Below are 72,089 nucleotides of genomic sequence, written 5' to 3' on the forward strand. Positions count from 1 at the left end.
TTCCCTTTAATCAAAACTGCAGCTACCACGGCTACTGAAGGAAGTACCTCAGTGCCGGTACAGAGTTAGCTCTAAATTTATGCTCCCAGTGGAAAGAACCCAAAATTAATTTTCAGTGGACTGTTTTCAGAAGGGTTGTGGGAGGGCTCAGAAATGACTGTAAGGGTAATGAACATGCATCTATTAGGAGTGGTAGCTTGAACCTGTGGAACAAAAGGGGTGCCTTGGGGACATATGAATGTTCTCGTTAGGAGTATACATTTTAAGAGTACAAGTTCTGTTCTAACACGTTTTTGGGAAAAACACAAATCTTTGTCGTGCGTTTTTTTTTTTCTGTAACTATTTTACTTATGCCTGCCAAAATCTCAGCCAAAAATTTCTAATGTGCTAAATGAGCTAATCTCTGAGGTTTCTTCCACCTTTAAAATTCTACAACTCTGTGGCAACCATTACTGCAAATGTGCTCATGGTTATAGTTTGTCCCCTAAAATAAAAATGGAAAAAGCAGATGAAGATCCAGGTGCCACATGAAAAAGCAAAATGACTAACTGTATCAACGTGAGGTACATTGTGTCCTTGCTCAACTACAAGGCAAATTTTCTGGAGTAATTTGCTGTCTACTTATCTTTGTGTATAGAAATCCACGTACTCCGTGTGTAAAAAAACTAATTTCACACCAGGAAATTAAAAGCATATTAGTCAAGACAGCTATGAAGTATGATGACTAAAATTATTTCATTTTATTTTCTCAAGTATGTGTCAATAAATACTAAGTCTATTAATTGAAGATTTACAGAAAGTTATAGCTACTTTATATTAAGGAAGGTAAGATCGAAATAAGCCATAGCACCTTTTTTTAAATTAATGCACTTGAAAATTTGATGTGCCTAATGGGAGTGTTTTTAATGAATTATATATTTATATGTATGAAACTCAGGAACTAAAATCAAACATAAGAATTTTCAAATGATCTTTATACGTGTTACTAGTGTAATTCTTAGACTTTCTACTCAGTGAGAGAACAAATGAATTTAATAAAGAAGTAAGAAGTTAGATGTGCATTGCAAATATGACAAGATGTTCAAATACTTAAAATATAGATATAATTGTTTTCACGTTTGTTTTTTCATGTTTGTTTTTGATTATAAAAAGAAATATAGAAGCAAAATGTTGACAGTAGCTCTATACACCTAAGTGAAATAGCCTTAACACAAATGAAATGGTGTTTTGGCTATACACATATCTTATGTATGTGGCTCGGTTTATGAAGTCGGTTGATGCTAAATCTTACTTTTCCCCATTGAGTCAAATTTATCTTTCCCAAGTAACCACCCATTTTAGTCATTTAAACATTATTTAGAGGGCTGAATATACAAATGTAATCAACCTCTAGAGGAAAACTGCTATCGGGGTGATGAGAAGCTGTAAGCAGAGACTGTATAGAGATTGCCTGAACTCTAAGTGTTGAAAAAGCAGAGGACCTTTAAAAAAGGTGATTGCAAGCTGAGGATCATGTATTAGAAGTGAATTTACTCAACCGACTTTAGTTCAAGGACCTGTAAATCTCACTGTTTAAAATTTTATTCTTGTTCAGAAACACAAAGATTATCAATATAAGTACTTTTGCAGTGGGAAATGGAAGCTCATGGACAGAAGAACAGTGAGTTATCAAAGAATGTGTCTTCTCACTCAAATTGGCAGGACAAGAAGCCCGTGGACTAATACCTGGGGCTGCATGTCCAGTAGGAAACCCACAGTAATGGAGTAGCATAGGTGAGCATCCTCTGCCTTTCCTATAAGTATCTGTATCCTCACCTTACATACTGGATTTTCTGTACCACTGCCCAAATAAACAGCACTGGTCGCAGTGTGGGAGAGGGGTGGGGTGTGGGGTACTTCACATCACTGCAAATACCACCTACAATGCTGCTTCCTCACTTTCCACCAATTAGATCCAAACTTGTTCAGAATCATTTTCCCTGCACAATGATACTGGTTACAGGAATATTTATGTCAGGATAAAATTTTTAATCTTCTCTTTAAGTAAATTGTTTGGCCAATCTGAGAAGAAATGAGATTCCTGGTCTGCTGAAAACAAAGAAATGAGAGCAGAGGGGGAGGAAATTCTAAATGTCCATACTGGATACACAGTTCCAAAATAGAAAAGGAAAATATAAATATTTCTGGCGAGCAAATGCTCCACATAAAATGTCAATGCCTTCATACCAACATCTGGTTTAAGTTCAACTGCTTGCCTTATCCCGCGCCCTCTAACAAAAAAACAAATCCTGCTAGTCCAAATGTTCTGACAACTTAACCAGGACATACTGCAAGGACATACATTCTGGAGAGGGAGTTTCTGGATTTGAAGAATTCTAAAACCAAGAAAAGCCTCACTGACTACGTAAGTTAACCATCTCAATTATTCTTTTATATGTAAATAGAAACACTTGAGTATCATTAATTGCACAAAAAGAAAACGTCAGAATGAACAACAGGCTAATTTATCTATAGACAACAAGTAATAATAGGCAAAAAGAATTTTTGGAGGGAAATGGAAACTCTTCATTATTATTCAGGCATCGTTGATATAAAATTGACTTCATTAAAATATATACTGCCCATTATTGCGATGGAGTCACTAAGGAAATTTGAAATCTTGATGATTATTTTTAGAGAAAAATTCTTATATACTAAATTATATACAGCCCAAAACAATAACAATTATCATTATTTGTTTTATTTGCAAGCTCTTCCCCTTTTAAGAGCTTTATCTGATAATGAGAAATCCATCAAATTAGAAAATATACTTTATATCAGGAAAGTGGAAGGCATGTTTTATAGTAGCTTTAATTAAGATTTTTTGTATTTGCAAATATTGGACTCCTGAATAAAATATGTCAAATGCTGTGAGCATCAAACTTAAACTTATTTCACATAAACTATACTTACAAAAATACATAATTTTCCAGCTTTTACTGGCCCAGCACATTTAGCTTTCAAAAGCAAAAAAGCTGGAAATAATTCAGAAAGAAGTGAAAAATTAGCAAATATTATTGTTCTCTTGGATGAATGTGTTTTATCAAACATATATAATGTCAAATTTCATTTGAAAAATGACTACTGATGCAAGTTTTTGAAGATATGTAATATTAATTTCTTAGAACAAGTCAGTTTTAAGTAACATTAAATGTACGTATGTTATGAGTTGAATTGTGTCTCCCAAAACTCTTATGTGAAGTTCCTAAGCCCCAGAATTTCAGAAGTGACCTTATTTGGGAATAGGTTCTTTGCAGATATAATTAGTTAAGATGAAGTCATTATGGTGGGCTGTAAGCCAATGTGATTGGTGTCCTTACACAAAGGGGAAATTTGGAGGCAGACGTGCATAGAGGAATGATGATGTGAAAAGACAGGGAGAAGATGGCTGTCTACAAGCCAAGGAGAGAGGGTCGGAACAGATCTTTCCATTAAAACTCAGAAGAAACCAGTCCTGCAAATAGCTTAATTTCAAACTTGTAGCTCCCAGAATTGTGAGACAATAAATTTCTGTTATTTAACCTACTCAATGATAACACCAGCAAACTAATAATATGTGTGTAATAAATTATAAAGCATAAAATAGATTGCAAGATACATCATATTATAAATTATGACAAAATATGCCTATATTATTTTTATAATAATTTTAATGCTATTTGAAGCTTTCATGTTGCCTCCTCAAATAAATACTTCAAAAAAATGACCAAATTCATCAAAAACATAATGATGAAATAACCCATTTTATTATCTTCTTGATTTTTCTGATTTATTTATATATAACTTTTTACAATGGCTAGGACCTACAGTAGAATTTTGAGTAGAAGTTGTAAAAGAGGAAATTTTCTTATTTCTTATTTGTAAAGAATAAGAAATTTTCTTATTCTTATTTGTAAATAATTCAGATTTGGGGCAGCAATTATGATATTGGCAGAGTGGTTGGTACATATTAGTCTTATATATTAATTTTATATATGCATATATATATAAAATGTTGTATTTTTATTAATCTATGAAGATTGAATTTTAAAAGTATACCTTACAGTTTAAGAATCTATCAGGTGACAGTACTGTATACTATTAAATTTTATCTCCGTAGAGTAGTAGAAATACAATCTTAAATCACATTCAGATAGGAACAGAAAAACAAAACTCAACAAAAAATAACTACCATGAACAATATCTATTTTCACTTTTAAAGTACAAAGACATCCATATTTTTATTGCCTCAACGGTAATGGTCAACTGTTGTCAATAGCAATAAAACTAGATTTTGTTTTAATAATCTGCAATATGATAAATATCAACTACTTTTGTTTTTACCGTGTTTCTAAGGATATGCTAGACACATTTTAACCAAATAAGTGGAATGTCCTTGATTAAATAAATAATTTTACAGATTTCTTCCCCTGTTCTGGGATTGATATTTTCCTAACATATTTTTCTGTCTCCGTTTTATTTTTTTAATTTTATAGAATTGTGTAAGTGGAACAGGATGAGCAAAACATGATCTGTGTATCTCCAAATCTTTATTATTTTCTTACATGACTTATTCACAGATTATTCCAACTATGGCTATAATTATTACTGAATGCATCTCACATTAAATTTTACGAAATTGTTTAAATTAAGCTTATATAAAAGTCCTGTCTATCTATTTGTCTGCATATGTACATATCCACCTACTTATTATCTATGGTTAGATTATAAAATGAAGAGGAGAAAAATTAATGTGAATATAGAAAATACAGTAACTTCTTTGCAAAGATTAATCACCCTAGCTTAGGTTAACTTTTTAAAAGCGTGTGTGTGTGTGAGTGTGTGTGTCTCTGTGTTTGTGCATGCTTGTGATTTTTTCTTGGTCGTTTGGCATAACCTATGTTTGTTAGGAAAACCTGATGGCATCAATTAATTTAAAATTATTACCAGCTCCCTGAATTTGTATGCCCTCATATAGGTTTATTAGAAAATGAAACTATACACCTTCAATTTTCATGAAAGCAGGAGCTCAATGCAGTATCTCATATTTAAAACTATCTATTTACTAATCATGATCAATTCATATACACAGGTGTCATGGCAGCTTAGAAAACACATTTACCTGAGTGATCTTGGTTACTCAGGAAAAGTAAATAAAGCTATTTGCTTTAAAAAAATCTTCAAAAACACAGAGAATACACTTTAGTTTGAAATTATGTTATAGTTGAAAATCTTAAAAGTGTATAGCTGTTCTGATAAATTCAAATTTATTACTTAAAATTCTGGAATACAAAAAATAAAATAAAAATTACATAAATGTAAAAAAACAAAGCAAACAAAGAATTCCTCAACATATATCCTGAAAGTATTTTGGAATCAAATAAACATGACTTTTACATGTCTCTAAATGTATAATTCTAAAAGATGATACTCACAGCATTTGTCTTACTTTTTTATAATGATCCTCATGGCTATTTTTTTTTAAGTTTCAGGGTACACGTGCAGGATGTGCAGATTTGTTACATAGATAAATGTGTGGCATGGTGGTTTGCTGCCCCTATCAATCCATCACCTAGGTACTAAGCCTAGCAAGCATTAGCTGTTTTTTTCTAGTGTTCTCCCTCCTCCCACACCATCCCCTAGTGCCTGTCGTTCTCCTCCCTGTGTCTATGTGTTCTCATTGTTCAGCTTCCACTTATAAGTAAGAGCTTGCAGTGTTTGGTTTTTTGTACCTGCATCAGTTTGCTGAAATTTTCGCATAGAGGGTTATATATTAGAGTAGTGGAATTAATGTAATGGAGAAAATCAATGATGCTGTATTATTGTGATAAGAATTGTATTTAAATAATGGAATGAAACTAGGAATTCAAGAGTGAGTGTTTTATGTCTAGCTTTCTGTTGGAAACCTCTTTGTGATTTGGTTTTGTATTCTTTAAATTTAGGTAATACTGTCATTTCTGTACCTTAAACTACTTCTGAGAATCAGCCAAATAATAAATGTGAGATCTTTTCAGCAGTTAATTTCTAGATGTGAGCTATTATGTAGTTTCTAGATATTTAGTAAGAGAATAGCAGCAACTTGTTTATCATTTTTTCAAAGTTGTACCAAGGAGAACAATTCCTATTATCATAAAGACAGTTTAATTCTAATTGTCAATAAACACAATAGCCATTATTTGTTATTTTATTGGCTGTCAGACAATTTGCTTTTACTTTGCAGCTATAATTTTATTTTTGTCACACTCATGTCAGCTGCTTAATATAAGTTTTTTACCATTTCAGTGATTTTACAAATCACAGAAAAATTAATATACTTTGTTCTAGTTCAAGTTTTTTAATTGTAGCAGCTGAAATTTGAACTCAACTTTCTTTTTTAAATTCAATACCCATTTTTCCATATGCTCATATGGTAGATTAAAGAATTCATTAAAGATAAATTGGCATATTAACTAGGATAGGTCAGATATAAATTTCTAGCATCTCTAGGAATTATAATATAATCAAAACATGGCAGCTGAAAAGACTAGACCATGTATGGAAAACAAAAATTTCACTCTAAAGTTAAATTGCATAAATGAAGAAGTGACATTAAAAATAAAATTATAAAATTAGACTATTGAATCACTGGTGTTAGGAAAGGAGTGTAATTTAATTCTTTTATTAGTATAATACAAATAAATTAGGAGCTAATATTGAAGTATATATACACATACATACATATTCTGACATGAGATGCCAATTTCTGAATTGAGAAGTGCTTTGATTCCCTCTTTTCTTCTCCCTCGTGTGTACATTTTTGAGCTATTGTATGGTTTGTATTACTCTAGAGGAAAAATTAGAGAAGCTCTGCATTATAGAAAGTTTTCTCAGTGTCTTTGATGATAGTTTTACCTAAAAAACAGTTCTCATCTTTCTTGCTCTTTGGGAAACATTTGCCACTATGAATCGTATTCCTCCTGAAAATATCTCCTTCCTTAGATTGCATTTCACTCTGTTATCTTTGTCCCCCTTCCTTGATGAATACTCTTTCTCCATCTGCTTCACTACCTTTCGTGTTCAGTCTCCTTTATGTAGAATGTTTTATTTTTGCTCTTTTCTCTTTCCTTGGAATTTTACTTAGGTATAAGTCCTCTTCTTTAAATTTGATATAAATGTTTGAAGTCTGTATCTCTAAAAGGAACTTTCGTATCTGAAGGTCTAAATATATGACAAGCATCTCCATGTGGGTGTTCTATTGATTATTCATGCCCATCAAGTTAACAAAAAAAAAAAAAAAAAACTCACACATTCAATATTTTCTAGTTTCTTGGTTCTCTTCCTGACATCTCCATTTCCCTCAGCTGTACCACTATTCTTTTAACCATACTTGCTCAAACTATGTGACTTTTATTTTTTTCTCTCCTCTCAATTTCTATGAAATGTTAATTATTTTAATTTGAATCCTTTTCACACTTACTACATCCGTGTTATCTCCTTTCTCTTTATCACTCTAGTACATAGGTGTGTTTCATTATTTATTGCCCGTGCCCCTATCTTATTATCTCCTGTAGGATCCAACAAATTGATATTTGCTATATTCTGCATGATCATTTTTACTCTTGAGTTCCTGTGGATCATATTAATGATCCTTAAAGTCCACCGAGTTAAAGAATACCTGAGTTAAAATTATTTGAGAATGTCTCAAGAGATCTTTTTTATGTTTTCCTGGATTTTTCACCCTCTATATGGACTTCTTATTTTTAATAGTTACCTCTCAGTTTCCCTTACAGACACCAAGGAATCTTCTTCAAACTGATGTCCCCAGTGCCTCTTGAAAGTATTCTGTATTTTATTTCTGAGTACTTCTTTCTCATGCATCTCACTCTGTTTGGAATCTCTATTCCTCTCATCAGGACTACCTGTCAAAACCCTGCTTACTCTTCAATAATTCCTGCTTCAGGTGCATTTCCTGGCTTCACTCTTTATTTCTATAAAAAAAGTATTTGTGTTTCCAACTTACTATGATTTATGTTTGAGATCATCTGGTTTTAGTGTTTTTGTACCATTATGGTGTTTCCATTTTCATTTTCTGTTAATTTATTTTGGTGTACTTATCTCTCCTACATAATGCAGTGTGTTAGAATTCAGGTGTTACATCTTGTTCATATGTGCACACTGATGATACATTATGTTGTTGTTTTATATGTTGTGTATAATAAAATAAATATTAAATTGAGTTGAAATACAACCCTCATGATTTCTAGCAGATTCATAGTAGGGATGCCTATTTCAAATAAACAGGCACTATGAAACTAGAATCTTGAATTAGCCTGACTCATGGAATGTAACGAAAAGGTGATTTATTTTTTGTCACTTTTTCTTTAAAGTGTATCCAGTGATAATGACCCTCCTTTGAATGAAAAGTCAGCATGCCCTGTGAATTTTCTCCTGACTCTTATTAAATGGATGATTCTATTGCCCCATTAAGTAATAACACGTTTAAATTCAGAACGTGAAAGTGTTCTAAAAATCATGTCAATCTTCATTTAGAGAAAAGACACCCTTTCTCTCTACCCCACATGCACTATAAGCCTTTGATAGAGAGGAATTTGCTTGGCTTTTGGTAACATTTTCCCTCATCACCCCCTCAGCCTATGAGTTGCTTTTTGGGTTCCTTAAAGTCTGGATCCCAATGTGGTTGCATATTTTCTGAGTTTGGGCTGGTGGAGAGTAGGAATTAAAGTGTTGCAGCAGCTCTCAGCAAATCCTCTCTTCCCAAATCCTCTCCAATATCTGTATTTTAAGGTTTTTTTTAAATATCCTCTTTGCAGGCTAACATTTTTTAAGTGTTAAATTGTGTTACTAAATATTTACTTTGCAGATATCCATATATCTCACAACTCACCTTTGTTTCATGGCATCACCTCATGCAATACTATAGAATAAACACCTGGTGCCTTAATGGAAGTCATACTGCCTATCTCACTCTGTAAGCCTCATGAGGATTCATTGTTCCTCCAAGTCAATCATGGTGCAGTCTGCATTACCATAACACCCAAAGCCTAAATGCCTATATGTACTATAATCCTAAAGTACATAACCATATACATGCATGTGTTTATACACACACATACACATGCACACACACATAGAATGAATGGAGAATCTGGTGATGGAAAATAATGTTATAAGCATTATATATTATATATTATATTTTATGGTAGGTATTTGCATATCGTGTGTGTGTGTGTGTATGCCTTTTTTAAAGTTACCAGACCCTCCATTACATCTGCTTTGATCAGTGCCATTGAAGAATGCACTGTAAGCAATGAAGTATAGTTCAAAGTTACTGTGTGATAAAGTATGTCTAGTGTCCACACCCAAATCTCATGTCAAATTGTAATCCCCAGGGTTGGAGGAGGGGCCTGGTGGCAGATGATTGGGTCATGGGAGCGGATTTCCCCCTCGCTGTTCTCATAATAGTGAGTGAGTTCTCATGAGATCTGGTTGTTTAAAAGTGTGAGGGACCTCTCCCCTCACTCTCTCTCTCTCCTGTTCCACCATGGTAGGATGTGCTTGCTTCCCCTTCGCCTTCTGACGTGGTAAAACATGATTGCTTCCCCTTTGCCTTCCCCCATGATTGTAAGTTTCCTGAGGCCTCCCAACCATGCCTCTTGCAAAGCCTGCAGAGCTGTAAGTCAATTAAACCTCTTTTCTTCATAAATTACCCTGTCTCAGGTAGTTCTTTATAGCAGTGTGAGAACGGACAAGTACACTATGATTGTTAGACTCTTCTCTACCCACTCATTATTTTCTCCCGCAGAGTTCAAACACAGTTTGGTGGCATTTTCCTTGACATTATTCAAGAACCTAAAATTATTTAGAGGAAGGGTAAATAATAGGACAGAACAGGCAGCTTGCCTTTGTATAATTTTATCATTCTGGTTTTCTACCCAGAAATTTTTCTTGGAGTTCAAATTTCAGTTAATTAAGAGTAAGCGTTATATTATTGCAATGTGAAGACCACTCACTATGGGGATTGTGGAGACCATTTTGTTTGAAAACGTTTTGTAATACATATATTGGGATAAATTTTAAGAGGCAATGTAGTGTACATATTAAAGAGCCTGTGGTTTGTAGCAAGAAAACTGGGGTTTAAAATTCATTTCTATAACTTATATTCTTTGTAGCTTGATCCTGACCAGGGTATTTACCATCTTTAAGATGCAGTATCCTGATTTTTAATAAAGGAATAATAATTTATTATCCATCTTGAAGGTTTATGTTAAAGATTGAATAAAATAATTTATGAAAAATGTTTAAAATTGTAATATTTTTGTTTTATTTATAATAATTTTGTATGCAGATAAAGCCTAAAAATAGCAAGTAATTTTATAATGAAAACAAAAATTTATGAGAACAAATATGCATCACATACCTTTTCTGTGAAAAATGATTTATGCATTTTCTTAAATCAATTATCTGAATTAGTTTTTTTGTTACAAATAAGAAAATCACAAACCAAAGAGGTTAGCCTGTCTGTAGTGAATTAGATAATAAGATGTGGATTAGAATTAAAAATTTATTTTTGAATAATGCATTATCATTGCATTATTCCTTATATGAACGTCAGTCTATCTGTTTTGACTCAAGATTAGCATTGCTGGAATTCATTCCAACATATTGAAATAATGCAAACTCTTTTTAACATAACGTTTTCTCAACTGTTTACACATGAATGTGTATTTGTGTGCATGCATGTGAAGAGGAGAGAGAGAGAGAAAGAGGGAGAACAAATCTAAATCAGAGCAGGTAGACCAGAGCTAATAGAAATCATGAAATGTATTGGGCACAGGTAGTGTCAGCAAACATGCTAATCATTTTATGCCTATTATCAAATTTAATATCGCCAACCTAGGTAAACAGTTGAATGGCACACAGAAGGACTAGAACATTCTTAGTGGGTGTAGAGATTGACAAAATAATATGAAAAATATTGTATAACAAGGTAGTATAATCTACATAGCATATTTTATGAGGTGAAAATTGCATCGTTAAAATCTGTTTAAAATGAATACTCTGGAAGTAATAATTCTATAAATAGTGGTAAGGCATACAGAGATGAAGGAAAATATTAAAAATATTATTATTTTAGTTTTTTGACATGTTACCTTTGAAGTGAAGACATGGTGAGCATATAACAAATATACAGATGATAGTGAAGTTGCAGAGTTGAGAGGCTGAACAACTGAAAATAGTACCTATATATTTATTTTGAAATATAATGGATGTCCAAGAATGAAATTTAAATACAACCTGTGATATAAAAATGGAACGATGCAAAGCCTACACTTTGAATTATTACTCATGATGTGAACCAATGAAATAGTCTGAACTTCCAGAAATATAATAACACTTTGTTCTACGGTATGGGGATCTCTTTACCGTTTCTATATATTATAAGATTTTCCAAAGTCTGTAAGTTATACTGGAACTTTTCCTGGAGAAATGAAAGGAATAGAGTCAGCATTTTTCTAAGGCTGCTGTATTAACCAGCTTTTGACTTATAACGCTGTGTAACAACGAACTCCTAAATCTCAGTGCCTTACTACAGACAACACTTACTTTTGCCTACAAGTCTGAGGGCTAGCTGTCACCACTCCACTCTAACCTGAAGGCTAAATTCAAGTGAGCTTCACATATTATTCATTCTTGGAACACAGTTAAGTAAGCAGTAGGTATAGAACATTATGCTTCTCTTGGGGAAGAGGAATGCAAAGTCATGAATTGAAGCACATTTAAAGCCACTGCTTAGAGGTAGGGTGATCACATATAACCATTTTTATTAGCCAAAGCAGGTCACCTGATGAAACCCAACATCAGTGCAACCTATAGGAGTGGAGGTGGACAGAGGGAATATTTGCTGAACAATAATGCCATCGACCACAGCCAGATAGAACTGAAGAATTGCCTTGAAAGAAAAGGCAGCTGCAATGTATTGGATATTCAGCTAATATTTCCCAAATTAGCTAAAGACAGGTAAAAGTAGTTTTACTGCCAGTTTTATGCATAAGATTATGTCTATTCTTCCTCTTGTTCATGTGGTTTTATTATCTTATTATTTTTAAACACTGTAATTTCAATTACAGACTTATTGTCGTTCATCACTTCCATTTTTGTTATAGTTATTATTTTTCTAAAGTAAGTAATTTATACAGCCCATTTCATTTCTAAAATTTTCCAAGAATGTATTATCAATATTGAAATAAACATTGCTGAACTTTTAAATAACTTTCACTGGTCAATAGACAGTATTATTGCGGACAAGCTCTGCTTCTTGGAAGTAGTTCAATAATTGACCACCTAATCTTGATCTGGGTTTGGTGAATACAAATAAAATTACTGTGTAAAATCTTATCAAAGCACACTGATGCTCTCCCAGGAAATCTACGTTCTTTGCTATAAAATTCTAATTGTGGCAATCTTATCATGAATCAGTCTTTCTGATTATCTTGCATTTATTTGGCTACTTAATTATTCTTTTGTTATTAGATAAAATTGGACAATATCATGTGTATTCATGTACACGATGAGAACATTTTGAGTAGCAGCTTTAAGTATTTGGGAAAAATATGCTACTAGAATCTATGATTAACAGAGTAAATTGGTGAATTTTTAGAAAACAAAAATTTGTTTTTTCTTTTTCACATTTTGTACCTGTCCACATTATATAGCATTTATTAACAAATGCAACAGCTGAAAGGAACCTAAAAGATCATTTAGCCCGGAGGTCAGTAATATTTTCTCTGAAGAGTAGACAGTAATTATTTAAAGCATACACCATATGATCTCTATTTCAAATACTCAGCTGTGCATTTGTAAACACAGCAATAAATCATATGTAGATGAGAGTGTGTTACAGTAAAACTTTTTTCCACAAAAATCGATTGTGGCCTCATTTGGCGAATGACCCCTAGTTTGTTGTGCCCTGATCTTGTCTGACATATTTATTTATCAGATAAAAAAACTGAGACTTAAAAGATTTAAAATTATTATGCCAAAATTATTTATGTAAATTCTACAATTTGGTGAAGAATACAAATCCAATTGATATCAAATATGGGTCTAGAACCCAATATTGCTCAGTCCTGTTTGAGAATTCACAAATCTATTATTTCATGAATTCCCAAGGGAATTCATGCCTCCCTCCCTCCCTCTCTCTCTCTCTCTTTTTTTTTTTTTTTTTTTTTTTTTTGGTTAAACATAGATACTATTTGAAATCATGGGCTGAGCGCGGTGGCTCACGCCCATAATCCCAGCACTTTGGGAGGCTGAGGCAGACGGATCACCTGAGGTTGCGAGTTTGAGACCAGCCTGACCAACATAGAGAAACCCTGTCACTACTAAAAGTACAAAATCAGCCGGCAGTGGTGGCACATGCCTGTAATCCCAGCTAGTCAGGAGTCTGAGGCAGGAGAATCGCTTGAACCGGGGAGGAGGATGTTGCGGTGAACAGAGATCACGCCCTTGCACTCCAGCCTGGGCAACAAGAGTGAAACTCCGTCTCAAACAACAACAACAGCGAAAGAAATCGTGATACATGATAAAACATTTATAACATCTCACTGGTTGAAGTCAATTTTTTAAAAATGTAAATATACACTTTGACTAACTTTGGATATGGATTATTTTAATTTGACTGATAAAATGAAGCCTTAAGCTACAAGACAAATTCTTTTTACACAAGTTTTTTGGAAAGTAATGACTGAGAAAAATACACGGTTTACCAATGATCTTATGAAGTTTTAGAACAGTGCTACTCTTTCAAGATATTTGGTATTTACTGAAGGAGTAGCTTCTCATAAGTACATATTTCTGATGACCAATTATCTTTGTTAGCCCATATATTAATTCGTGTATTTATAGTTAACAATATCAAACAATATTTTCAAGCAATCTCCTATGTCTCATACTTTTAAATTCATATTGTAGCAAGTTAAAAACATAATGTATACTTCCGTTGTTAATTAAAATAATAGGAAAAAATTGTTATTATTATTATTATTATTTTTTGAGACGGTGTCTCGCTTTGTCGCCCAGGCTGGAGTGCAGTGGCGCAATCTCGGCTCACTGCAATATCTGCCTCCCGGGTTCAAGGGATTCCCCTGCCTCGGCCTCCCGAGTAGCTGGGACTACAGTTGCGCAGCACCATACCCGGCTAATTTTTTGTATTTTAGTAGAGATGGGGTTTCACCATGTTGGCCAGGATGTTCTCAAACTCCTGACCTCATGATCCGTCCGCTTGGGCCTCCCAAAGTGCTTGGATTACAGGCCTGAGCCACTGCGCCCGGCCAGGAAAAATTAATTTAAGCATTTATAGTATTTTCTACTTTTCACAGCTACTTTTACTATTCAAGCTTTTAAAATAAATATGCTTAAATCTTAAAAACCAAAGCAAAAAGCAAGGCCACAGAAATAAATTTTATTTTTCCATTTGTTTTCTGTTGGAGTATATTTTATAAATTTTTATGTGGAATTTGGTTAAGAAGATGTGTTTTTCAGTACATCCTATTGAGATATTTACATCCACCTACTATAATTCAATTTTCCCCAATATGTGAAGAAAAACAGATACTGAATATAGATCCAGATTTCGAGACTATGAGAACAATTCATACTAACAGTTACTGTTCAAATATATAAAAAAGATACTTGTGGCATGTAAAAAAAGCTACTGTCATGGTTCACAGGACTTAATTGAAACCCTGTGCATTGGTTGCTTTCTCAAGATTAAGGTCAATATAGTCATCACTCAAAATAAAATAATTACCAGTAAATTATATTTATCAGCATATTTAACTAGTAAATCCAAACAAAGTAAAATCAGGTTAAGGATTTCCAGTGGTGCATTATCAAATTTGCAAAATTTTATAAGCTTTACTTTTCTCTTATTTCATAAGAACACTAAATGGATTTACTCTACATATACAATAATTTAAAAATTTGGGTATTTGAAGAATATAATTTTATTATTTTGAATGCATTGATTAAAAGGCAAATATTGTATTATGAAAAATAGTTGGAAAACTTTTGAATGCTGAATGTTGCCATTAAGACAACTGATGTTGACTTAAAATGAGCAAAATCTAAATGTTACATGATTGGAAAGTGTAGATATGTATCACCCTAGTTACAAGATTAAAATGACTCCATATAAAATTCAAGTGCCTTATTGCCATATTAATGCTATTTATTTACTTGGTTTTATTTTTTAAGCATTATTTAAAAAATTTTACATCAGGCAAAAATGTGCAACTAGCGAACAATAAGTTAGACAATGATAATAATTCATTTTCACTATTTTTGCAGTATTCAGTTAAGAAAGCTAATGTAAATCTATAAAAACTTGCATGAGCCTAAGTCAAGGTTAGTCCAACAGTTAAGTTTTTAAATTAAAAAAGCTCTTTTCTCATATCATACATAAAAATTCATTCTGGTGGATTATAATCCTTCCTGTGAAAAGGAAAACAATATAATATTTATGGGATAGCACAATAAAACATCTTCATAACCTTGTAATGGGTAAATACTTTTTAAGCAAGGCATAAAAGCATATCATAAGTTTTACTGCATTAAAATTAAGAGTATCTCTTCATTAAAAGTCAATTAAAGATTGTGGAAAGAAAACCTGCATGGAAAACCTATTTGTAACACATATATCAGACAAGCCATTTGTATCTTTAATAGAAAAATAATTCCTTAAAATTTTTAAGAAACTCAAGAAGAAAAGGAGAGAAATATTTGACCAAGGACTTCAAAATCTTATTGATAGACACAAAAGTGCCACATGAACAGGCAATGTAATGCAAGATACCAACCCAAATTGGCAAAAATTAAATATTACAAAAATGGACAACGGGAAGTATTGGCAAATGTGTTGAACAACAAGAATGCCCGTAAGCCACTAATAAAAGTCTGCTTTTGTTTATCAGTTTGGCATTACCTAATAAGATTTGAACACTTTACTAACCAGCACTTCCACCTCTGAGTATGTGGCAATTCTTTCATATTGTACCTGATATTGTAAACAAATGTTCATGATAGCTTTGTTTGTAACAGCTGACAACTAGAAATAATAAAATATCCATAAATAGTGCAGATGAGTAAATTATTGTATACTCGCCTAATGGAATACTATATAGATGTGCCAATTAATTAGTTAGAATACAAAGAAAAAAAATCACACCTCAAAATTAGAACCAAAATGTAGAACCAAGGAGTCAGACACAAAACATGATCAATATTATTTTATTCATATAAAGTTTAAAAACTGGCAAAAGTAAATTATAATTTTAGGAGTATATAATTAAATGGAAATACTACAGAGGAAAAGCAAGCAACTGATTGCTATAAAAGGCAACATAGTGACACCTCTGTAGCAGATACACAAGAGTGGAAAAGACATGAAAGATAGTCCTCTCTTGGCAGTGAGAATATTCTATTTATTGACCTGAGTGTTATTTACACAGGTATTTATAATCTCTTTTTAATCCTTTACTTTATTTTTTATAAAAATTTTCTTTATCAGAATACTAAAAAGTTTTAAAATATATTGTGTATTGTTTAATAAAAAACAACTTTTCAACTTCAAAATATATTTAACAAAATACAATATTTGGTCTCAGATATGGTATAGCAATATTCCCATTTGTTTTAACAGACTAATACAACACGTTTTACATATAATTTGAATATTATACATTTTATATGCTATATGTCAAACTATATAAACTAATCAAATTTTATTTTTAAAAATAATATTTATAACACTGATGTGGTAAAACGCAACTTTTATAAAAATGATTATATCTCTAGAGGTTACTTATTAAAAAATTAATCAAATGCCCTGTATAAGCTAAGTATGATTTTAAGTCCTGGGGTTTACACAGTTAACAAAACACTTTACAGAACTTCTGTCCACATGAAGATAATGTACTGGTGATGGGAAACAAAAATAATAACAGAGTAAGTAAGACATTTTAGGTAGTAATAAGAGATATGGGAAAAAGTAAGCAGGAAATAGGATAAATGTCCTGGGCATGTTTTATGCAACATCAAATAGAGTATCTAGAAAGCCTAAAAAGGCAAATCTTGGATCAAGACTTAAGGGAGGTAGGAGAATCAATACTCATATCTGGAGGATGTAGCTTGCTTGACACGTTTGAGAAAGCACAATTAGGCCAGTGTGTGGCTAGAGGGAGGAAATAGAAGATGTGGTTCCAGAGGCAATGAGGAGGGGGAAGACATCATAGAGGGCTCCATAAGGCTATTATCAGAATGTAGCTTTTACTTTGACTGACATGGGAAGCCTTTGAAAGTGTTTAAATGAAGATGTGTAATAATAAAACATATTTCAACAGAGCCATTTTGACAAGTGTGCTCAAAATAGACTTTATGAGCAGAGGGTGGGGAAAAACAAACCAAACAAAAAACGGACCAGTTAAAAGGCCATCAAAATAACCTATGCAAGAGATACCAGTGTTGTATAGCAGAATGGAAGCAGCGAAGGTATCCAGATGCAGCCTGGCATTCAGTTAAGACGGTCTGAAGGTTAAGAGATTGAAATAATTATTTAGGGTCGCCAGCCAGGAGACAGAATGCAAGCATCAAATAAGTGAGCAGAGAAGGAACACAGAAAAGTCCAAAGACTGCCACTAGCAAATTCCAAAATTAAGAGGTCAGGGAGCCAACTGGGAACCAGTAAAAGAGATGGAACACGATCCGGAAAGAACAGGTAAGCATGTTGTCTAGAGAAATTTAAAAAACACTTTCAAAGACTAAATGATTAACTTAGTTGTGGGATTTTTTGGTTGTTCAAATAAGGTTAAAACCAAGAATGATCTCTAAATCTGGAATGTGGCAGTCATTGGTGATCTTGATGGGGGCAGTTTTGTTGGGGAAGGGTGTGAAAATATCATTGTCACAGATTCAAGAGAATGCAAGCAGACTAATTGGAGACAGTAGAAATGGACTATCCTTTCATTAAGCAAAGTGGTAATGTCAGGGAGAGATTTGGGGATCAGTAAAATAAAAGTGAAGACGTATATAGGAGTTGCTTTGGTTTGCTTTGTTTCGTATTGTTTAGATGGGAAGCTACGAAGCAGAAGAAAAAATTTAAAAGGAGAGGATGGATAGGTTGGGCGTGGTAGCTCACACCTGTAATCCCAGCACTTTGGGAGGCTGAGGTGGGTGGATCACCTGAGGTTAGGAGTTCGAAACCACCCTGGCCAACATGTTGAAACCCCATCTCTGCTGGCTCCTGTAATCCCAGCTACTTAGGTGTCTGAGGCAGGAGAATCACTTGAACCTGGGGCAGTGAGCAGAGATTGTGCCATTGCACTCCAGCCTGGGAGACAAGAGTGAAACTCCATCTCAAAAGAAAGAAAGAAAGAAAGAAAGAAAGAAAGAAAGAAAGAAAGAAAGAAAGAAAGAAAGAAAGAAAGAGAAAGAAAGAAAGAGACAGAGGATATCAATGAGGAGAGCTAGGAAAGATTTCTGAGTAGCAAAAGGAGGTGACTTCAAGTGCACATTTAGATATGTATCTACCTAATTATAGTATTAAAACTACTCCTATACAATTAAGCTTGTTTGATTACCTTGTTAATTCCTACTTCAAGAGACTGCTCTTTGTTTCTTTCCCTTTTTCTAATTTTATTTGGGTTTCAGGGGATACATGTGAAGATTTGTTACATGGCTAAATCGTGCATCCCTGAGACTTGGTATATGAGTGATCCTGTCACCAAGGTAGTGAGCATATTCCCTGATATGTAGCCTTTTAACCCCCGCCTCCCGCCCACTCTATGTACTTAGATAAGAAAAATAAAGCTTTTTTTCTTATCTAAGCACAATAGATTCATTTAAAATAATAAGAGGAAAGTAAAATGTACAGACACAGATGCAGGAATTCTGGTAAATAAGATTAATATAGTGAAAAAGCTTGTATAGGATATTGTCTGCTTATTTTTTTTTCAATAATATAGGGAGCAAGATCAAAGCTGAGAATAAGGAGAGTGAAGGAGGTTTGAGGACGGAGGATAAAATACGAGTCAGTGGTTGAGGAGCGTGGAAGAGTAAAAGGGTTAGGGAAATATAGGACCATGTGGACCGGCATAGAGGCCCTCCTGAGATGAGTGATAAATGAGAAAAGTCAGTATAATGGGAAGGTCATGGGAGGCTCTGTTCACCTGTGTAGGGCAGACTCCTACTATTAGAGAGTTTGATAAGACAGGCCTGTGGTTCAACAAAAAAGTACAATAAATAATAAAAGGTCAAAAAGTTGAGAAAAAAGGGAGATTATAATTGTGATTCATAGAAGTTAAGCTTGGAATGGAGAGAAGAGGATATGAAGTGGTTAGGGCACATAAAGATGTCATAGGATCAATGGATTGTGGGTTCTTCAGGTGTCAAAGATTTAAAAATATAGGCTAAACAGGAAGAATTAAAGAGAGTAGCTAGTCTTTGCCAGGGCTTATGTTTATTTTGAAGTCACAATTTTTCAATTTAACCAGAGAGAAACAGACAAATAGAATTTTAAAATACAAATAAAAGGATTTTTATATGAAGAAAATGTTGACAAACAGTAAGAGAAAGACTAGCTAGACAGGAAGATAGATAGATCGACATAAACTAAATAACAGAATTCTACAATCCTCATTATAATTTTATTGAATCTTCAAATTTCAAAGAACAATAAGAGCCATATAGTTTGTTTCAGCCCAGCCTCTCTGCCTTGGGTCTGTGAAAGGCCAGACGCCTGCCAAATGATGAGGCAGTTGCCAATTGGATTCTGAAGCTGTAGAAATAGAACTGGATTCTGACAAAGGAATTATATTCTCATTTTCACTAAGCCTCTAGGATGCCCTCTCCACTAAATATTCTATGATAGCAATAGACACAGTAATCTATGAAAGAAGAGACCTGTAGTGGAGGGCATCAGAATGCAGACAGTGAAAGAGATTCAACTAGAACACATTTAAGCACTGCATTATTGATGGCTTTTGGCAAGGAAAGTTAAAGTGTGATTGTGCTGCCATTTAAAACTCTCAGTTTCAGATGTAAGGCAAAAGTGAACAATCCTGGTTTACAAGGAGATTAAACATTCTACGCTTCACTTGAGAAATAAAGGAATTGGATGTTTGATTTTGACAGACGATGAAAAGAAAAATGTATTTTTTTAAATTAGTAGTTGAGTCGGCTAAGCTTTTCTATTCCTATTTAAAATCCTCATTAAAAGTGATTTGACAGATCTAGGGACAAATTTGTGATATTAAAATAAATGTTATAATACAGTCTATTTTAGAAAATAACATCTAAGCCAATATTTGGGTTTCTAAACTTGTAAAAAGAGCAAAATCATAAAACAAGACATAATTTCTATTTTATTAATGTTAAGATTTCAATTCTTACTTATAACACTAGAACTGTCAGTTCCCCAGGTATGTAGTTTACTGTCAATTGGCATCATTGTTGCTGTTGTCAGGAGGACAATTACTGTAATAAAAATTTTTACTGTGATGGTGAATATTTTTCTTTTGAAATAATATGTCATGAGAAGATACTATTTCAATTTGCTATCCTCAGCCTTAGGGAGAAATGAAATCTCACATTATAGTATGAAAATGCTTTTCAAGCATTGTCTTTGATATAAACATCCTTGTGTTTCAGAGTGGAGTCTTCAATCTATTTTGACACAGTGAATTGACTACAAGTGAGAATTTTGACTTCTAACACATTCATTACACTCTTAGGTGGCATTATAACTTAGGAAGCTCTAGATTTAGCAGACTTGGCTTCAAATTGGATTTTACCTCATACTACCCATGTGCATAAAATCAGTGCCTGCTCTCAATCCCATCACCTCTCCCTTCTTCACATAGGAGACTCAATTCCCAGTGTTCTTGCTGTTGAGCAGGGCCAGGTGAGGATGATCTAGGAAGAGAATGCACGTTACTTCCAGGATAAGACACTTAATTGCTCATCTCCTGTCCATCTCTTTGTCCTTGCTGTCACCATGCTGGAAGAGGTCCAAGGTTAAGATGCATGAGGAGTAGATGGAAAAGAATTGTCAAAGTATGCCCCTCAGATTGGCAGAAGATATTGCATAAGTGAAAATTAAAATTGCTCTTAATCCAGCAGGAAATGTGGGCATATTTGTTACCCAGACCAGTCCACACTATCTGTGTGACTTGAGGCAATCCTTTAACCTCCCTCAATATTAGTTTTCCTTTCCATAAATAAAAAAACTATGAAAAACAGATATGTGAAATGTAAGCAATTTTATTTTATTTTATTTTTCTGTTCATTAAAAGGATTAGATGACCTATGAAAAGACAACTGATGTGGAGTTTATTTATTTGAAGACAACTGATGTGGAGCTTAGTCCCTTAAGATTTACCACTTATCCTACCAAAATAACATCAATGGAATTCCATATTAAATATTTAATAGTAAAGTTTTCAATTTATTAGTTCCTTTTGGTTTTGAAGATAAATATTTGACCTTAATAAGGAACCTCATGTTCTTATATTAATAAACCAAAGACCAAGTGTCTGTTGGAAAACTAAAGTCTCAAAACTTTCTATGCAGATGTAGAAACACTAAAGTAAGTAAGGCCCAGAATTACTAATTTAACATAGATAAAAGTGAAGTGATTTTATTTTATTTTTTCTTTATTTATTTAAAAACAATTCAATAGGTTTTTGGGGAAGAGGTGTTGTTTGGTTACATGAATAAGTTCTTTAGTGGTGATTTCTGAGATTTTGGTGCACCCACCACCCAGCAGTGTACACTGTATACAATGTGCAGTCTTTTATCCCTCACCCCCAACCCTTTCCTCCAAGTTCTCAAAGTCGATTGTATCATTCTTGTGCCTTTGCGTCCTCACAGCTTAGCTCCCACTTATGAATGAGAGAGCATACAATATTTGTTTGGTTTATCCATTCCTGAGTGACTTTTTTTGTTTTTGACCAAGTCTCACTCTGTTGCCCAGGCTGGAGTACAGTGGCTTGATCTTGGCTAGCTGTAACCTCCGCCTGCTGAGTTCAAGCGACTCTCCTGCCTCAGCGTCCCAAGTAGCTGACTACAGGCATGAGCCACCACGCTGGCTAATTTTTGTGTTTTTAGTAGAGACAGAGGTTCACCATGTTTGCCAGGCTGGTCTCGAACTCCTGACCTCAGATGATCTACCTGCCTTGGCCTCTCAAAGTGCTGGGATTACAGGCATGAGCCACTGTGCTCGGCCCCGGAGTTACTTCTAAAAGTGAAGTAATTATGAACTTTAGAAAGGAGGATCATGTCATAGTAAAAATAACAAGCTTTTCATATAAATAATTTCTAAAAGTAAAGGAATACTCAAATATTAAGCAAGTAAGTAAATAGTAGGTATATTTTCAAAAGCCAAAATGCTATTTTTTTAATACTGTCCTTAAAATTGACAAGTACTTAAAATGTATCACCTTATACAAGTAGAACCCTATGTTTTATTTTTATTTTCTTTGGCCTGTTTTTGTTTGAGTCCTGGTTTAAGAAAAGAAACAAACAAAAATTACTTAGTTTTATATCAATTAAAAAATAAATGTGGAGATGCACATGGTATTTATTTTTACTTTTGAGTGCAAAATATTTTAGTTATTGAGCAAAATGCTAAGTTGTGATAAGCATGCTGTCCACAAGTCTACAAACTATATTAGACTGCCTTGAAAATTACACAATACTGAACCAAGTTTAATACATAACTAGATTCCTGCATCTAAATTTAATTAAATACTTATAACAGTTTTGTGTCTGCTTATCAAGCCAGACAGTTAGAAAAATAAAATAATAACTCAACTAGATTTCTTTTTTTTTTTTTTGACGGAATTTCGCTCTTGGTGCCCAGGCTAGAGTGCAGTGGCGCAATCTTGACTCACTGAAACCTCCGCCTTCTGGGTTCAAGTGATTCTTCTGCCTCAGCCTCCCAAGTAGTTGGGATTACAAGTGCCTACCACCATGCCTGGTTAATTTTTTGTATTTTTAGTAGAGATGGGGTTTTGTCATGTTGGGCAGGCTGGTCTGGAACTCTTGACCTCGTGATCCGCCTGCCTCGGCCTCCCAAAGTGCTAGGATTACAGGCGTGAGCCACAGCGCCCGGCCATAGTTTTTTTGTTGTTGTTGTTATGTGAAACGTCTAAAATTTATTAAACACCCAATGTTGGTACTTAAAATGCCCGGGATATAAATACACAAGCCTGCCTACGAATTCTCAATGACCTCCTTTTTGTTTCTTTTTTAAATTTTTCACTGTAGCATTTTTTAAATATTTTCATATAAAGTATAATGTACTTCTTATTATGTGTATTGCTTTAGTTACAAACTCACTTCCATGCTCTGGAACATAACCTTGCAACACCAGAGAATTTTGTCCGTTTTTGAGATTTTTCTCCAGTACTGATGCTGCACCTAGCCCCTGCCAAAAGGTAGGCCCCAATGAATAATGTGTAATGATTGTTCATACAGTTGCTATGTGTCTCACAGGCAAAGTGACTTGTGTCAGGGCTACAAAGAAGCAATTCTGATCTCAGGCTGTTATAGATGTTACAAATGTTGCCTGGTGTTCTGGGATACAAAGAAACATAGGTAAGGAAGATTCAGTTGCTGCTTAAAGAAGGTTTTGCCTAGTGAAGACAGTTAGGAACACCACTTCTCACAGGACTTCTTTCTTAGGAATGAGGTGGGATGTGTTCTCAGAGTAACCACAGAGCACTGGGAATTATAGCAGGATCAGAGTCTAGTCACGCTAAAGTGGCATGTTTTCTAGAAAAAGTTATTTGTATACCTCAGGTTTTTTTTATATGTAAAATGAGGATTCAAAGGTGGGCAAACTATGGTCATTTTTATGGCCTTCTAGCTAAGAATTATTTTTTATTTTTGTAGGTTTGTTTGTTTCATTTTCCGCTATTATTATTATTATTATTTTGTGAGACGGAGTCTCACTCTGTCACCCAGGCTGGAGTGCATTGACACGCTCTCGGCTCACTGCAACCTCCACCACCCAGGTTCAAGTGATTCTCCTGCCTCAGCTTCCCAAGTAGCTGGGACTACAGGTGCTCACCACCATGCCTGGCTAATTTTTGTGTTTTCAGTAGAGACGGGGTTTCGCCATGTTGATCAGACAGGTCTCGAACTCCTAACCTCAGGTGATCTGCCTGTCTTGGCCTCCCAAAGTTCTGGGATTACAGAAATGAGCCACCACGCCCGGCCATTTTCTACTACATTTTTAAAGAACTATTTATAAAGGGGGAGAGAATATAGAATAGATAAGAACATATGTAACTCATATAACCTGCTATAATTACTGCTGTCTGACACTTTACAGAAAAGTTTGTTGATCCTTGTCTAAATTACAAATTATCCGTTTCTAGCCTTAGTGTCCTGTGATTTTGACAAATATTCATACATGTAAACGTGGTCATGACTATTCATGTTGAATTTTATTTAGCTCTGTGTCTACAGAGTCAAAGAATCTGTATATGCACAGCAGCAAGATAGTTTTTTTATTTTTAAATATGAAAGAGAATTTAATATTGTAAATGCTTGAATAAATTCTACAAAATAGTCACGTAGAGGGGGAAATGACCCATACTATAAAAATCTGTCTATAACAAAGTCACTGCTGGAAATCGAGACAAAATTTCCCACCATACAAAATTCATGTTTATGAATATTATTTCCCAGATGGGTCAGTGAAGTTCTTCAAAGACACAAATTCTACTCAGGCATATCACTGACACACTCATACATCTCTCTAATATGGAAGAAAGCCATTAGGCTATCTTGGGCAAATTAAGGTTCACTTTCTCCACATGACGTTTCCTTCCTGGAGCCACACCATGACCTGAAACTGTTACAGGATTACCAGTTCAAAACCTAGATATACAACACTAGAAAGATCTACTAATTTCACAATCTTTGCTTACAAATCATCACCATCACCATCAGCAAACAACATCCACACACGCTGAGCTCAAAAACATCAAAATCCAAACATCATTTGAGCTTTCGTGGTAAAATAATAATTATAATAGTAGAATAATCTATGGTATCTGTCAGTATTTTTCTAAGCGGATTTAGCTCACATTGGACAAACATCCAAAAAAAATTGGTAGTTCAAATTATCTAGAAAAGTATTCCATGCAATTATAGACTATCTGAAGAATATAGAGATATCCTGGCTACTGTTCATCCCTTATCTCCTCTGGACTCCCCACATGGCATCTTCGTGTGTAGAAATATTCATATCCATGAGGAAGAACCCTCTGGCCTATATTTGAATTCCGGAGCTGTCCTCTGTGTCTTTATTGACTTTTTTGCTTTCTACCATGGCGATTTTTGGCTAAGATTGTGCCATTTGCCTTCCCCACGTATGGCATGAGGCTATGTTTGACTTTCATTGCCACCTAAAACTCTGGAGGAATTTGAGAGGAAAACATGTTGCCTCAGGCCCTCTCAGTCTGCCAGAATAGGACATAATAACTGACTTAGTCCATTCAAGCTGTCATAACGAAATACCTTAGACTGGGTAATTTATATACAATAGAATATATTGTTCACAGTTCTGGAGACTGGGAAATTCAAGACAAAGGCACCAGGAGATTTGGTGTCTGCTGAGGGCTCATTCTTCATAGATGCCTCCATTTGACTGCATCCTCATATAGTGGAAGGGCCCAACAAGTCCCCAGAAACCTCTGTTATAAGGGCACGAATCCCATTCATAACAGCTGTGCCCTTATGTGGGGATCACCTCCCAAAAGCCTCACCTCTTACTACAACTTCTTTGGGGATTAAGTCTCAACATATACATTTTGGGGGAAAAAAGCATTCAGACCATACCATCATTATTCCTACTTTATGTAGCAACCTCACTTTGAATATAAGTTTTATAATTTTCATACACCTACTTTGTGTTGTGTAAATATTAACTCCATTACATATGACAATTCATTAGCTGATCCTATGAATATCAGTATTACAAATATCAGCCTTTCCTTCAGATGACTGTTCTCTTTGCCTAATTGGGAGAGCAACCACTTTGAGGTAAGCCTGTGATTCTACGTGAAAGAAATAATAGGCAGAATCCAGTGGTCTTTCATGTGTATAAGAAACAAGAGAAAAAGAGCAAAATGTTATTGTTGTAACTCCTTTCTAGCATTCTACATTTCTAGAAGAAGTGAGTCTCTCCTTGGAAAACTAAGGCCAATTTCAGAATCCTAGGCCATTAAGGATCCTAGGCCTTGGCTCCAAAACAGAAGACCTGTTGCAAGAATAATTTGGATTTAAAAAGAACCTCCACAAGTAATGACAATGCTAAGATTAGCTTGAAACATCCAAGGAAGCCAAAGAGTGAATACACTCTGGCTTCGTATCAGTTAGGCTCAGCTAACTCACATTTTTCCTTTGAGGCAGAGAGCGGAGGCCAAAGACCAGCAAACAACTGGGTTGGAGAGGGGCCTTATGATGCTTAATTTTATGTGTCAACTTGGCTAGGGTATGGCACCTAGATGTTTGGTCAATCACTAGTCTAGGTGTTACTGTGAAGTATTTTTAGATGTGATTAACATTTAAATCAGTGGACTTTGAGTAAAACAGATTAGCCTGCATAATGTGAATGGACCTCATCCAATCAGTTGAAGGATTTAAGAGAAAAAGATTGAGTTACCAGGAAGAAGAAGGAATTCTGCCTCCAGATTGTCTTTGGACTTGAGATTGCAACATCAACTCTATCCTGGGTCTCTAGGTTGCCAGCCTGCCCTTCAGATTTTGGACATTACAGCTCTCATAGTTGCATGAGTCAATTGTTTAAAATTAATATCTATGTTTCTCTCATACACACATACACAAACACACACATATGCACACACACTATTGGTCTTGTTTCCCTAGAGAACCCTAGACTAATGGAGACCTGCAGGAAGATTGGGGTTGTGATACTAGTCTTCATTTAAAGGAAATGTTGCTACTCAAGTACTTTCCTTCTCCCACACCAGCTTTTCACCAAGTGTTGGTAAGAATCACCTGATGCTGGCGGGGCATGGTGACTCATGCCTGTAATCCCAGCACTTTGGAAGGCCAAGGTGGGCACCTCATGAGGTCAGGAGATCGAGACCATCCTGGCTAACACAGTGAAACCTGTTCTCTACTAAAAATGCAAAAAAGTAGCCAGGTGTGGTGGCGGGCGCCTGTAGTCCCAGCTACTCGGGAGGCTGAGGCAGGAGAATGGCATGAACCTGGGAGATGGAGCTTGCAGTGAGCCGAGATCGCGCCACTGCACTCCAGCCTGGGCGACAGAGCGAGACTCCATCTCAAAAAAAAAGAATCACCTGATGCTTATCCTCATCCTCATGCAATGTTTAGTTTGTCTATTCTTATACTGAATACCTTTAGTTGATGGTCTCAGTGTTGGGGAAAAAAGAAGACTCCTGAAGGAAGAAGCAAACACCTGATAACAATGAGGTAAGACTTTCAGCCAGTATCCAGGTTCATTTGGCCAAATTTCTGATTCATCCTGTTGACCCAGTCAGGGCTTGAGTGTTGATGGACCCTACTCACTCAGACTCACAGGGCTCCTACTAGCATTGTTTTGTGAGTTTTAACCATAAGCTGTTTTTCCCCGGTCCCTGGCAGAGACAGTCCACAGCCTCTATGACTGAATGGCTATGGCACTTACAAGAACTGTTCCACCTTCTTTCAACTCTTTAAATTTTACATTCGATGGAAGCATTTAAAAAGTTCAGGGTCCCCTCCATGCCAAGAATAGGCAGAAGGAAATGTAGTTATAGAGACTGGTCTCTAGTCTACCCTCTCCAGCTAAAAATGATTTCAAGCTGCTTCATATTGGCCCAAGATACCCTGGGAGGTGGTAACCTCCAAAGATCACTAATGGATAGAGACATTGGACTAATGGATAGGGGAATTTGGAATTCCTCTCAACCAATTTTTTTAATGCCTTGTAGACACTAAATCATGGTGCAGCAGGTATGCAATTCTCTCTTTAGTGAGTGGACATCCCCAGGAAATAAGGATGACTCATGTTAAGTCTTCTAGGCATGTCGTATACTTCTTTTAAAAAGCTATTTTGACTCACTTTTGAGGATCTACCTAGAGGCTAGTTTATCTTCTTGACCAGTTGCTTAAGTCCACCTCACAACCTCTTTTTTCACTGGGCTCTCACATGCGAGGGCCACGATGTTCCTCCCCTAATCACCCCAGAGCCAGGTGACAGGCAACTAGGGACAGCCTCTATACCCCAGAGCCCAAGACATTATTCAAATTAGCCAATTCACTGGGAGCCTGAGCAACTTAGCTCACTCCACTCCACTTGCCATACGTGAGTTGTCCCCAGCAGCTCCAGATTCTGTTATAAGTCTCTGGCGCAAACCCTTTGGTGGCCCTGCCTCGAAGCCTTCTCTATTTCAGAGTCCAAAATAACACACAGTTCTGCTTTTATTCTATTCTAGTGTCAGTGTGTTGTGTCTCACTATCAAAAGGATATTTAAATCCTATAAAACAGCATGCTAATGAAATAGACACAAGGAAACTAGTGTTTTTGAGAGTATTTATATATTGCTTTTAGCAGAATGTATCAAGTCTGTCCAGATTAGTCTGGGATAAGAAATCCTGGTGCCTGACTCCTTAGAAAATGTGATGTGTAGTATGTAAACATTATACAATAGAAATGTTTCATAACTGAGATGACCTCTACTTTATAAGTGGTGTAGACTCACTCATAACATAAAGATTTCATATGTTAATCTAGGCTATGGATATTGTAAGAAAGGGCCTGAGTAACTACATTGATTTCTTCTTGCTTCACTGGTGTCTTAAAATCATTAATAAAATTGCATGCTAAGTCACGTCTTTTATTCTTGTGATTCTCATAAGCAGTCTGATATTTTGTACTTTCTCCCCTGAGACAAAATCAAATCAAATCAAAACAGAAATTACAACATATTAAGTAAACAGTCCTAAGGAAAAAAAAGTCACAATGTTGTGTATAAAAGATTTTCACTATTGTATAAAAGAGTAAGTTCCTATCCAACTAATTGCCTTACAAATAATAAGACCTCTGGTAAGTCTGTAAGAAACAACTGCCCGAGAGCTGCAGAAAGTGAAGAAATGCAGGCAGATTTTAAAGGTGTTGAAATTTTCAGTAAATGACCAGCACTTTCTTGTTTTCTGTTTTTGTTTTGTTTTGCAGATACACCCTGAAAGAAACTGCAGTTGTGGAGGTGAGGTTATGTTTCTAAGTCCTTCATAGAAAGCCTCCATTTGTTTTGGTTGAAGAAATCAAGGGAATAATTCCAAGAGCCACAGAAAAGTGAGATAGTAAACTAGACAGGAGAAATACAGAGGAAATAAACTCAAAGTTTGTCTAAAACTATGCCCAAGTCAGGCTGATGCACAAATAACACTTGAGCAAGACAGACTAAAAGCTGATATAAACTTTAGCCCAACATAGATATGTCATAGTTTGAAATATAAGCAAATTAATTTCCTATAATAAAAATATCAATATTAGCTGGAGATACATAACGGAATTTAGTGTTTCAAACATAATATTAAGTATGTTCAAGATACAATCTAAAATTTCTTTACATGAAAAGACTAAGGCAATGTAATCCATTGTCAACGGAACATACACTTTCCAAACGACTACTGTAAGATGATTCAGACTATAGAAGTATGAAACAAAGATTTTAAAGCAGCTATTATAACTGTTGCAAAATTAGCTAGAAAAACACATATTTATGATGAAAAGAATAAGAAATCTCCATAACAGAAACAGAAAATTAAAAAAGAACTAAAGAGTTCTAAAATTGTTAAAGGAAACACCATTTTAATAAAAAGTAAATCACTGGAAGGATGTAAAATGAAATAAATAAACACTATCTTAAAAAATTACTGGATGGCTGTAAAAGCAAAACAAAAGCAGAAGACAATAAGTCAATAAATTGGAAGAAAGATTAAGCAATCTGAAGAAGAAAGAAACAAACTTGGGAAGAAACCTAGAACTTCAGGAACATATGAAACAATATTGTATGATGAGTCCAACATACAGACAATTAGAGTCTCAGAAAGAAAGAAATGAGAAAGAGGAGATTAACATAAAAATAGAATAGCTGAAGACCTCTCAAATTAATTGAAATATATACATTTATGGGATTAAGAAACTAAGCTACACATAGAGTAAATACAAAGAAAAAATCCTAGGCACATTACATAGTCAAAAGGCTGGGGAAAAAACAAACAAACAAACAAACAAATACAGAGATAAAGAGAAATTATTGGGTGCAGCCAAAGAAAATATACAGATGAGCAATAATTTAAATGTCCATAGATTTCTCATCAGAATACGCAGAGAAAAGAAGACACTAGAACTAGAATTGTAAATAGATTAAAGAAAAAATGAACTGAGAATTCTATATAAAGCAAAAATATCATTCAAGCATGAAGGGCAAATGAAGAGTTTTTAGATGAATGAAAAGCTAGCATAGAATTAAAACTGTCATAAGAATGAACATGTAGACAATTGAAACAGAATTGATAATCCAGAAATAAAACTTTTTATTTATGGTAAATTGATTTACAACAAAGGTGCCAAGGCAATGGCAATTTTTGAGAAATTGTGCAGGCTCAACTGAATAACTATATGGGAAAAAAAAGTTGTCTGTTACCTAACACTATACACAAAAATTAATTTAAATTGGTAACAGACCTGATGCAAGTACTAAAATTATAGCATTTCTAGAACTTTTCATAGATGGCATGCAAAAAATCATGCATCATAAAAGAAAAAAACTAAGTTTTATAAAAATTTAAACTTTTGTTGTTCAAGAGATGCAATTAATAAAATTAAAATACAATACAAAATAGGAGAAATAGTTGCACTATATGTACTTTCCAAGGGATTTTTGTTTTTAAATATATACAGAACTCTCAAAACTCAATAATAAGATCAAAGTCAACCCACATAAAGAAAGCTTAAAGGATTTGAAAATATACTTCACCATAAAAGAGATACAAATGGCAAATAATCATATGAAAATATATTTTGTGTTGTAATTAGAAAAATGTAAGTTAAAACCATAAATGAGACCACACTATATATCTGTAAAAATAAAAGAAATTATAAATCTAGAATATCAAATTTGATGAGGACATTTTACCAAATAGTGTTTCTCACAAACTTCTGGCAGGAATGTTAAAGGATACAAACGCTTAGGAAAACAGTTGGCAGTAAACATACAGCTACCAAATACCCAGCCATTCCCCTTTTAGGCATTCACTTAAGACAAATAAAAGAACATATCCATAAAAAGACATGTGCAAGAATGTTCATGACAGCATTATTTGTAAGAGACAAAATTGAAAACCAACCTAATATCCATCAACAGGTGAATGGATAAACATATAATGTAATATAACTCAGCATTAAAAACATATTGATGCATGCAACAATATAGATGAAGCCTACACATCATTAGGCCAAAGTGAAAGGAAGCAAAAGAATACAGATTTGATTATTTTATTTATATAAAAGTTTAGTAAAAGTAAATTAAACTATAATGACAGGAGACAGATTATTGGTTGTCTGGGGTTTGGGACAAAGAGACAGATACACTGCAAGAAGATATGAGATGTTTTGGTGGTGAAAAAATAGTCTTCAAATTGTCTGTGTTGTTAGTTGTACAGCTCATACTCTGAAATCATACATTCAATGGCCTATTTTAAATGCCTAGCGCTCATTGTATACAAAGTTTTTGTTAATAGAGTTGACTAAAAAAAATTGGAGCTATAGCTAAATCTGAAAATTCAAGGTTTCAATCCTCAAGTACTCATGTAACTTAAAAAACAAATAATGTAAATAAATAAATGATGTGCCAATCTCAAGAACTGGGGGGGCAGGGCAAAATAAGCCTATGGGAAGCAAAGGGAAGTAATTGATAAGCATAAATGCATATTAACGATTAGAATATACAAATATAGCATTAATAAGTAAATTTAATAGCTAGCACTATGAAATAATCCAATTAAATAGATAAACCAATAGCTAATCTAATCAAACAAGAGAATACTTACATAGCCATACTGAGGAAACTAATTATAGGACAATATTTTACTCGACTCTGTTCAAATAAATTTGAAAATTGACTTCAAATTCTCAGAAAATATAAATTACCAGGAGAGCATACAATGTAAACAAACCAATTACCATGGTAGGATTTGAGAAAGCTGTCAAACTGTTCCTCTCCAAAATAAAACAAGACTCAAATTTTACACAAGTGATTCTATCAAACCTTCAAGATATAAATATTTTTTAGTGTTATTTAAATGTTTCCAAACAGAAAAAGAAAGAAAAGCTCCCTCTCTTGTTTCCACCAACTTCTCTTTTTAAGAAGTTAACAAACATGTCTTTACTTTTTTGTATATGTTCTTGGCTTCTTCAAATGCTTACTGATTGCAGTAATGGGCTAAGTGGGTGATGGGTGGCTGCCATGGGCCAAGGGAACTATGGACAGCGGCCATGGAGTTCCTCTGTACATATGTATGCCTGTTGACTTCATGTGATTTCCCTTATCTCTGTCGGATGACTGACTGTAACCTCTGTGAAAATTGAGGAGATGAGTGAACAGGAATGCTTTCCTTTAGGAAACAGAGTGGTGGCAGACAAATCATGCTTGAACACCTCAAAACTGTTAAACCAAGAAAAGAGTTTCTCTGGAACTAAAGCAAAAGGGTATTTACTACTGAGTTGAGCTGCTATCCTATTTTTCTCTTCTACTCTTCTGGGGAGAAATAATCCCGTATAATTAGATGCTAATTCTTATAATCCCCTTTTTTCCATTGAAATAATTAAATCAATTCATTTTCTTATCATTTGTGTCTAAATTCAGTTCATTCATTATTTGAATTTTAATATAAAGTGACCTATTATGAATTAGTTGACTTTTATTGACCATAAAGTATTTTAATGGTTGCTGTCTATGATTTTTAGGGTTTTTCCTACTTAAAACATATTTATTTTTGTGTCTCAACCCACCCTACCTGAAAGCAATTATAACGTGATCAATGCTGAAGAAAAGGAAATGAAAGATGAAGCTGAACTTCAGTGAGCAATAAATAGTAGAACATTTTTCCAGATTTTTTATTGGAACAAAATATACATAAATTAAATTTTACTACCTTAATAATTATTGTGTACAATTCTGTAGTATTAAGTGCATTAGTATTGTTGTACAACCATTACCATTCTCTATCTCTTGAACTTGACTAGATGCTTTGAAAAATGAATAAATATAAAACTGCATGGTGCTACTTAAAATTTTTTGTGAGATGTTGGTTGCAGGGAGAGAAGAGAAATATTTTAAATGTTTCAGAATAGTCACTCACAATTTGAATTGTAATAGTTTTTACAACCATTCATAGCTAGTTCTACCATTATAATAATCAAAACAGCTCAAATTAGATGTTTCTTTCTTGGAGAAAATTATTTCACCACTGTCAAAGTACTGATTATATAGATATGGTTAGAAGTAACACAACACCTTACAATTTAGGTTTTATACATAAGACTTAATTATAGAAAAAATGTAACTCAGAAATTTCAAACAAATGTATAAAATGACTCATTTTGCAGATGGTTACTACTTCAAAGAAAATTGCTGCCAAGAAGCACATAAAATTTTAAAATAAAAATCAGTATATGTCATTTCAAAGTTTTCTGAATCATTGGTTGTTATTGATGAAATAAGAATTACAAATTGCCAGTTTTCAATAGACTTAAATTGGTGTTTGTGTATATATGTACATTTAGTGTATGATAACTTGATAACTTTTTGTGTCTGATGTCATACTCCAGAGTTTAAAAATAAATTCTCTTGAATCTTTTGTGTTTGGCTTTCTTCTAAGTGTAAGTTTTGTATTTTAATCATAGAATGCACCATATATATCTCAATTTCACTTTGTATTTATATTTTACTTATTTAAAAGTAAGACATATCTATGTATTTAAATATTGTTTTATTAATTTTTAACAGGTAGTTTTTTTCTCATTTTACAGTAGTCTTACAGAAATAATAAATATTTTAAATGCATAGTGTAATTGCCATCTAGAAAACGTGAGAAAAGGGAGAAGTCAGAGTCAGTGCTTTTGACCAACTAACAATAAATCAGAGCAACAAAAAGCATTTTCTGGCTGGGTGCAGTGGCTCATGCCTGTAATCCAGCACTTTGGGAGGCCAAGATGGGTGGATCACCTGAGGTCAGGAGTTGGAGACCAGCCTGGCCAACATGGCAAAACCCCGTCTCTACTAAAAATACAAAAATTAGCCAGGCATAGTGGCGTGCACCTGTAAACCCAGCTACCCAAGAGGGTGAGACAGGAGAATTGCTGGAACCCGGGAGGGAGAGGCTGCAGTCAGCCAAGATCGCACCATTGCACTCCAGCCTGGGCGACAGAGCAAGACTCTGTCTCAAAAATAAAATAAAATAAAATAAAATAAAATAAAATAAAATAAAATAAAATAAAATAAAATAAAATAAAATAAAATAAAATAATAAAATAAAATAAAATAAAAAGCATTTTCCTCAAATAGTTTGCTCCTTTTGCTTTACAAATTTTGCCTCTATCTCCTCTCAGAAACTGAGTTAAGGCTTAGTCCAGTGATTGTACTTTTAAAAGTAATACTCTCTAATTTGAAGCATCTCAGCATGTATGCATGTTCACCATCTCTCATGGCCTCCTACGTCAATGAGATTTGGCCAAGAAAACAGAAACCGCACTAGATATTTTAGATGGGAAGGGATTGAATATAGGTGGCTTATTCGACCATTGGAAGGCCTGAAATAGAGAAGGTTATAGAGACTTCTGCTGGCCCTGAGGGAACACAGGAGTACAAGGGGTGCAGGACCACTGTCCTGGAAGAATTCAGCTGCCTGAACAGACTGAAATGGAAAATTTTGCTGAGGACAGCAAGAAACCGTTACTGAAGCCCCAAAACTGCTCTGATAATATCCACTGGTCTGTTCACAGCTTCTGCTGGTGAATAATTACTTTTGTTTCTCTTTCAATTTCTAAATTGTACATGATTGTCTCTGGCTACAAGAATCTAAACTGGAACCCTGTGGGTTAGGGGTCCTGGAAAACACAGATTCCGGCTTCTCCTTTAAAATACAGCAATGAATGTAGAAAATACAGAGTTGGTAAAGGTCATTCATCAGCATTCTGACTGAAAAACTAAAAGAGGAATGTTTATGGAAGTTAAGATATAAAAACTCATTTCTGAGCTTTTTAGAGCAATAAAATGCAACCCCATTTTCCCCAACTCATACGAAGTGTGTTTAATTTACATTTGGGTACTGTCTAACATAATACCAGAAAGTCAAACCTATTTCCAATGCAGTTAGTTGTTTCATGAGTTCAGAGGATGGCCCTTCATATATTGCAGTACATATCATAAGTCTTGGGGATACAGTTACTTCAAGAGGCTCACACATCTGTGAAAGAGATGGGGAAGTGAAACAAATGTTATAAAATTGCCTTACAAATGATATGGTAAAGGTGTGTAGACGGCTGCAGAAAATCATGCAAGTAGCTAGAAGCAATTTATTATCAAATGAGTATGATTTCAAATTTAACTAAAACAATGAGGCTAATTTTGCCAAATAAAACTCAGTTTTATTACATTCAACTAAATAATGAGCTGTCTGATGTGTAACTGAAGGATTTGCAAGCACATGCTCAATTTATATTCAGTAGCAGACGTTTTAGGATTACAAAATTAGAAAAATTTTAAAAGATTACTTTGATTATCCCTTTCTCAGAAGCTTAAGACCTTAAATCCTCTCACTGGTCCCAACTAGTAAGGTAGATTAAATCTTTCTTACTCACACACAGATTTATAATTATTAGTGTTCCACACAAAGTAGCCATAGTCACTTAGAATCAGGATCAACTAACATTTTAGAGCAACTATAATGCTCTTGATTGCCTGGGACTTTATTTTGCAAATTCATTTAATTCATTTGACATCAAAGAGTATACAGAACATGATATTGATATTTGTGTGTGTGTGTCAATGTATGTGCGTGTATGTTTGTGCTTGTATTACCAACAATCTACCATGTGCCTCTCTACTTCTATTATAACTCCTAAGTCTAAAATAATTATGCCTCTTTCTTTCTTTACAATAATCTATTGAGGTTATAGCTATTTCCATTTTACACTTCAAACATAAGGTTTGTGATCCATATTGGACCTTCCAGTTAGCTTATTTCACTGGTAGAAGTATAATTTCCTATATCATAATTCTTAAAATTGTAATTCTTAAAAATCATAATCATGATTCTTACCACATTTGTACTTGTTCAATCTACATCAGAACCTCCAGGCATTTTAGAAGTTAATATCCCCATTATACCTCATCATCTACTCTTCAAACTATCTTAAGCAGTCATAAGTAGGGCTATCACCTTAGACTAAGTTGCCTGGAAATAGACTCTGAGATGGGGTGCCATGTGCAGAATTGTATTAGGAGGAGCCCTGAGTATCACTGTGAGGAAGGAGGGAAGGCATAAAGTGAGCATGGCAGAGCAAGACGCTCAGCTGTGAAGCACTGTAGTCAATCTGGTCCTGAGATGACCTTTCCAGGATATCCCAAATTGAGGCAAGAGGGCTGGCTCTTTGCATCCAAGGTTGGCCCTTGGCTGGTATCTGGGAAGCTGGATTTGAGGATAGCTATGCCTTCCCTAACGGATAAGTGTGATTCACTACGCCTGAACTATTGCTGCAAACAATATGATTTAGTATGATTATTTGCTTTTCTTCTGGGAGTCTGAAATTTTGGTGCATGCCAAGAAGAGGGTGCCTATGTGATTAGTCCCCAATAAAAACCCTGGGCCCTTATTTCCTAATGCGCTTCCCTGTTAGACAACATATTACACATGTCACAATTCTTTGTTGGGGAAAATAAGCAGTTCTGGAGTGACTCCACTGAGAGCTCATGGCCTGATTTCCTCTGGACTTTCCCCCATAAGGCTTTTCCCTTTGCTGATTTTGCTTTATATCCTTTTACTATAATAAATTATAGCCATGAATACAATTATATGCTAAGTTTTGTGAGTCTTATTAGCAAGTCATCAATACAGGAACTCATCCTGAGGACCACACCCCAGGAGAGAGCTTCAACTTGCAGAAGGCAGTTCCCTATAGCAGAGGACAAATCTTAGTGATGACGCAGCTTTGAACACTAGCAGCCTGTATCTCCAAATGTGTGAAGCATGAGTGTGTCCGACTCAAAGAAGGAATCCAGATAAAAAATCATTGTATTGGCCCAGCACGGTGGCTCATGCCTGTAATCCCAGCACTTTGGGAGACCAAGGCAGGTGGATCACCTGAGGTCAGGAGTTCAAAACCAGCCTGACCAACACGGTGAAACCCCACCTCTACATATATATATATATATATGTAAAATTAGCCGGAAGTAGTGTCAGGTACCTGTAATCCCAGCTACTTGGGAGGCTGAGTGAGGAGAATTGCTTAAGCCCAGGAGGTGGAGGTTGCAGTGAGCAGAGATTGCACCATTGCACTCCAGCCTGGGTGACAAGAGCAAAACTCCGTCTAAAGGAAAAAGAAAATCATGTATCCAGTATGTAAATACCTGTTTCACTCAGGTCCATGTGTCTCTTCTATAAGTGTGCTGTCTCTGTAAAGAGCTTTTCCAGAATTCTAGTTAGTCTTGTTTTCTGGAGCACTAAAAAAAGACAAGTTAGTGGGATGGAAGCACAGCCTCTACGGCTACAGTTGAACTCAGGTGCATAACAGAGGTTCATTAACCCTTCTTTGCTCTCTTTCTAAGGGACCTTCAAACTCTGAGGGCACCTTTACTTGTTTAAGCAGTTTTCTTGGTGAAGATCTCCCAGAATTCCATCCCCGATGTTTCCAAATCACCACATACTATGCCTTTCTCAAACTGTGTTTCCTAAACTATCAATTTTTCTTTAAAACCAGGCATAATATCTTCAAGGGATTCATTGGTGGATCACCTGAGCCCCAAACCTATTCTTCTTTGATCATGTTATATAATAGCAGTTTTACCTCTTTCTTATGATCGGAAAAAAACTACCCTTATAAGTAAGGCAGATTTTTATTTGTCTTCTGGTCTTTCGGCATAAGGAGCCTAAAATGATAGGCCACTAGCTGTAACTTAAAATTCTGTAGAACTCTTGCTGTCTGTCCTGGTTGAAGCATTCATCTTTTAATGCTTCAACTGAGCCCTCTCAGCTTAAAAAGTCCAAAATGGGCCGGGCGCGGTGGCTCACGCCTGCAGTCTCAGCACTTTGGAAGGCCGAGACGGGCAGATCGCGAGGTCAGGAGATCGAGACCATCCTGGCTAACATGCTGAAACCCCGGCTCTACTAAAAATACAAACAAATTAGCCAGGCGGAGTGGCGGGCGCCTGTAATCCCTACTACTCGGGAGGCTGAGGTAGAAGAATGGCGTGAACCCAGGGGGCAGAGCTTGCAGTGAGCCGACATTGTGCCACTGCACTCCAGCCTGGGTGACAGAGCGAGACCCCGTCTCAAAAAAAAAAAAAATTCCAAAATGAAATGGAGAAAAGTATAAATAACCCAAATGAACCAATGGACTCACTCTTACTTCCATTCCTTGGTTTCCAAATGTATATATTGTGTTGCTTGCAAGCACTGAGCCATACACATACAATGGTCAATAATTTAGGGTTTAAATTATATTCTGGAATACTGAACTTTATAATATCAAAATATTCTTTTCTGTCTCATACTTCAACTACATCTTTAAAAAGTTGTCTCTCTATTACATCAGGGTGGCACCTTCTGGGTGAACCAATATGATAAAACAATCAGATCCCAATACATGGCCAGTTGCCACTGCTAATTTAACATAAAGCTGATCTCTTGGCTGGGCACGGTGGCTCACGTCTGTAAATCCCAGCACTTTGGGAGGCCGAGGTGGGCGGATCACGAGGTCGAGAGTTCAAGACCTGCCTGGCCAACATAGTGAAACCCCGTCTCTACTAAAAATACAAAAGATTAGCTGGGCATGGTGGCAGGTGCCTGTAATCCCAGCTACTCAGGAGGCTGAGGCAGGAGAATGGCTTGAACCCGGGTGATGGAGGTTTCAGTGAGCCAAAATTGCGCCATTGCACTCCAGCACAAGTGACAATGTGAGATTCCAACTCAGAAAAAACAACCAACCAACGAAAAAGAAAAAAATCGATCTCTTGTTCTGATTCAATGTTGTATGAGATCTTGTGTCAATAGATTGTGATTATGTTGACAATGGCCCTGTAGGCAACAAAGAAAATCTTATTCTAGGAATACATGTCAGTCTTATCCAAGGTGATTTGCTGTTCGTCCAGAGTAGGAGTCAAATGTAGTTAACTTGCCACTAAACAACTGATTGCTTTCTTCGACGTATGGCTTCATACTGAGGGGTCAGGTTTAGTCTCTGTTACTGGATAAGTAAGAGTATCTAGATCAGACAAGTGGCAACCTATACGTTGTGCCCATGTCTTCCACAGAACTTCTCTATTCTTGTGCCCATAGTCTCATCACTGGGTCACAAATGACAACAGTGACTGAGATCAATGGGCTAAATAGTTCTATTTGATTAATTGCAGATATTTCCTAGTGGTACCAAACATGACACAAAGAGCTTTGCATTGCATGGTCACTCCCATAGGTCCATATACATACCTCTTAGCCAGAAATTGTCACTGATCTTCCAATTTTTCTTCTTTCATGCCTGTGTTCAGTAATATAAGCCATCTGCCACTGTCCATGAGCCCAGATATATTCTTGCTGTATGCCACATTTCATTCTGCACAAAGTGGATGTCCAAGTGCATCATCTGAAGCTCTCCATTAGGGGAACTTTTCCGGCCTGGTCTCTTGAAGGCCTCACCTTACTTGGACTATAGCGTGACTCCAGTCTGCTTTTGGCTCATATTGTATCTTTTGACTCTCCTCATCCCTGGTCCTGGATATACCACTTCTGTGTTACCATGGATTGCTTTTAGATTGTTCTGTTTTATAATTTGATAGATCATAGAGAACTCAGTGTTGGCTGAATGGTCACTTGGTTTACAGTGATTAGAAACACCATCTCTGTAACATGCCATGGGTGACTTTTCTAATGTGTATCGTTTTCTGCGTTAGTTTGCATGACTTTGCTCTAATACCCTAAACTTTTACATTGTGGTTCTCTTATTGGGGATTTATATTAACTCAGTATTAAATCCAAAGATATCTTTGGTACCATACATTTGCTGGACCAGATAGTCCAAAGCACAGAGCAATGGAGCTTGGGCAAATTGCCAACCTTATTCTTCTTTGGACCATATGCAAAGATGTAGCCTTCTATATGTCACCCCGAAAGTCCCAAGTGTGAAATATGGTGTTCCTTAAACCTGAAAAGGCCTTTGCACTTCCTATCTAGTGTGGGAGGGCATGCCCATTTATATATCAGTCCACTTGATGCTGAAAAATTTTACTGATATGCCAGGTCCCTGAATCTTCATAATATTTACCTCTCATATATCTTACTTTATATTCTCCACCCCCGATACAACATCCTGTGCAAATAATTCATCAAACCTCTTTTGGCTCCTGCTAGTACGGATTGACCAGGTACTTCAGGTTCTTTGCATATGATCTTTTCTTTCTTTCTACAGGTTCAACATGTCCTCTGTCAAGATACAGTGATCTGATTGCCAGAAGAGGAAACTGGTATAGATCCTGAGGGCAAGCAATGTTTTTATTGTAAGTCATTTGCCTCTCTTGGGGTTTCTGCTGGGTTTTCAGGAAGAGAGGTGTATCATTTGATACATTTGATAAGGGCAAGAGGGGAATATTTGGAGTTCAAATAATATAGAACAGTGGTTCTCAACCAAGAGTGATTTTCTGCTTTCTGAGGGTGAGCACACTTGGTTATGGCTGGAGACATTTTTAATTTTCACAGCTTGGGGGAGAGGGGTTTGGAGACCTGAGATGTTGCTAACAATCTTACAGTGCACAGGTTTTAGCCTCCACAACTAAGAACTATTCAGTCCCAAATGTCAATAGTGCCAAGGTTGAAAAGCCTCAATTTAGAAGAAATGAGAACTTATTTCCCACATTTACCCAGATATTTTAAGTATCAGGGGCCTACGTTTTTCCCTAATAGAGCCCTGAGATTGGAATAGGAATCCTACTGGGATAAGGCTTCATTCTTCTTTAAATCTTTGCTTCTCTTATGATTAAGTCAGAAACCTGTTTTGCTACCCCATCTATCCTGGAGGGAGAAATATATGGGAGATTTATGTGGAAATTCTCCTGTGTGATGCACTGTAAGGTGGAATTGAGCAGAGGAAGGAGCTCATGCTGCAGTGTGGTTGCATCTAAGGACTCAGCCAGTACAAGGAGGTATCCCTTAAGAGACAGAGATAGTCCAAATTGAGTCAAGGGGTGGTCTTTTGTTTTCCCACATGAACCTGTCAGTAGCTATGGGCCACTCCCCTGAAAGAAAACTTCACTTTGAAGAAAACCAATTACCTGTGAGGGCCACAGCTGTAAGCCATTAGCAACAGCTCTTTGAAGGAGGTAAATGGTAAATGTACCAACCCCAATGAGGGAACCTGTACAGAGCAATACAAATATCCACTACAGCCATCAAAGTCATCGACACATGGACCAGTGTCCTGGCATCAATGACAGAACTATCCCAAAATGTAGACAAATAATTGAGAAGGAAGAGAAGTAAAAAATTAATTAATTAATTAATATTTCTATTTAGAATCCTAAAGCATTAAATAGAGGTAAAAATAAACACTAGATATGGGTGTTGGTAACTATATGTTGGGTAGAGGAGAAGGCAGAGAATGTGGATTCGTGAATGTTTATTGAGACTTTTCCATGTGTTCAGAAGTAAGAAAGGCAAGTGAAAAGTAAATAATTGACAAGTATAGTAGTCTATATTTGAATTATACTGATAAGAAAATTATAAGTATCAAAATTATATTCATGATACTTCCCTTTTTTGAAGAGAAAAATGTTTTTAGAAAGCAAAATTTCAGTGTACACCAGGTGGTATCAGGAATAATACATATCTGTTGTTTTGAAAATTATACTCTTCACCCACTGTGTTGACCTTTTTTTAAAGATTCTGCCATATGTTTTTCTCAAGCAGGTTGGTGACTAAGCAGGGAAACACTCTCCAAAAAAAATTTAAAATTTTAATTTGAAGTGATGAATTATAATTTTGGTTGCTTAGCCATGTTTTAAGGCACAGTATGCCATTTTTTCATTTTCATATAATCTCTTTAGCAGAAAATGTGTATGTGCCTCAGAAAGTGGTGTTTTAGTGTCAATATCTATTATTTGTAATTCATAATATATCTCTTTTAGCCATGTTGATATAAAAACAATAGATTTTATAATTGTGTTTGTTTCAATCTTTGTCAGCACCTCCAAAAATAAATTATAAAAGTATTTATGAAAAAAAACAGTTGTATAGATGCTATTCATAATTTTTTTCTTTCCATTATGTTTGAGGGAATATTACCATTGTCTTAGAGCCAACGTTTTTATTGTCTCTGCTATTTTTCTGTCCTGAAACTTGATCTTTAGCACATATAATACTCATTAACATCTACTATTTCCCTCATAAAATATAGCAAACTCTATTCAATTATAAAGGTAGATGTTTTCACAAATATTGAGTATGTCTTAAAATTTGCTGAAGATTTGGAAATATGACTTACGAAAATCATAAAACCAATTGCATATGTTTAATAGTTTATAATTTAATAAACTTAGATCAGTGATTCTCAAACCAGGGCAACCGCTTTCCCCTCCAACACATACACATGCTAAGGGACATTTGACAACATCTAGAGACACTTTAAATTGTCACAATTCAGGTGCATACTTCAGGAATAGATGCCAGGGATGCTACTAAGCATCTTACAATGCACAGGACAACCCTTCCTCCTTTACAGTAGTTGCTGTAATAAGTAATAATCAGAATTCTCAAATTTGGCTCCAAACTGTAATAGTACAGAAGTTGAGAAATCCTGTTGTAGACATTCCGATATTTAAAATACTAAAAGCATTTTAAAATACCAACTTTAATAGAATTAATAAGTGAAACTTGATAATAGTCTTGCCATTGATAAGACAATTTTTGAGATTTTTGTTCTTGCTTTAAAGTTTTCAACCTATTGCTTTCACAGTATTTTGAGTTAATTCTGTTAATAATATTAAGAAACATTATTTCTGCACCAAATTCCAACTTGACTTATGGATAATATACAGAATGGTTAAACATATATACAATTATTTTGTGAAGCTCAAATTTCTCATTAATTAAAAAATACTATAATAAATATTGCATTGTATTATTTAACTTTTTTCTATTCCTACCATTTGAGAATTCAAATTTTCTTTTGTAGTATATTGTTTTAATTATTGAAATAGTATTGAAATACATTTTTGATGTTCAGCTTGTTTGATAAATGCTACTTTCAGACTAAATTATATATGGTCAAGTAAAATGGTTATTAAAATTAAAACCAAATGAAATAATAAATCAGCCCATTAAAGTAGCAGATATAATGGAGTGTGCAGCAGTCTACTATTACTTATGGCTCATAAGTAAGAAAGAATGCTTTTGAGGTTGCATAACACATGAAAACAGAAATTTTGACTTAATTTGAAAGTGACAAAGAAAGTTTTCATTGACTTGTGAAAATTGCTTTCTTTTTAAGCTCCAGTATGATTATAGTTCAATTTTCCAACCATTTTTTATATTTTAATCATTTCATTTCTTAAATTATCCCTGAATTGATTCCCTTTTTGTTCTTTTTGTTAGAGCAAAAGTCATATTTACAAATCATATTAACATATCTACATTTATCTGGTACTATATCAGATTAAATTCCTCTTAAACATAATTGTGATAAACTTTTTATAAGCAGATAAAAATTTTCTTGCTTTATGACAGAGAAATATATGAGGAACAATTATGCTCTCAATTATTTTTTATAAAGCAGAAAATTTAACACCACTAAACCAAAAACTAGAAAAGCATACATTTTGTTTTTCCTAGATGTAGCTGAATGTTGATAAATATCTAGGACATTCTGTTCATATAAAAACCTTTAACACAGTCTGATTAATACCCATATTTTAATTTGAGCATCTCTGGCAAAAATAATAAAATTATTTTTAAAAATCTCACAAAAGTGTCCTGTCCTTTGATTCTGTAAAGGTACCCATACTGCCTAAATTGCTATTTTAACTGACGTTATGCAAAGATATATCAGCAGAATTTTAACATCGGTATGGATCAACAATCTGTGATCTCGAATGGAATTATAGGTTTACACAGATAGTAGTTGCTATAATGAATGATAATCAGAATTCTTAAATTTGGATCTAGGAAAAGACTAAAAAAATCAATAATTGCGTTGCACCATCATTTTTTAAGCCACCAAGTTGAGTATTTTATTATTTGCACCCAAAAGGACCCTAACTATTAGACAAAATATTGGATCTTAGAAATGTGACAAAATCATATTCAACTGCATGTGGGGTATGCTGAAGAGAAAAACAGCTTAGTGAATGTTTAGTTAAAGCATATGTCAGTGTATATTAAAGGAAGAATAATGTTGGCCTGCAGGAGAATTCATAGCTTGTTGTATGCCTCTATCCTTTCTATAATTTTTTCTCTTTACCTACTGTTTGTATGAAACAGAATCAATGAATAGAACAATATATTGTAATTCAGACTGAGTAAGAGATAAGTGTAGGAAGACCTGTGTGAAGAGAAATAGAATTCAAATCTATTTGGCCATTAGGGCACTTGTCTTTCTATGAGGTTAGAAAGGTAAGGAATGTCAAGCTTCTTATATTTCCTCATAATGAGAAGGCTTGGAAAGGACCATGAAAACCTACTCTTTCCTATTGTTGTAAGAAAATTATTGCTCTTGCTTGTTGGGAAATGTTTATGGGACTAGGCTAGAAAAGAGAGATAAGTTAAGTGATAGTGCTTTTGTTGCAACTCTAGGATTACTTCTAGCCTAGGGAAAGGGATGTCTTGACTTAGCTGAGTAGTGTATGGGTTTGGAGGCAAGGCTCCATTCCTTTGCCTAAACTTAAGCCACCGTTAGTTGTGTACTTTATTATCTGTTTGGCCTGTATTTCCTACAGGAACTTTGAGGTAATTAGTTAAGGACCCAATTCAAAAAGACTTAGCCTCATTTTACAACGTCCACTTATTTTATAATTTCTTTTTTTTTCCCACTGTTGCCAAACAAATAAAGAATAAATAATTATTGCCTCTTTATCAAGTACATGTATTTGAAAGAATGGCAAATATACAGATTTGATAGAGTATCTAATGAAAAAATAATTTAAAAATGAATTACTCTATCAAGGGACAAGTACATCCCAACAACTGTTTTTAAAAGACACGTAAATGTCTGCTGCAGAGAACGTGGCCTTGCTTATGAATTTCTCTTGTGATCCTACCAACAGGGCTTGCCATTAACTCTACCACATATCTTTTTCTACCACTGATCTTTTCAACGCCTTAGAGAATGCTGGGAGTGCTGCACCACAGCCACCACAGCCTGGACCTACTGCACAGTCCTTTCTTGCTTTATGCCTCATCAAAGCAAATAGCCTTTCACGTCACCTGGTGTATAGTCCAGTGTATCAGTCAGTTCTCACACTGCTAATAAAGACATACCCGAAACTGGTAATTTATAAAGAAAAGAGGTTTAATTGATTCACAGTTCCACATGGCTAGGGAGTCTTCAGAAAACTTACAATCATGGCAGAAGGCACCTCTTCACAGAGCGGCAGAAGAGAGAATGAATTCTGAGCAAAGGAGGAAATGCCCCCTATAAAACCATCAGAACTCATGAGAACTCACTATTGGGAGAACAGCATAGGGGTTGCTGCCCCCATGATTCAATTACCTCCCACCTCCCACCGGCTCCCTCCCACAACACGTGGGGTTTATGGAAACTACAATTCAAGATGAGATTTTGGTGGGGACAAAACCAAACCATATCATCCAGAGAAAACAGAATGAACAATGGATTAATGATAGTAAATGTACGTCATGTAGATCCATACTTGGGTGAAGGACCAAATCTAAAGCTACTGATAAATAAATAGATTGATTTCAATCTGGAAGAAGATGTTTAAACACATGCTAGAAGAGCCTGTCCACATTTATATCAGTTCCCAGAACAGAGATGGCAGGATGAATGGTTTCGAAAGTGCAACAAATTCAGAATGCATTAGTAAGTATATTAGGTTACAGAGTCAGAATGTGAAAGAGTATTGATGCATTAGATGGTCCAAAGCAAATTAAATAAAATGTAATAGAAATAAATGTAAAGTACTGTATCATGCTTAGTTCTAAAGATACAACTGCAGAAATGTGGAATGAAGAAAGTAAGTCTTTACACCAGCATATGTGAAAAAGATATATGACTTCTAGGTGACTGTAGCTTTTATATGATTCTGTTGCATGCAGTGAAAAATGCAAATTTGATCTTAGACCCTATTAACATAAGTGCAGAATACAGAGTGAGGAATCTGATGATCCCGTTGTAACTTCAGATTCAGAGTGCATTTAGGATAAAAAATCCAATTTGCATGCTAGGTTTTTTAAGAAATGTCATCTAAAGTAGAATACGTTTAGAAGTTTCAGAAAATGCTTTACTATAGTCAATAAAAAATATATATAAAGAAAAAAATTAAAAAGGGAGTTTTTACAAGTATTTAAAATGCTTTGCTTTAGAATGACATATATTGGATATATATCACACAATTCCAGAGGGAAACAATAGGTAGGTGCAAACAAAGAATACATGTGCAGAATTCTCATATAAATATAGAAAAATTTTAAATATTCAGTACAATAATGATGTGGGCCCTGTGTTAGTTGGGGTACCTTGGAAATCAGACATCAGGTGATAATTAGAATGTAAGAGGTTTAATGAGGGAAATGACTTTGAAAAATAATGAGAAGTGAAAACTAAGAGTAGGTTATGAGAGCTATTAACCCATGATGCAGGTCTGATAACCTGTGAAATGGGACCAGACAGGGAGGAAAACTGGGAAGGAAAAGACTTCTATCGCAGTGTAGGTCTTAGTAAACCTCAGTCAAACTGATGGGAATCCCCAGAGGAGTCTGTCAAAAGAGCCATTCGAAGAGTCACATTTTGTGCCGGCCGCGGTGGCTCACTCCTGTAATCCCAGCACTTTGGGAGGCCAAGGCAGGCTGATCACAACATCAGGAGTTCGAGACTAGCCTGGCCAATATGGTGAAACCCTGTCTCTACTAAAAATACAAAAATTAGCTGGGCATGGTGGCAGGAGCCTGTAGTCCCAGCTACTCTGGAGGCTGAGGCAGGAGAATCGTTCAAATCCGGTAGGCGGAGTTGCGGTGAGCCGAGATCACGCCACTGCACTCTAGCCTGGGTGACAAAATGTGACTCTTTTCCATCTCAAAAAAAAAGAAAAAAAGAAGAGTGGCATTTTGGAAGACAAGTTGGGGTTCTGGGATGTGTGCCTCACTCAGCCATTGGTGAGGTACAGTCCTGGGAGGTTTTACCTTCAAAATGAACATTGGAGTATTCCAGAGTGTGGTGGTTGAAGAATGATAGAGCTCTTATTACGGTTTGATAGTTTACTTTGTTTGAGAATTGGATTATTTTTTATTCTGTGAAAGAAATCCCTTCTCCTTCATGACATGCCCCATTTGAGATACTGTCATAGAAAACTTGCTAATCCATAAGCATCAATTAGAACTTCTAGAAAGCAGATGCTGAGATTAAGTGAACAGTAAAGGTTAATTGGGGAGTAGCATCTGTGAAAGAAAAAGAATGTGGCAGAAAAGTTCAGGGGGAGCCAAGAGACCATGATGCATATCTCACAAAGTCTCTGCCATCTAAATCAAGAGCTCTAGAGCAAAGATGGCTCACTAGAAGGGTCCTACGTCAAGTGTAAATGACAAGATTTTGTTAGTACAGTCTTGCTTAGTCATGGTCTGAAGCCATCTTGAGATGTATGACCTCATTTTCAATACAGAGGCAGAATTGAAGAAGTTAATAGCCACGGGCTGGCAGCTAACCACACTTGCCACCTGTCATTTCCTGAAGCTATCTGGAGGCTACAGTCCTCTATTTGTTCATGTAGTCCACTTTTCTACCCACGTTTAGGCAGCAGCTCCTCTAGAGTTCCAGTGATTATCCTTTCCTACATGTAAATTTGGAAGAGAGAGGTTAGTGGAAACAAACTACAGCTCTCATTCCTGTGACTGGTTCAGGGACTGCAACCCATTGTATTCTTTTTCCACTATCCATTCTAAATTCCACGTATTTTCAGCTGTCATCTCGGCTGGTCTTTTGGCTGCTGTGGGGCTGTGTAACCTAAATCTTCATTTTAAGCATTAGAACCCATGATAAACACCCTTCTACAGCAGGGGTTGCTGTACTTACCTATTGACAATCACAATGGGGATATAGATTGCTAATGGACAGCCAAGAGCATCACCTCGGTTTTCTATGTGTTTCCCCCTGCCCTCATAATATATCAGTAGTCCTATCTTTCCCTGTTAATCAAGGTAAGTTTTCCTGCAAATATCGTGACTTTCTTTCTGCCTACTGGTCTCCTATCAAAAGGGTATCTTCTTTGGAAACCAGGACTTGTATCCCAGCAGAGCCCAGAGTTCTGGAAATGCATAAATAAATTAAAATAAATTAACTGAATGGACCATTGAAGGTGATGGCTTTTCCATGGATCCTGGAACTGTAAAATCTTCTGAGTTGGGATGAAGGAACAGAGAGAAATCTCTGATTCAGTGAGGATGGAGCTCCATCCTCAGTGTATTACCTCCAAACTGGCATTTTAGATGCAACTTTATCAAGCCTTTCCAACTCTGTCAGTCCAGCTGTTTCTACATAGTGCAATTTAGCATCATTTCCACATTTCCTTCATTGTTAGTGAGTCCCCTGTTCTGGAGCTCAGTTGTGTGGGATTTCATGCCTATGGGCAGGTGTTCCATAAGCTCCTAGATAATGGTGTTGGCTGAGGCTCAGCAAGCAAGAAAAGCAAATCCATGGTTGAAATACATATCTATTCCTGTGAGAACAAATCAATAGCCATTCCAAGACATTAAGAGCCAGTTGATCTCCTTGAGGCATAGTGTCATGCCAGGGACTCTTTGTTGCTCTCCGTTGTACATTTAGAGAAGGCAATAGCTAGATAAGCCTTGATGAAAAAGATTACATGCACATCCTTCATCCCTGTGAATATGCACACATCACTTGTATGTTCATTTGTCTACCACTAAGTAGCTGCTGACAAACTCTGGTTAACATCCATTGGCTTAGCCATTTATATATATTTTATTAGATAATGTCTTTTCTACGGTGGATATTTCCTTTTGCACATTAATATCTTATACACAGATCTTCACTTTGTCCCAACTCCTATATGTCCATCTGATTGTCTCTACTCCAGGCCTTCTGTCACTAATCTTTCAATATCTTTCCTGTGGTCTCCTGAATAATTATCTATGTAGTTAACTACTACTCTTAGCCTCAGATATTCCTCAAATCGTATGAGTAAACAGGTTTACCACCCATAGCTTCACCCATTGGAGAGGTTTTTCTCTTTTGCCTGTTGTTCAAGCCTCCCTGCAATGAAGCTACTCTCCAGTTTATTATAGAACCAACATGTTTAGCTAACCCATGGCTAAACCATGCTTCCACTTCTTTATCCACATTCAATTGTTCTTAATGGCCCTTATGACCATTGGTGCAACCTGAGGGAGGGGTGATGGTGCAAATGTTCTTTGTGACATGGGAGTCCAGGAAACTTGCCCACATAGTTTTTCTTATGCTCTCTTGTTCTACTTGTGCTCAGTCCTAAATCTATTATTTCTGTTTTTCAATAAATTTGCCACTAGACCTGCCTGACTTGAAATCTCTGACAAGACTCAGCTCCTGTTGTGTAATTCCAAATACAAGTTCACCTGTGTCTCAATGTAAATCATTTTGATTCTATCCAGAGACAGATGCATGCCAACAGCTGTTTTTTAAATGATGTATCTTTGTGCTGCAAAGGGCATGGTCTTTCTAATGGGTTTATGTTAGGATCCTACCAATAGAGTTTGTCATTAACTCCAAAGTGCATTCTTTGCTACCCCTGGTATTTCCTACACTGTAGATACTGCCAAGAGCACTGTTTGCACCATAGCCTGGACCTACTGCAGAGTTCTTCCTTGCCCTAGGCCTCCTTAAAGCAAATAGCCTTCCATATCACCTGCTATATATCCAGGTAGTATTCTTTGGGGTGAACTGTATTGTCTCCAGAACCTTGAGATGTTTACTAGGTGGTATCCATGCTTCATCGTGGTAGGGAATGCAAGACGCTGCATTTTGCCTTTTGTTTGGGAGGGGATATTCCAGCATGCTCCTAACCATTCAGGCTCCTGAAGATTTTACTGAAATGGTAGTTTCTCGTTATCCATAAGGTTTATTTCTCATACTCCGGAATTCACATATTTTATTAAAGTCTCCATCCTGCTAGCCCTTGTTGATCACACTGCCAATTCTTCATGATGATATAGGGATGAAAGAACCTCGTCTGTCATCTCTTGAGGTTTGATATTTGAGTCTGAGAAATAAACTGACAATAGACCGATAAGCAAGAACAAGTGCATAGAAATTTACTTACGTGCTTAGGAGCATCACAGGAAGGTGAGTGTTCAATATCCCAATGAGGTCTAGAAGTTTAAATACTTTTCTTCATAGAATAATGGAAAATGGGGGGTGTAGGCCAATTTTTAGAGGGGTGGTAAATGATTTTTAGGAGAGATAAATGAGACAGCAGAACAGATAGCCTGGGACAAAGTTTGTCTGGGCTCTAAGTATGATGTTTGATTTTCAGTCTCTTCCTCTGTGATATGAGTTTCATCTTTGTTGGTTAATGAAATTTCAGTGGGAAGACCGAAGGCATTGTGCTCTTCTTTGGTGGATCCGGTCTTCAGGTAGATAAAGGAACTTCAGAGAAAACCCTCTCCCTTTGCTTCAGGAGAGGCAGAGAGATGAGAGACAGTGGGGCAGGAGAAAGCGAGAGAGAGATTTTGGTTTTGAGATTGCTTCTTTAGTTCAAAGTATTCAGCATGTCAAAGCACCATGCTTTGAGGTGTGTTTTCTGAACCCCATAACATCAGTGTAATGGAGCGACATGATGTTTCGCACAAGCATTATTCCATGTTCAACATATCAGATGCTATCGGAGCCACTACCTGTGCTCTTGTGTTAGTCCACAAAATTCACTTTCAGGGTTCAGACTGGTGAATCAAATGAAGTGGTGACAGGGACCCTCTGCTCTGCATTTCTTAGATCTTTACATGTTGCACTATTCGCCACCATCCTGCTGAATCACAAAATATTGTTTTGTATTTATAATCTTGGCTGGGGGAAGTTTTAAAAACTTCAATTTTTTAAAATTATCTACTATGATAGCTGTTATGCCACAAGCCAGGTTCACAATGTAGAGATTGCTCTAACCACAAAACATCCAATTATAATTACATATTTAGAGACTGGTGAAATGACTACCAGGTAATTTTTCTAATGCCGTAAACCCTCTCTTTACTGGACTTTGACAAGGATTCTACTTTTTAACCTGGTTAAAAAGATCAGAAGAACTCCAGTTTAATGGGGAGAAGAACATGCTAACACATCATGTATCAGATAATCTATCTCATCTCAGACCCTGTGTTCCATAGTTCTTGAAATGACATAGTTCCACAATTTTCGTTGGGCATTGTGCTGTCATCCAAGCAAATAGCCACAAGGCATCTGGAAAAGGACTGATAAAATTATAACAGCATTTTCTTTTTTTGCCACGTCTTTCTTCCTACAGACCTGGAAATCTCTTTAGTCAGTGTGTTTCAGGGAGAAAGCTATAGGAACTGGACAAAGTATTATGGTTTTTATTAAGATTACTGCTCTTAGCCTCCCGCTTACTCATTCTTGCTTTGTTTAATCATGTTTTACATTGTGATTACATTACACAGTACCCTAGTTGGCTGCCCATTTCTTTTGCTCCTGGAGTTGCTATGTCTATTACTGATTTCTGTAACACTCTTCAGGTTAAACCATTTCAGCTGCCACTTAGATTTTGCTGGTTGTTACAAAAATTGTATCCTCTCGAAGGTTCTGCTGGTTCTTAAATGACCTACATTCTCCACTGCTATTAATAAGTTAAACTCTATAACCTTTCCTACCCTCTATTTTAGCCTGCTGAGTTGCCACTGAACTTCTTAATGACGATGGCTCTCTTAACCATTGTATCCCTTATGACCTGGGTAAATGATGTGCGCTTCGGCCTTCTCATAAAACAAAATTATCTCACTCACATAATACATACACTCTAGCATGTCTATCTTCTTCATTTGTTCTACTCCTCCTCCACCATCTGCTATCGCAATTAAAGCTTTTCAGCTTCACTCTTCCTGGGTTTATTTTCTCCAGACTTCTAGGAGCCAACCTGGCATTGAGCCTGCACCACCACCCACGCCCCGGCCTCAGAGTCCTGGCTAAGGTATTAAGCTCCTTATGCTGAGGGTATCCCCTTGCAAATGAGTTGGGCAAACTGCACAGAATGAGAGAATAGTCCCTACGAGACTTACTCTCACTTCAGATACCAGTCATAATTTCAGGGGCCTCCTGGGCCACTCTCACTTTAGACTAGCTGACTTCAAATTTATAGATCCCTATGGATTCCAAGATCAGTAATTTACTAGGAAGACTCAGAACTCCTTGAGAGCAATTATACTCCCCATCATGTTTGTAACAGGCAGAGGATCCACATTAGAACCAGCTCAATGAAGAAATGGATATTGCAGAATCTGAGAGGGTTCTAAACTCAAAGCTTTCCTCATGCTCAGAGATATGTTGCCCTCTCAGCATTAATGTGCTACAATATTCAGAATACTGACAGGTAGACAATCTCACCCATACCTTTAGTGTCCAGAATTCTTTTTCTTTCTTTTTTTTTTTTTTTTTTTCCGAGACGGAGTCTCGCTCTGTCGCCCAGGCTGGAGTGCAGTGGCGCGATCTCGGCTCACTGCAAGCTCCGCCTCCCAGGTTCACGCCATTCTCCTGCCTCAGCCTTCCGAGTATCTGGGACCACAGGTGCCCGCCACCACGCCCGGCTAATTTTTTGTATTTTTAGTAGAGACGGGGTTTCACCGTGTTAGCCAGGATGGTCTCGATCTCCTGACCTCGTGATCCGCCCACCTCGGCCTCCCAAAGTGTTGGGATCACAGGCCACCGCGCTCAGCCCAGTGTTCAGAATTTTTATTGATCACATACTGTCTCTGTGGCTAAACTTTAGTCTCCAGTTCCCATCCTCAGCCAAGAGATAAGACTAATGCATTTTGTCTCTACTTCATCTGGAACTCTGAACTTATAGGGCATGGTTCAAAGCTTCCATTGCATGTCACATTGTTAGATTTCCTGTGGACAAATTCTAGAATAAAGATATTCCTCTCAGGCAGGACACTCAGAGCCTAGAGGTTACCCAACAGCAGCAAAGAACAAAGGCCAAACTTCCCTTTGGGTAAAGTTAATTATTCACTACACATCTCTAAATTCACCCTTCATCAGTCTTATGTTTTGGCCTCTTTAACCACACATTCTTATAATCCAGGTTTACTGGATTTCCATGCAGGGAAAAGAGGCTAGGTCCTATACTGCAGTCTTCATGATTGTGAAGGGCCATGCCAAGAACATGATCTTGCCTCAAAAGATGAGGAGAATTTAAAGGAGTTAACAGCTTGAAGTTGTCATAACCTTGCTTATCAAAGTACTTTCTTAAAAGTGATATCTGAGCCACTCATCTCAACGTTCATACCACATAACTTGCAGCACACGAATTTACACTAGGTTTACTTAGGACTCTTATTGTACATGTGCTTTTTTCTCCTACATATAAGCAGTAAAAGTAGATAGAATAACCTATACTATTTATGAGTTAAGAAATAATAAACATATGTTCTCACTCATAAGTGGGAGTTGAACAATGAGAACACATGGACACAATGAGGGGAACATCACAAACCAAGGCCTGTCAGGGGGTGGAGGGCTAGGGGTGGATAGCATTAGGAGAAATACCTAATGTAGATGACAGGTTGATGGGTGCAGCAAACCACCATGGCACGTGTATACTTATGTAACAAACCTGAACATTCTGCACATGTACCCCAGAACTTAAAGTATTAAAAAAAAGAAATAATAAACATAAAGGATATTGCAAAGTAACCTTTAGAGTATACTGTTAGTCATATAAAACACTATCGTGTGTGTGCACCAAGAAAAAAAAATACCATAAAATATGTTAATTATGTTTGTGTTTAAAAGGTAATATTTTGGAATATTGACATAATCTTTTTTTTTTTTTGAGACGGAGTCTCACTCTGTTGCCCAGGCTGCAGTGCAGCAGCACAACCAAGACTCACTTCAGCCTCGACTTCCAGTGTTCAGCCTTGACCTCCAGGGTTCAAGAGCACAATCAAAGCTCACTCCAGCCTTGACTTACAGGCACTTGCCACCATGCCTGCCTAAATTTTCTTTTTTTTTTTTTTTTTGTAGAAACAGGGTTTTGCCATGTTTCCCAGGCTAGTCTCAAACTCCTGGGTTCAAGCTATACTTTCTCCTCAGCCTCCCGAATTGCAGGGCTTACAGGCTTGAGCCACCGTGCCTGGCCTTGAAATAATTATTTTCATCTATCTCATTCCCCGCAAACATTTGAAGCTTTTGCAAATCTCTAAATATATCTTCTTTTCTCTATTTCGGTGTGTGTATAGTCCTATGTCCATGTGTCACTAACCATGGCTATACATTTTGAGAAACACCTTGTTAGGTGGTTTGTTATTATGTGAATTTTTATTATATAGAGTGAACTTTCACAAACCTTGATGGTATGGCCTACTACACATCTAAGCTATATGGTATAGTCTATTGCTTGTAAGCTACAAATTTGTACAGCATGTTACTATACTGAATACTGTAGGCATTTGCAACACAAAGGTAGCTATTTGTGTATCTAAACATAAAATGGGTGAAGTAAAATTATTTCAATAGTATAATCTTATGGTTCCATGGGGCCACAATTGTATGTGTGACTCGTCATTGACAAAAACATCATTATGCAGCGTGTGACTATATATATATTTATAACATAAACACTTCAATCTGATATTGCTTTCTAAGAAAGCACAGTCTCTGAAGCCAGACATACTAACTTCCAAATCTTCCCATACTAAAGGTACCATCTTTGATGAGCTACTTAACTACTTGGTGCTTTAGTCTTTTTATTTATAAAAAGGGTGTGATAATAATAACTAAGTCAAATTTATTTTGTGTAAATTAGATGTGATATGGGCTTAGAAACAGTGTCTGGTTCATATTGATCATAGAATATTAGTACCATTGTAGCTTTTTTGTGCAGAAGAAAACACAGGCAAATGATAGAATTTTGGAGTCTGAGGCTATAGTTTGACTTTTTTCTTAGATATATAACTTGTAGGAAATAAGCTTATACTTACGAACACTTCTTCTGTATCTCCAAATTGAGAATAATTATGGAGATGTTATAGGGTCATGAAGAATATTGAATAAATGATTACATGTACACTTTCTAATAAAAATGGTATAATAAGCCTCTACGATGATAGTGATATTTATTTGAGAAACTTATAACGTGAAATGATTCTTATATCAAGAAAAACTCATGGAAGCATTTATTCTCAGGGAACTGGAATTGAAATCATCACAATAATCACCATGATCGGTATTATTATTACTGTCATCTTTAATATTATTCACGTTGTCTTCATGTCCAATATCATACTTTTGGTCTGAGTTAATCAATAAACATAAGCAAAGTGTTTTCTGAATCCTGTTAATCAATCATTTGTACTAAGGGGGGAAAAAAGTCATTTCAGTTCCCAGTTGATCCTGTTACTAATCTTGCTTTTCCATCTCCTATTTTTATTTCATAAAGAACCCTCATATTTAGAATAATATATTCCAGCCTTAGATTATAGTTTCCTTTGCATGTGCTTAATTTTCTCATTTCAATTTTTCCATGGGGTCAAAGGGATACAAGAGATAAAGTATAGTCAATTAACAGAATCTGTGCATACATGTATTTAAATGATGTAAGTAATTATTATTATAGAATGGTTCATTATTATTTTTAGGTTTGAAAATTAGTACTTTCAATTTTCTCAAATTAAGTGCATTACATAAAATATCTCTTTCTGTGGAATTAGATCTAACAAGTGACTCTCGTGGTTTGTTTATTCCAGATTAACCGCTTTGGGATTTATCTTGGTTATCTCATGAGCTGAAAAAAAAGAAGTCCCTATTCTTACAACAAGAAAAGCCTTGTTCAGGCTGTAAAGTAATGGCTTTTCTAACCCAGATGAAAACAGGTCAAAGGATAAACGACCATCCAAAATTCTGAGGAGACATAGGCACATCCAGGGAGACAGAGGAGTCAAACAGTTGCTAACCTTGGACAGAGGCTGCTAGATACCAAGAAAGCCCGCCAGAATATCGAAGAAACACTGATAATTCCTTGGAAGTTGAACATTAGTATGGGGCTACGGTAATGGGCTTTCCACCCATTTGAATGCTTTTTTCTCTAGAAACACCATGAGGCTTTTACAGGGGGGATCTGAGAGAATCCAGAGAATGTTTCCCTTGTCTTACTAGTTGGGGAGGGAAAGACCAGACACCGTAAAGTCCATCCAGATCCCACTGCCATGTGAAACAAAGGCTTAATCAGCAGTGGGAAGGGCCAGAAGAATGCAGACTAACAGTACTAGAGGATATTTTTTGCAGCTAGTAAAAGGAAGATGGAGCAGGAGACACTGTGACAGGTAGCTTAATGTTACTCCATACATTTCATATAAACTCACTTTCACTTATTTATGTCACGAGTGCATTTACGTATTTATGTATAAACAAATGTACATTGAATAAAATTTTGGCTATATACAAATACGTGTGTGTGTATGTATGTGTGCATTGTAACTAATTTATTTTTATTTTCATTTAACTTAATGCTTTGTGAACACTCTTCCATAACACTAAAAATTAAAATACTTGGACTTTAGTGGATGCATGAATGTTGCTATAGCTTGTAGAATATTTAAGTTCTTTGCAATTTTAACTCTTATAAATGTTCATTGTGTTCAGTTTGGGCTCTCAGAAATATAACTTTACTAAAAATAGTAAGTTAAAGATAATGTATACTTACACAATTATATTTAATCATTCCTTATCATAAGAGTAATTGTTAGAATTAGTATCACCTAATTTAGACCTTTTTTCCAGACCTTTGCACCCTATTTCCTAAATTGTTTACAGAAAGTTTATATTAAATTACATTCACCTTAGGAGTGAATTAGAGTCCCCATTTCTCTATCTTCTTCTCCACCCAAGCATACCTTCTCTATATTTTAATCCTGAAAACATGTTCCTCCTGACACACAAAAGGTGATACTAGGTAAAATCAAATCAATAATCCTGAAGTTTTGTATTTGAGTTAATGGTCCTCAAAAAGCATGTGATATTACTACAAATATATTTACAAACCTGAAAATAGTATATTTTTGTATCTGTTGGGAAATGTTTAATTTTAGAAACATAGTTTCTTTTGAGACTTTTCTTATTAATACTAGCAGTATTTGAACAATGCCTTCTGTAGCTTCTGTCTCTTCCATCTCACTTTTTTTAAAGTGCCATACACTATTTCTAACAGCAAGATGTAGTTCCTAATGGGCTATAGAATGTGAATCATACATCGATAGTCATATTATATATTAAAATATTTATGCAACTTATTTTTTCAGCACTGATAGCTGTACACACTTTGGAAATGACTCCTGGACAGATCCACTGTGAAGAGTGTGTGTGTTTTGACAATCACTTTGCTACAGAGTGGAAAACAGGTCTGCCTATAAGGAGCTGCCTATCAGAGAATTTTAATTCTCTTAGGATAAAAGATACTAGTACACCTAGAGGAAAATTGCTACTATGGTTTTCAAGGCAGTTACAGTAGATAGCGTGTCCTAAACTGCTCCAGTATATTACTGCCTCTTGCTTTATTTCTTCTCAATGTATGCAAACCTCCTGTTTGAAAGAAGTATGTCATTTACAGCCACGGATATTTTTCATCTGACGTAAATTGCCACATTTTAAATTTTAAGACATCCGTTAGTTGCCAGTACTTCAAAAGGGTGCTCTGTTGTGATCACCACACACTGACCTCTCCTGGTCTTTATGGCACACAGAGAGATGGGCAATTATGGGAAATTAAATATGTAAAGTTTCTTCTGACTTAGTTAACCAGGGCAAGAAGACTCATGATTTTTATTCCACAGGTATCTTTTATCTAATGCAGAAAAGAATAATATCAGAAACATTGAAACATTAAACTGTTTTGAAGGGATGAAGGAACCAGACATTGGAAGGTCTTTAAAGATCATGTAATCTAACCCTTTTAGAATGAATGAGAAGATGAGGGCCTGTGAGGTTGCACGCATGCCTGCGGTGGAAGAAAAGAGCGAATGACCACCGGGTGCACTGGCTCACACCTGTAATCCCAACATTTTGGGAGGCCAAGGTGGGCGGATCACCTGAGGTCAGCAGTTTGGGACCAGCCTGGCCAACATGGTGAAACCTTGTCTCTACTAAAAATACAAAAATTAGCTGGGTGTGGTGGCGGGCACCTGTAATCCCAGTTACTCGGGAAGCTGAGGTAGAAGAATTGCTTGAATCCTGGAGGAGAGTTTGCAGTGAGCTGAGATCATGCCACCACACTCCAGCCTGGGCGACAGAGAGAGACTCCATCTCAACGACAACAAAAAATGTGTATGAACAATTGTTTCCTTCTTTAGAAAATCATCATTCCCGTTAGAAAGTTCTTTTGTAAGTATTTTAATTGTTTTTCCTTCCTTTTGTGATTTCTTCAGCTTCTTTTTAAATGTATTGATATGAAATCTTCCTTCAACTGATATGTCTGTTGCCTTATAAGTTTGGCGCCCTTTCTCTAAAACTGTGTGAGGTAATGTACAGGAATAAAAAAGGATTTTTCACAATTTCTGAACAACCAGATAAGAGGTTAATATTTTCTACTTCATTTGTTTTTACCATTTGCCTTTTGTATACAAAAGGATGAGAATCACATGGAAAATGGAACTTTAAAATAAATAAATAAATAAAGAAACAAAATGCTTCTATTACCCTACGGAAAAAATCTACGTAGGTAATTATACTCTAACACTCTTCATAGGAGAGTGAACTCACAATAAAACAATTTCTGTTAGCCCTAGGCTATAAAAAATAATTTCTAGGCATTCTGATTTTCATGAATAAGTAGCTGAATGCTCTGTCAGAGGAGCATACATATATTCGGTAAAAATGGTTGATTTATTTTTACTGATTGAATCATTGCCTGAATGAATCATTTTTACTGAATATTTGTATGCTCCTATGATAGAGTATTCAGCTACTTATTCATGAAAATCCAAACACCTAGAAATTATTCTTGATTGCCTAGGGATAAAGGTGATTGAAAATATGGTACCTATACACATCATGGAATACTATGCAACCATAAATGAGAACTAGATCATGTCCTTTGCAGGGATGTAGATGGAACTGGAGGCCATTATCCTTAGCAAACTAACCCAGGAACAGAAAACCAAACACTGCATGTTCTTACTTGCAAGTGGGAGCTAAGTGATGACAGCACATGGACACATAAAGGGGAACAAAACACACTGGGCCCCTTCAGAGGGTGGAGGGTGAGAAGAGGAAGAGGATCAAGAAAAGTAACTAATGGGTACTAGGCTTAATACCTGGGTGATTAAATAATCTGTACAACAAATCCCCATGACCCAAGTTTACCTGTGTAACAAACCTGCACTTGCACCCTTGCACTTAAAAAAAAATCTTTAAAAAAATGATTAATTCAAACTTGGACAAATTTGTTGAATAAACTTAACATTGTAATTATGTTTGTGTGCACATGTGTATATGTGAATAGAAGCATGCATATTCATTTGTAGTGCACATAAATAGATAAGGCTAATGCAGATGTGTGTTTTTAATTGACGTGGAGATAGAAAATAATGATTAGTTTTGCCTCTTCAGTAAAATGTATTGTGTATTCTTATTTGTTGTAATTTTATAATACCCTGAAGTTGCATATTTACATATGATTTTAAAGAATCATTAAAAAATAAAAATAGTTGATTTTTCTGTAATGAATCATTAAAAAACTAAACAATAGTTTATTTTTCTTTCAACTCTTTCCAATGTAACCAATTCTTCATAATAGTTAAAATACAATCTAATGTTCAAACAGTATTTTAGTATATTACAGATAAGAAATACTTGAGGATCATATACATTTTAGCAAGAGCACAATTTCTATAAACTAACGCATTCATGTAATAATCTTATCTCGATTTTATATGAGATAAAATATTTGTTTGAAACTATAAGGGAAACCATAACGACAAAATGCAAAAATCCCCAATATTTGGGACTTCATTCCAAGACACATGCTAAAAACTACCTGTATAGTTTTACAAATATTCCATCTGTGAAGGATAGTATATATGATCTATTCTCCAGATATTTGTTCAATCCATTTTCCTCACTGTAATTACAGAAAAATTTGTAATTTTTGCAAACATCATGGAATATTAAAATAGAGACAGTTTTACCTAATTTTCAGCTTAGGGTTTTCAGATTGCCTATTTCTTCTTCATTTCAAAGTATTCCAGTATTGAGAAACTAATTGAGTGGAGGTATTTTCATCAACCCAGTCAGTGTAAAATGATCCCATTGCTTAACATTGGTATAAAGCCTATTAAAGTTAATGGAAGAAAGAATTACACCACTGAACTAGAGGTGATGGCAATGACTCAAATAGAGAAAAATGGGAAGAATGGGCAAGAACTGTTGCCCTTACCTAGGATTTGTTTTTATATGACATTTTATTTGGGGAAGAAGGAAGAATGGAGGCACTATTATCTACCTAGAAGTGCATTTTGAATTGCTTGTGAGTATTTATAAACTATTTTAGTTTCTGAGTATTTTTTCCTTCGGCAATTGAATAACTGTTTGTGAACATTTTTTCTTCCTTTTATAATATAAGATCCATTTCACAGTTGTTTCTGACTTTCGCTCCTCCTATAAGATCTGTTCAGTTATTAACAATGATACAAAAATAGACGTCCTTGCCACGGTTTCAGACTAATGGTGACTAGATATAGACAATGCTGAAGCAGCTATTGTGTCTCTATCTCACCACTGCTGTTGAGTTATTTTCTTTATGTTCACTCAGGATAAAATACTCCAACTCTGTACACATCAGGATACTGTCTTACTCCAATTCTTTAGGTTCCCTTGATATTATGAGGGTTTATTATTGTTTGTCTTAAATAATTCTTAATGTCTAAATAATTCTTAAATTCTAACTGCTTCTATTTTTTGATATTTGGAAATTACTAACCTTGTATTTTCCATTTCTGAGCCTTCCTCACTTGAACAAGGCATGTAAGAAAATCAAACAGATGGGAATATAGGACTCAGGATTCTCCTGGTAAACAGAACCAATAGGAGATAGATAGATAGAGAGATTGATGGAGAAAGCTATCAATAGATAGATATTGTAAGAAATTGGGTCATGTGATTATGAAAAATGAGAAATCCCAAGGTCTGTATTTGGCAAGCAGGAAATCTAAACAAGCAATTAGATACAGTACGAGTCTGAATCTGAAGGCCCAAAAACCAAGACAGCTGATGGTGTAAGTTTCAGTCTGAGTCCTAGTGCAAAGGCAGGAAAAGGGGGCTGTTCCACTTTGAAGACAGTGAGAGACTCCAAATTCTTCTTTACTCAGTATTTTTGTTCTTTTCAGGCTTTCAATGGATTGGATGAGGTGTGCCTACAAGCTGCTTTGCTCAGTCTATCAACTCAAATGATAAACTCATCCAGAAACACCGTCACACACAAAACCAGAATAATGTATAGCCAGTTATCTGGGCTGTCCAAGGCTCAGTCAAGTTGACACAGAAAAGTAACCATAAAAATTGGGAACAAGCCAATGATATCCATAATGCTGATGTAAAGTTAATACATCATATGTTACATGTAGGGGAATAAGAGAGTGAAGACAGCAAAACTATCTTGTATATATTTTCATACACAAATATACTTATAACAAAAGAAAGATGAAATATTCATGACAATTACAGTCTTCATTTCTGTAACAGGTCATGTGGTCATAACTGATATTTAGACCTCTCTTCCACTATCCACTCTATATTTTCTTTACCTCAGCTGGTTATGTTTCTTTACCTGGTGGTAAACTACCGCCAAACTACCATTCTTGAAGAGTCTGGGCTATTAGTAGTCCTTCTTCCTGGAATAGGTTCTTGGAATTTTTCTGACTTAATCACAAGACATGAGCAGGACATTAAGAGCCATCCTCAAAGATTTCCTATGTTTCAGAATACTCTTCCTTGCTTCCCTTGTGGAGTAGTAGTCTAATTTCCCCACGGTGGTCAGGATCAATAACTCCAGCCAGCACTGTGACTCCCTTATATGCCTGTTGACTCAGATGCATGAGGAACCAAAGTGGCCGGGTGATGGTCATAACTTTCAGTTTAATGGAACCATTGTTGTGTGTTTTGATGGAAACATTCCTCCCTCTAGAACTAAGACACCTAGGACTGAAGAACTTAAAGTTGTAGAAACAGGAAATAAAATTTTGCTAGTGGATTGCTATAGGTAATAATGAGTGATGCCATTCCCATTTTTACCTTTTGATTTCTTGACTCAAGAATCCTGGTTATGAGAGAAATAGTACCACATTTCAGATGATGATTTAGAGCAATTACAGTTTGCCCTCCATATCTGCAAGTTCTGCATCATCAGATTTCAACCAGCTGCCAATCAAAATTATTTTTTAAGTAAAAATACAATAACAAATAATATTAAGTAAAAATGATACAGTATGACAACTACTTATATAACATTGACATTGTATTAGATTTTATAAGGAACCTGCAGATGATTCAGAATATCTGAGAGGATGTTCTAGGTTATATGCAATTACTACACCATTTTACGTAAGAGACTTGAACATCCTCTGATTCTGATATCCATAGGGAATCCTGGAAGTAATTCCCTGTGGATACAGAGCAATGACTGTCCAGCCTTCAGGAGAACCTAGTTTCCTAGGTAATAATAATTCTAGTAGTTTTCACCTGGCTTTTCTCACCATAAGAGCCCTCATCCAATAGGTCAAGGAACCAATGTGGTGACTGCCAGCTGCTGAATCTGTGTATTCCAACTCCGCATTTCCCACCTGGGGAAATAACCAAAGTTATTGAGCCCACTCTGAGATGGACCTAAGCTCAAATTCTATTAGTCGTCTAGCAGCCAGAAAGTCCTACTCTGACTGGTGGAACACAATGGTGTTTTGGTTCTCCTGGAATTAGTGTCAGTTCAGAGACAGTGTCAGTAGTTCCCAAAAGTTCTGATTATTGCCTTTTTCCAAATTTATGGTTATCCTCGTAAAGGGTTTTAGGTCTCTTTGAGAAAGGCTGAAAGAGTGAGTAACAATATGCATTTTCAGTAGTGTATCAGGTCCTTCTTCGAGAAAACCTGACTTCTTCATTCAAGGGGTTCAGGGTGTGTAAACTGACTCAAGTCTAGGATTTAATTTGGAGTCCATGATTCTCTCTCTCTCTCTCTCTCTAGTTTCTTTTCTTTAGTCTTTTGTGGGTGCAAATATAGGCTAAGCTTTTGTTCACTTGACCTAAAACTTTTCTGCTTACAAAGATTAAGTAAGATTTAGTAAGATTTCTGTCTATTTCACTTCTAGAAACACCACCATCAAGTAGCCAATGTCACAAGTCTGCGTAAATCAGACTATTCTGATTGCTACTTTGATCTCCTATTCAGTGTAGTCACCATGTACACATTGCCCTACGTGGCCCCTGCCCCCCAAGGATCCAATTACTACCACTGTATTTAGGTTTCCCAATTCAGTAACCAAATTTTTCACTGTAAGTTCTGCTCTACAGAGAAGAGCTATCACAGAGCTTTCAAGGATACTTTCAGCCTCACCTCACAAATATATTCCTCACAGTTGTGGTGAAAGGTCTTTTGGCCCTTCCCAGTGTAGATAAATATCTCTAACTTTCAAATTCATTCCTGTACATCAAACCAAGGCAGATCCAGCATTTCTGATTTACTCACTGTGGGCCATATATGGTTTATATTTCAAGTAACCAAATAAATTGTCAGAGCTTTCCTGAAGCTCAAAATTGCAACATTAAATGCAGAGTCTCTGCTATTGTGAATAGTGCTGTGATGATCATACTAGTGCATGTATCCTTTTAGTAGAATGATTGCTGAGTAAAATGGTAGTTCTGTTTTAAGTTATTTGAGAAATCTCCAAACTTCTTTCCACTGTGGCTGAATTAATTTAAAATTCCACCAAGAGTGTATAACCATTCTCTTTTCTCCACAATATCTCAAACATCTGTTTTTTTTTCTTTTTGACTTTTTGATAATAGTCATTCCGACTGGTGTGAGATAGTATCTCACTGTGGTTTTGATACACCATGGAATACTATACAACCATAAAAAAGAATGAAATCATGTTCTTTGAAGCAACATGGATGCATCTGGAGGTCAATATCCTACGCAAACTAATGTAAGAACAGAAAACCAAATACTCATGTTCTCACTTATGAGTGAGAACTAACCACTGAGTACACATGGAAATAAAAATGGGAAAAATAGACGCTGGGGACTTCTAGAGAGGGGACGTTGGGAAGGGGCAAAGGCTGAAAATCTACCTATTGGGTACTATGTTCACTATCTGGGTGATGGTATCATTTGTACCCCAAACCTCAGAGTCACACAATTTAGCCACATAGCAAATCTGTACATGTACCCTCTGAAACAAAATTTTTAAAAAATTAATAAAATAAATATAAATAAATAAACGCAGAATCTTTGCTTTGTGAGCACATATCAATAATTCAGCCTGATTCAACTTTATTTTCCTTCCACCATTTTCTCACACCCTCAATGTCTATTTCCAGACATTTTGCTTAGATTTCCGAGGAGGATGGGGTGGGTCCTGAGGAGAACTAACATTTACTTACATGGCAACTGCCTCAGGAAACATCATTATAGTTTCCTCAGGCAATGCGAGCTAATTCTTTCAGACACTGGTGAAGACGCTGTTGCCACAGGCCAGAAAGTTGTTTGCACTGGGGGTGAGGAGGCAACTTTGGTGGAGAGGCTTCTTCCACTGTCAAAGAAGTCATCAGAATTTAAGGGTTCTATATGCCAAAGTTCAGGGTCTTTCCACATATCCACATTCCAAATTTTAAAATCTCATACCTTCCCTATTAATGCCCTAACTTTAACAGCAGTTGTTGTGTAAGATGTCTACTCTAAAGGTAGGAGTTCAACTTGTTAATTCAGCCAGTCATAAGATGAGATTAAGTGTTTGATTTTCAACAATCTCAGCCCCTTTGCTACAGGATATTGGAATGTCTTTCAGGGCACACAAAGATGCCTTCAGGTCATTAATATGGCACTTAAGCAGGAAATTTAATTCCCCAAGGTCCTCCCTTTTTTTTTTAACCACTTATTCAGGCAACATTAGGAGCAACCAACGAATCTTGTTAGATTTATTAGTTTTCCAAAAATATTCAACAATGTCATAAACACGGTCATTTGGTTCCTTGTATCTTATTAGCGCTGGTTAAGAATATCCAATGTACCAGTCCAGGCAACATGACAAAACCCCATCTCTCCTGAAAACAAACAAACAAACAAACAAACAAAAATAGCCGAGTATGGTGATGTGTGCCTGTAGTCCCAGCTATTCAGGAAGCTGAGGAAGGAGGGTCTCTTGAACCCAGGAGATGGAGCTTGCAGTGAACTGAGATCACACCACTGTACTCTAGCCTGGGCAATAAAGTGAGATCCAGTAAAAAAAAAAAAAAGAGTATTCAATGTAGATATTTTGTGTATCTCTAGTATCTCTATTGCCAGAATGCTTCCTTCACTACTACAAATAGTTATTGGCATCTTAAAAGCCAATTATATTAGACAGCCAAATCCAGAAACCACAGAGACAATTTAAAAATCTGTACAACCACTCTCAGCACCAAAATCTGTTTTAGTCAGGTTTCTGTAGAAAAACAAGGCCAATATATAATTAACCATATGTGAAGTTTTAATGTATAATCTACCCATTTAGATAAACTTTTCTTAGCCCCTGAAGCTGAATTCAGTTTTTCTCAGTTCCACAGAATGCATTTAGCTTTACTGGACAGATGTAGTGACAAGTCTAAATTCTTCACTTCTGCCTTAAAATTGTTAATAAATAGACATATCTCATTGACCCCTAAGATAAGAAATGCTTTTGTGTTTTTTCTCTACTATTATTTTCTCAATGAAGTGTATATTCTATATTATGAATAAAATGCAAAGCTTTAGGCTTATTTCATAAGAATGTGCTTTAACCTGGTTTTTGGTGCATCTACCCCTAAAATATATGTTGTGTGTTATATGTGCGTAATTCTATAAAGTGTAATTGTATAGAGTTACCTTTATGTATGTGAGTATGGTGGATGTTATGATTCACAGCTCAGTTCCTCCTTCAGGCTGAGGGTCTATTTCCAATGGCTGATAGGAGTATTGTTGGCAGAGAGCCCTCAGCTGTCAGCACTCTTCCAAATTAACTTGGTTAAAAAAAAGGTCACATATGCTCCCCTGGAAGCCTCCACCCTGGGACTGGCTATGAAGGACAATAAAAATATAATTTTTTGACCATACTTGGACACTTAGGAAGATCCACTGAAACTTGAGAGCTCCCCATGTACAGCTAGTTTTTCATTGAACCTTCTTTTCACCCAAACGTCTTTCTCTAATCAGCCCTGCTTCTTTCCTTTTTCTTCCAGGGATTTGATCCTAAAAGTGTACAGTAATAAATACTCTGCCTGCTAATCTAAGTCTCAGAATCAGCTTGCAGGGAACCTAACCTCCAGTAATGATAGATTTATAGATGATAGGTAGCTAGACAGATTAATAGATTTACAGATAGACAACTGGATCCTTAGGTAGCAAACACAAAGTAACCGGGTTCAGTTAATTCAGGATTCTATAAATAATAAAAATTTTCTCTCGAATTAAAATATGTACGCAATCATCTTATATTATGTAGATATCAATTTGCATCCTGATTCTACCACTTACTAATTGTGCCAACTGGGAAAGTTATCCTCTGTAAATTTCAAAATTTTTATTTTACAATGGTAGTAATAATAAATCCTAATATTGTTGCTGTTAAAAAGTCAGTGAGAGAGGGGGCTTCAGGATGATGACTGACTAGAGTCATCTGACATTAGCCTCCTCCACAGAGAAGAACAAAAATAGCAAATAGATAATCACACTTTGAAAACAGCAGCTACAAGATATAATGATATTCTATAATGATATCAATAATATAATGATATTCCCAGGAAAAACCTGAGGAATAGAAGGAGAGGGAAGTGAGGCACCCTGCCTACCTGGGATCACCTGGGACCCTGAAGAGGCTTGCCATGTGGAGAAAAGGTAAGTGAGAGATCCCCAGCCGTCCATATTCCCACAATCCTAGCCACAGGAGAAGCTTTTGATTCCTGTGAGCCCTGAGACCAGTCTGGGAGCTACCTGGAGTCCGTAAAACATCATTGCTTTGGAGGGAGATCATGATGGGTCCCGCGCATCTTCTGAGACCCAAGCAGTTGGAACATGGTACCATTTTGAGAACGAAGCCCTGACAAGACAGCATCCTGCCCTGGGGCTCAACAGTTCCTGAAACTCCATATCCCTGGAGCCCCATAGGATATCCCTCCACATCCACCCAAAGGGCTTCAGTGGTGGGATGTCAATTGAACCCAGAAGTCTTGCAGGGTTCCCAGTGCTCTAAGCTGCACAGTGTCCTATGCCTTGGAAAATGGCAGTGTAGTACAGGTAGTAGGCTGGTCTTGGGACAACAGGAGCAAAAATGTGTACTGTTCAGAGCCTGAAAGCCACCTGGCCATTGCCACTGAGAGTAATGCCACCCACACCAGAAACAGAACTGCTGTGCAATTGCATGTACCCTGAGGACAAGCTCTCTTGGCCTGCCACCACCACTGCCGCTGCTGACTCCACACTGGGGGCCAAAACATGCACAAAGCCTGAGAGCCCCTTGCCTGGGGCTACTGCCACTAACAGCAACGCCATCCTTGCAGGCAGCAGGGCAGCAGTATACTTTCACATTCCCTGAGGACAGGCTCTTCCCACCCACTGCTACCACTGCTACCTCCACCCAATCATGCTACCCAGGGGCCTTCAGATAAGTTACACCTTTTCCACTAAATCCTTGCCCACGTGCACCATTAGAATACTGAAAATTGGCTTGCCCAGGCTGGTATCACCATCCCAGTGCACAAGCATGCTGCGTGGAGGCCTGAAACCTCCCTTCCCTATCCTCTACTGCTAGCGTCTATGGACTCCTCCCAAGGTTCTGAGGATGGGCCCACTCAACCTGCCACTACCACCAACACTAGCACCCACCTGCACATGCCACCTGGTCCACCCAGCCTATCACAGCCACTACTAACACCAGCACATGCTGCCTTGGAGACTGAATATTGTCCTGCTACTGCTATGATCATTCCCCATGTCATGCAGGCTGCCCAAGGACCCGATGACCCACTCACATACCCAACTCACCGTTAATGCTACTGGCACCTGAGCAAGCTGCTCTGAGACCCAAGCATCAGACTACTTAATCCCGCTAACATCAGTGCCAACATATGTACCCAGGGCCCAAGGGGAGATAAACTTGGCCCACTGTTGTCACCACTAAAGCCTGAAGACTGGCCCAACTGACCTCCCCATTTCCAGCAAAGCCTAACTACAGCATCCAGTAACAACCACAGCATCCAGTAACAACCAGTAAGCCACTGTGGAATCACAGACAACACTGACATTATTTATAGCTGAAGAAGTCATACAAAAACTACACTACTTCAGGCATCCAGGATCAAAGCCAACACGTGCTACCCAACCAACACCATAGTTATAACTTCAGGAAAAAGACTTTCTCTATGAAAGCCATTCCAAAAAAATTGGAAGAAGTGATAATTACATCAAATGCACAGCTATCAATGTAAGGACACAAGAAACATGACAAAGTAAGGAAATATAACACCTTTAAAGAAATAGAATAATTCTCCAGCAATAGATGCCAATGAAAAATAAATTTATAAAATGTGTGAAAAATTCAATATAATGATACTAGAGAAGCTTGGTGACATACAAGAGAACACAAATAAACAATACAAAGAAACCAGCAAACAATTTAGGATATGAATGAGAAATTTACAAAAAAGCTAGATATTATAAAAAACCAAACAAAAGTCCTGGAACCGAAGAATTCAACAAATGAAATTAAGAGCTTCAACAATGAACTAAATCAATCAGATAAAATAATTTCAAAATTTGAAGACAAGTTTTTCAAAATAATTAGTCAAACCAAAAAAAAAAGAAGAAAGAATAAAAAAGAATAAGCAAAACATATATGATATATGTGATATCCTGTTGCAAATTCCAGAAGGTGAAGAGAAAGCCAAAGACATTTTAAAAAAATTAACAACTGAAAACTCTCCAAGTCTGACAAGAGATTTAGGAATCCAGAAAGCTTAGAAATTTCCAAATGGAAATAAGCCAGAAAAGTCTTCTCCAGGGTACAGTATATTTAAAACATCAAATATCAAAGATAAAGAGAGAATTTTGTAACCAGCAAGAGAAAAGTGTCTAGTTACATATAAGGGAATCCCCATCAGAATAACAGTGAATTTCTCGGCGGAAACCTTTGCAGGTCAGGAGAGAATGGGATGATATATTCAAAGTGTTAAAAAAAAAAAAAGGAACAAAAATACCTTTCAGCCAAGAATACTACACTCAGCAATCTGTCCTTCATAAATGAAAGAGAAATACAGTTTTTCCAGAGAAGAAAAAATCTAAAAAAAATCCATCGCCACTAAACCAGCCATACAAGAAATACTTAAGGGAGTCCTATATCTGGAAGCAAAAGAATAATATCTACCATCGTGAAAACATATAAAAATATGAATGTTACTGATAGAACAAACACACAAATGAGGAAGAAAAATGACAATGTTACTACTGCAGACAACTAACAAACCACAATAATAAAAGATCAGAGAGAAAGAAAGAAACAAAGGATATATTAAACAGCCAGAGAACACCAAAAAAATGGCAGAAATAAGTCCTCACATATCAATAGTGACCTTTAATGTAAATAAATTACATTTTCCACTTAAAAGTTATACACTGGAAGAATGGATAAAAAAGCATTATGCAACTGTATGTTGTTTACAAGAAACCAATTTCACCTGTAAATACACATATAGACTGAAAGTAAAGGAATGGACAAAGATGTTCCATAAAAATGGAACCCATGTGCAAGCAAGAGTAGCCATACTTACATCAGATAAACAGATTTTAAGTCAAAAGCAGAAAAAAAGGAACAAAGAAAGTCATTATATAATGATCAATAAATTAATTCAGCATGAGGATATAGCAATTCTAAATATATATGCAACCAATACCAGAGCACCCATATATATAAAGCAAATATTGCCAGATCTACAGAGAGAGATAGATTCCATTATAATAATAGTTGAGTACTTCAACACCCCGCTTTCAGGATGACACAAATTTTATCCAAGAGCTACAGAATACACATTCTTCTCATCAGGATATGCAGTATTATCCAGTATAAATCATATGTTGGGCCACAAAATAGGTCTTAAAAATTTTTTCAAAGTAAAAATCACATCAAGTATCTTCTCAGACAACAATAAAATAACACTAGAAATCAATAACAAGAGAAACTTTGGAAACTGTAAAAATACATGGTAATTAAACAACATGCTCCTGAGCAACCATTAAGTCAACAAAGAAATTGAGAAGAATTTTTTTTTTTTGTCTTAAAACAGGAGAAGTGCAGTGGCTCATGCCTATAATCTTAGCATTTTGGGAACCTGAGGTGGGCAGATTGCTTGAGCTTAGGAATTTGAGACCAGCCTGGGCAACACAGTGAAACCTCAGCTCTACAAAAAATACAAAAATTTAGCCAGGTGTAGTGGTGCAATCCTGTAGTCCCAGCTACTACAGGGGCTGAGGTGGGAGGATTGCTTGAGCCTAGGAGGTCGAGGCTACAGTGAGCAAAGATCACGCCACTGAAATCCAGCCTGGGAGACAAAGTGAGACCCAGTCTCAAAAACAAAAAACAAAACAAAACAAAAAAAAACTAAAACAAATGAAAATTGAAACACAACATACCAAAACCTATGAAATACAGCAAAAGCAGTGCTAAGGAGAAAGTTTATAGCAATAAATGTCTACATCATAAAAAAGAGAAAAAAATAAGTAAGAATCTAGCAGTGTATCTTGAAAATCTAGAAAAGTAAGAACAAACCCAACTCCAAATTAGTAAAAAGAAATAAAAGTCAGAAATAAATAAAACAAAAAGGAGTCTAAATAAACAATACAAAGGATCCACACAATGAAAAGTTGGCTTTTTGAAAAGATAAATAAATTTGTAGACCTCTAGCTATACTAACCAAGGAAAAAAAGAAAAATGATCCTAATAAAATCAGAAATGAAAAAGGATAAATTACAACTGATACCACAGAAATTCAGAAGATTATCAAAGACTATTATGAATAACTATACACAAATAAACTGGAAAACATAGAGAACATG

General features: G+C 36.0%; 1 long non-coding RNA gene across 2 annotated transcripts, besides 1 other annotated feature; it reads left to right on the forward strand.

Annotated features, from left to right (window-relative positions):
• Positions 1–2,224: 2,224 nt before the first annotated feature.
• LOC105374686 (uncharacterized) lies at positions 2,225–57,370 on the forward strand. 2 transcript variants are annotated; one of them, XR_925850.2, is made up of 4 exons: positions 2,225–2,404; positions 29,288–29,318; positions 40,802–40,889; positions 56,518–57,370. It is a non-coding gene; the product is annotated as an uncharacterized LOC105374686 (long non-coding RNA). The 2 variants fall into 2 exon arrangements; XR_925849.2 differs by lacking the exon at positions 29,288–29,318.
• Positions 13,288–13,582: a silencer, noted in NCBI's record as "tiled region #1276; K562 Repressive non-DNase unmatched - State 24:Quies". NCBI's record gives its function as "represses a minimal TATA promoter and a strong SV40 promoter by Sharpr-MPRA in K562 cells {active_cell/tissue: K562}" and the evidence as "EXISTENCE:reporter gene assay evidence [ECO:0000049][PMID:27701403]".
• Positions 57,371–72,089: the final 14,719 nt, after the last annotated feature.

Source organism: Homo sapiens, chromosome 5, assembly GCF_000001405.40.
Source record: "Homo sapiens chromosome 5, GRCh38.p14 Primary Assembly".
In the NCBI taxonomy this organism is placed as follows: Eukaryota; Metazoa; Chordata; class Mammalia; order Primates; family Hominidae; genus Homo; species Homo sapiens.